The 60,948-nt window shown below is 40.2% G+C and overlaps 1 protein-coding gene across 2 annotated transcripts; it reads left to right on the forward strand.

The window, feature by feature from the left end:
• The first annotated feature begins 13,197 nt into the window (after positions 1–13,197).
• Positions 13,198–60,335, forward strand: CLINT1 (clathrin interactor 1). 2 transcript variants are annotated; one of them, XM_005523620.3, is made up of 12 exons: positions 13,198–13,357; positions 38,074–38,178; positions 38,839–38,935; positions 40,370–40,478; positions 41,333–41,497; positions 44,031–44,205; positions 49,115–49,358; positions 49,859–49,940; positions 54,120–54,197; positions 56,823–57,118; positions 57,752–57,956; positions 58,639–60,335. In XM_005523620.3, exons 1-12 carry the CDS (start codon positions 13,317–13,319, stop codon positions 58,977–58,979), a joined length of 1,938 nt encoding a protein of 645 aa, XP_005523677.2. In that variant the 5' UTR covers positions 13,198–13,316; the 3' UTR covers positions 58,980–60,335. The 2 variants fall into 2 exon arrangements, with proteins under 2 accessions (XP_005523677.2, XP_014108699.2); XM_014253224.2 differs by lacking the exon at positions 13,198–13,357 and adding an exon at positions 14,723–14,741.
• The last annotated feature ends 613 nt before the right edge of the window (positions 60,336–60,948 follow it).

Consider the following 60,948-nt stretch of genomic DNA (forward strand, 5'->3'; position numbering starts at 1 on the left):
TTGAACATTCAGCCCAGCGCTCTCTCAAGTGCAGCTGGTGTGTTTCTCAAGAGCCAGTCTGGGCTGATCCCATTCTCTGGAAAAGGACACACATTGTTGCTCAGCAATGGGTGTGCTGGGAAGAAATTCTAGCTGTGGCAAGATTTCAGCAGGGCTGCTGCTGTCTGCAATAAAACTGAATTCAGCTGGCTACGGCCAAGGCTTGTGTGGGTTCCTGGTGACAGTTTGCTCCCAGATCCCAGTGTTGACTGCACCTGGGCACTGACCCATTTTCACAGGACATTCTTCCCTTGTCTTGAGCTCTGTCAGTGGGCATTACAGACACATTCAGTGTGTGACCTTTTCTGTCTGATTCAAAAAAAACAAACTGAACCGCAAGTGAGACCATCCTGCAGCAAATTCACTGCTCAGGTCTGTGCATGTGCAGATGTGTCAGAACACTAAGAGTTCTTGCTAGGAAAAAAACAAGAAATCACGAATCAAGAAATTCTGCTAAGAATCAGGGAATCCTTACAGTTGGAAAAGACCTCCAAGATCACTGAGTCCAACCTGTGGCCAATGGCCACCTTGTCAACAAGACCAGAGCCCCGAGTGCCACCTCCAGGTGTTCCTTCAACATTTCAAGGGATGGTGGCTCCACTACTTTTCTGGACAGTCTGTTCCAATGCTTGGCAACCTTTCCCATGAAGAAATTCTTCTTGGTGTCCAACCTGAACCTCCCCTGGCACAACTTGAGGTGGTTTTCCCTTGTCCTGTCGCTAGTTTTCTAGAAGAGGCCAACCCCCACCCAGGTACACCCTCCTGTCAGGGAGTTTTAATGACAAGTAAGGCTCCCCCTGCACCTCCTTTTTTCCAGGCTGAGCCCCAGCAGCTCCCTCAGTAGTTTTATTTACCAGATTCTTCCCCAACTCCCCTTCTCTGGACACGCTCCAGCACCTCAATGTCCTTCCTGAATTAGGGGGCTCAGAACTGAGCACAAGACTCGAGGTGTGCCCTGTACAGAGGGACAATCCCCTCCCTAGTACTTCTGGCTACACTATTTTTGATACAGGCCAGGTCCACCTGGGCACACCTGCCTCTTTTTCAGCTGCTGTTCACCAGCACCCCCAGGTCCTTTCCCACTGGGACACTTTTCAGCTGCTCTGCCACAAGCCTGGAGCACTTCAGAGGGCCAAAGTGCAGGACCCAAAGTGCATTTGGCCTTGTTGAACCTCACACCATTGGTCTTGAGCCATCAATTCAGCCTGTCCAGATCTCTCTGCTGAGCCTTCCTGCCCTCCAGCACATCAACACTGCTCCCCAGCTTGGTGTCCTCTGACTCCCAGCAATACATGCAACATTTTTAAAAGAGTTGTGGTTGTTAAAGTTTTCAGTGTCAAATTATTCTTATTGAACACAAACAGTATTTTCAAATTCCACCAAGCTCAAAGAGCATTTCAACCACCTTGATTTGTTCATACACATTTATTGGAGCCCTGTAAATAATTAGTAACTTTTTGCAGTTTCAGACAGTGTAGAAACCCATCCCAACATTTTCCTATCCCAGTATGTCATTCTGACTGTTTTGTATGCTGGCTGACTTGCACAACACAACTCTAAGCATGTAAAGTTAAGTGGATACACAATTACAAGAAGTTCAAGTTGGGTTTAATGAAAAGTACACCATGTAGAAATCCAGGGAAATCAAGTTTTTCACAGATTTTGTAAAGCCATATGGACAGGGAAATTCTGGGTGTTGTTTGAGTTCAAGCCTGACAAGAAAAAGGGAAAGGGATAGAGTGTTGTTTGGGTAAACTCTGCACTGCAGCCTGTGTCTGGGTTGCCTGAGCAAAAGAGGGTAACCAAAGAGTCCTTGTACTGCCCAAAGCTGTAAATTCTCTCCAGCACCAGATGGGACTTAATTCAGTCCATGGAGTGGTGAGAAGATTCCAATGCTATTCCTTGCAGGAAAAATGAAACCCTTTCAACTCAGTAGTCACAGCCTCTGGGCACTTAGGATTTTGTTTTCTTTATTACTTTGCTGGAAGTGAGCAGAATTTTCCTTCACCAAGTCACTTGCATTTTTTACATGACACACATTAAAGCCAGGCTGACCAATACACAACCCCTTGGGAGCTCTCTGGGCGGGTTGCAGATGCAGATGGTTTTAGCAGCTCAGCTCTTCCTTCCTGACACTTCATATCCATGGCACACATCTATGCTTGGATTCAAGCAGTTTTTCACTGAGCCTTCATACCAAGATCAGAGTTTAAGGAAATGAAACCAAGTATAATAATAATTCTATTCATTAAGGCTAAGGCTTGTAATGGTACTTAGCCATGAAAAGATGCAGCCAGTGGGATTTTCAAATTGCCTAAGTAGATTACACATCTAATTCCCATTGACAGCCAATGGGAATTAGGTCCCAAACTCCCTTAGGCACTTTTATAAATCCTATTAGGTGTCTGTCTGCATCTTTGTATGTTTAAATACCTTTGTAAACCTGAGCAAGGTTGTGTTCCCATGCTCCTCATGTTGTTTTCCAGGGTTTTGGAAGTAGAACAAAGTCAGATCTCCTAACTTATTTTTGTAGAAGTCAAGATTTGGAGTATGAACTGCAAATCAGGTGATTTTTTGCTACCTTTGGAACCTCTGACATTTGTTAGAGGACTCCTGCTGAGATGTGTTCAGAGGTTGCTCGCTGGAGTTGACTCATTGCTGCTAGAGCAACTCTTTAATCACCAGCTCCCAATCCCTTCAGCACTGCCAGAACAGGACAGGAAGCCCCAAGCAGAGCCAGAAAGCTCAAGCCCTGTAGAGCTGAACCTAAATACTCAAAAAAAGCTTTCTCTTTATTTTGTGGTGCCATGAACACAGATACAGATTACAACAACAGCACAGTTCACTCGAATTTTGCCGTGGCCACAGCTGGTTGGTGTGCTCCTGGCTGAGGGGCACGTGGAATATGTGCAGAGTGCTAATCAGACTAAACTGATTCCCTGGAAGCACAATGGTGCAATTTTTGAAAGACCACAGCCATGGTTTTTCTAAGTCTTTGTGAATGCATCCTTTAGTGAAATGGCTCTGTCACAATGTGGAACCAGGCAGGCCAAAATGAAAGCAAACATTCCCCCCCCTCTGAAAGGCTCCAGTGTGATCACAACAATACCAGCTGAACTCTACTCTAAGCTAGAGCAGCGCTGGTGACTATTTAGAAAATAATTAACTGAACTTTACATGACATTCAGATGTTTCTTGGCTCAAATACCAGTGTATTCCTCTGCTGAATTCTAGGGATTCTGCAAACAATGAGAAATATTTGCTTAATGGCAGACTTGCATACCATGCTCATGTTGTGCTGAGTCACTGTATCAGTGAAGACAAATTCTGAAAAGAATGTTAGATAGAGAAAAAACTGTTGGATAGACTTTGAGTGTGATGCAGATTTGCCATAAATATGAAGCAAATATGGGGTGTTTCTATGAAAACATGTTACTGAGTTTGAAGGCAGTTTTTTGGTTTTTTTTTTTCAGTTCCCCAAGGAGATTCTTCAAAGAATGTGGATTTTTTGCTTGTTGAGATGAAACTAGTAATGTCATTGCTAGAAATGTTTAACAGTCTTTGGCTGAAACAAGAGTTAAATCCAGTACCCTGTTCATATCCACTCACAGCATATGAATAAAATTGTGCTAAACAGTTTTCTCTGAGGCTGGGATGATGCAAGATGTCAACGCTGGTGCTTGACATAATAATCCCTGATAACTCTGGAGAGTAGGCTCAAACTTATGTCAGGGTGACAGTGTAAACAGATGTGCTACATCTTCCCCTGAAAATCTGAATAAGGAGAAGCTTGTTGCTTGGCAGCTCAGAGAATGTTCCAAGACCAAATTGCCAGCTTGTAAAGGGAAAGAGAAAGGCAGACAGATTATGAAATGGTTGAAACAATGGGAGTAAAAAAGAAATAAAGACAAAAAACTGTGTGACTTTGTCACCAGGACATTTTTCCTCTTATTGATGGGTGGAAGGGCAGATGTCTGTGTTCATGTCACATATATGTGGGTACACAGTGTTGGTACTGGAATTTCACATATCTGAGGGAAACAGCATTCTGAATTGTCATGAAAAACTGGATATTCAATTTAGCCTAGAGAACAACATCTTCTAAAAATCACCATGACAGATCTATGAGAACAGGCATACACAGCAGTGAACAACTGGATGGCTGGTAAAAGAGGGAAAGGTTTCAAATCTGGCCATGGCAACTAAGTGAACTTAGGAAACACACACATAATATACATGTTCTTAAAAGCATCTGTTGTCAGCCACTGTTGCCTGTTTTCCCCAAACAACAGTTGCAGAGTTTCAGTTTCACGAGGATGTTTTTGTTATGAAACAAATATGTGTGCAGGTGCATCCTAAAACAAATGGCTTCGAGGCCAATGGTGGGGCTGGCTTTCATTTGTGAATCAGAAAATAAAAATTATCCAAAACAGACTTTTTGCTAAGAGGGATTTACTCATGATAATAACTGTGGACCTGCCGAAATCAAGAAGATGGCAAATAAAATGTACACAGACTGTGCAAAGTATAATGTAATCTCAAAGCACCTAGTAAATATTAGTATGGAAAGATAAACTCTGAGCAGCAGAGGCACATGAGACATTTCCTCACTCAAAATGAAGGACTGTCTTAATGACTGCAGCTTGCAAGCTCCTTACTTAATAGGGCCTTGACTGGGCTAAACCATTTAACACAATCCTTTAGGCAATAAATAGCTTCTAGTCACAGTATTGTAAAAATATCGCCAAACACAAAAGCATCCTTCACGTGCACTAAATACAAGCTGCAATTGAAAAAGCTTTGATGTCGGACAACTCAGGAAGGTTTGAGAAATGATTTTGAGTGGCTCGTGCAGGATGTGTTTGTGCTGCAGAAGAGCTCCCAGTGGCTCAGCACTCCTCACCAGCCAGTCGAGGAGCCAAGCAGGTTTGCAGGGAAGCACACATCACTTACAGCAGGGACTCAGTGGCAAAGAGCTAAATAGTTTTTGAAAGATCTGATTACTGAACGGTTCCCTTTTATTGGCCATGTGCTTTCTCCATGGATGGATTCATTGGATGTGCAACAATAATTGAGTTTCATCCCAGGGGTGAAGTCCATTTGGCGACTTAAGTGCAGTCACTTGTCAGGATGGATTTTTCCACAAATGTACATTTTTCAAGTTTGCATGTCTTTTGTCAATACCTTGGCTCTCCAAGGGACAGCATGTCAGCTTCCTACACTCTTACATTTGACTGGGACTGAAAATCCGTCTGCTATGGTTCTCTGAAGTCTGTTTGATGGGGAAGGCTTTTTGACAACTCCTACCTCTCTAGAGCTCTTACCTCTTTGTTTCTGTGGCAGGTTGGGTTTTTGGTTTGTTTTTTTTCCTTTTCCCAATAACAAAACCTTTTATTCAGTCCAGCAGCATTTATGGTCTCTTTTTTTCAGTTCTTGTCTTCCAAAACAGCAAGGAGTCCCCAAGCTGATGAACTCTAATGAACAAGAACCTCAAAGCTTAATGGTTGCCAATATCTCCTCTCTCAACTTAGCCCTCAGCCTCCTTCCAAAGGCAACCATTTTGTTCCTGACACAGTGGGAGACAGTAAATAAAAGTCACACCTATGGGAACCAGAGGAATTGAAAATTGTAAATCTAGAAAGAAGCATAAAATTAACCCAGCCACTGTGTTCTGGTCTTGTGCAACATGTTTGTTTAACTGGCTTGTACTGCATGGAAGGCAAAATTTTAGATCTGTCTGGCAATTATTCCAACAGGAGGGGACAGCTGGAAATGAGCATCACTTTGTTCCCAAAGTGATCCTCAACATCAGAGAAAAGAGTAGATGGTGGCTCTCTCTTGCTTTGATGGGATCTAAGAATTGAAGATCCAGACACAGTAAATTCAATACTGAATAAAGCTGAATGAATTGCCAAGAACCTCACAGAAGAACTTTGGAACTGGAGATGATCAATATATTCAATTCACTGTCTTTCACCTGATGGTGGCCAAATAATCCTAAGAAAGAAGCTGCAGTAAGTAACTGTGGATCAGGCTACTCAGTGCTGCAAAAAATGTCTGCTTGAATCCCAGTGGAACAGATCTGGTTCTTTTAGACAAGAAATACATGCCATTAATTCATTCTTTTTTTTCCATCTGACATTTCTCCCAACTTAACAATAAACCTTATCAATTTCACCTTTGAGTTTGCTCTTTCAGCTTTCCTTTTATTTCAGTAGCTTTTATGCTGGTGATGGTGTTTGCAGCTTGATTTTGTAAAATACTAATTAGCCAACAGCACTTTTTAAAGCCTTATTTTTGTAAGAAAATATGAATCAAAAGCACCACATTCCATGCAAGCAATGGAAATAGAGAAGAAGGAATGAGAGAAGCATGGAAGTCAAAGTTGCTAAAACACCATTTCTTCCCCCTAACAGAAGTTACTCAGGTGGGAACTCTTCATGACAGGGCTTGCATTTGCACTGTTTCCCTGTTGATGCGTATAAATTATTATGTGAACTAACACAGAGAAAAGAAACTCATTAAACAGCACTGTCTTGATTATTATTTGAATGTAGAAAAATCAGCAGCACTTTTTTCCATTCTTTTCTTTGAAACGCGATCTAATTAAGAAACTGTGGTGGGTGAAAAAAAAAAAAAAAAAAAAAGCAGCATTTTAAGGCATTGTCTCCCACTTTGAGATAGAAAACCAGTTCCTCTGACTAAAACTGGCTGGATAATTCCAGCCTGGAGAGTCCCAGTCTGCCAGTCTGTGAAAATGTCTCCATCTACTGTGTTTTGATCCAAGTCCAGCTAAATATTCTGAAAAGGGGATTTTGAAGACCATCCTGTGAAGTGTTACTGTGCCAGATTTAATTTCCAGCCAAAATGAAAATGAGACTCATTTTTGTCTGTTCAAGCACTGCTTTCAGCTCTCTCTGGGTTTGTTTGTTAGCTTGCATCCATGAAAATATGTACTATGACCTTTAGGAGAAAAAGCTGCAATGATTTCTTTGACCATGTTGCTCTGCTTTACCAAAGAGCAGCTGCACTGGACTACAGCTTGAAGATGACTTTGAATTGTCATTTCTTTCAGCTGTTTTGTGGCTATTCAGATGCACCAAGAAAGAAGACTACAACTCTGTCCTCTCGTGTTCACAGCTGACAGAAAGCCATAGTAGGGCTTTGTCTGATGGGTTATGTAAGACATTTATGGCACCAGTTGATCTATACGAGAATAGGCAAAGTGAAATGAGGTCTTCAGAGAGCAGAAAAGGAGACCTGTTTCCCTGTTTGTGTCTTGTGGTTGGATTCTCCTGTGTGTAAGAAAAACTCCCTGAGGAACACTAGTAAGAATGCTCCTCAAGGGGATCCTCAGTATCCAATTGAACTCCTACTTGAGCTTTTCCACTCCTACTACATCCTTACAGAGCTCTCCTATGGTATCTCTCGCCACACAGCTGTGCATTTTCACAAAACACTTCAAATCCTTCAGCCGGCCATCCCTGTATCTCATCTGATTGAAACCGGCCCAACAGTAATTGCAAGGGGACTGGAAGACACAAATACAGAGACGGGGAGATCTCAGAAGATTTGTGTCCTTAGGAAATCAGACAGACAAGACCTTTCTGGCTCAGGGATCTGGCACAAAGCTGAGTGACTTGGACTATAATCAAAAGGACAATGTAATAAATGGGAACACTTACAGGCTGCAACCATCCCCAAGAATTCTGACCTCACCAGTCTGGCATACGCTTCTGGTTCAGCCCTGTTCTGCTACCAGTTTTCTAACTCTGGCCACTGTCACAGGCATTTTGGAACTTGAAACCCAGCCTGCTAACCAAGACAAATCTGTCAGCAGCTGACTGTTACAAAAAGCAGACAGTGACCTGTCCTTTTCTCCTCCTCCTCCTGTATAGTTTAAATACCAGAGAGGTGAATTGTTGTCAGTAGACAAAAGAACTTACTGGAACAACTGCACAACAGCAATCAGCAACAATCCAGGCTCTAGAGTCTTAGAATATACCAGAGCTGTAACAGAAGACTAAGGAATCTGGACATGAGTTTCTGGGAGAAGAAGAAAGATCGTGTGGTTCACATGAGAGAATTCTACTGAGGATCAGCTCTCAAATACAAAGTCCTAAATTTCCCATGGAAAGTACCATTTAAAGGAGGTGTCTAAGGCTGTGAAAGAGACAGCTGTGGTGATATCAGGACATAATTCACATGGGGTTTCCCTGGATTTTAAACTTCTAACAGTGATAACATTTTAAAACCTGTATCTCCAAAGCCTCCCCAAGAACAGTGTCAGATCAGATCACATCATCAGCCTGAAGGAAAGCTCAGAACATCTAATATTATCCATTAATTGGCAATCCCCAAACCCCACATTTCCATCCTAATTTGGAGACATGCACACACTGCCAGTTACTAATGTGGGAGAAAATGAAAAACCAAAAAAACCCCAAGTAGCTCTGTAAAAATTGGAACTAATGAAGATTGCTTCCCTGGGGACATTTGTCTCACAGTTGATTGGTTTGATAATTAAATGGTAATATTTTGGCAGCGGGAATTCACCCCTTTCTAGACATCAGGGAATGCACAACAAAAAAGCAATGCTGAGAATGCCCCAGGCACAGGAAAAGCCAGAATTTACTGCTTACTGGACAATGGAGAACCATGAGAACTCTGACCTTATTCATTAAAGGCTTAGCACATCTTTTCAGGAGCAGTAATAAGGTCTCTCCTGTCCAGTCATTTATTTTGAGACAACTTGTAAGAATTCTGCATAAATTTGTAATTCACTTTGAGACCAAACCACCTCTGCCTCATCTAAGTGAAGTGGTTCAACCGTTTCAAAAGACTTCACAGAGTGAAAAGCCACAGTATGGAATCAACCTTCATTTCTTCAGGCCAGGGAAAAAAGCAGCACTGGGCTGGATGCAGCCTGATGTTAACATTCAGCACAGCCTCCCTGCAGGGACTTCTGTCCATGTTCTGCTGGCAGAAGAAGCTGTCTGAAGGGCAGGGATGTCCTCCCAGTTCCTGAGATAAATCATCACTCCTGCCTGGCACTCCCAGTCTTCCACAAGCATAACACAGGCAGTTGTAGTCTTGGCTCTAAAGCTTAAAATAGAATCATCTTCACTTCTTAAAAAAACCTTTGAAGTTTGCTACCTACGTTCCTTTACAGTGAGTCAGACAGGTCCTGGCCATGCAGAGGCTGTTAGTAAATGGGTGGATCATCTCAGCAGGGCAGCGTGAGGAGGATAACATTGGAACATCACTCACAGTTTTTTTTTCACTCTCCCCACACTTTCCACCATTCCCTGCCAATATTCCCTGTTACTGCCTGGCCCTCAAGATTCTCTCCTGAAATTAGTGTGATGTGGGCTCAGGTAGTGGAAGCTTCACTTCTATGCCCATGGAAGGGACTGGAGGATTTTGCCAGAGGCCAAACCATTCTGTGGCAGAGCAGGAAGATATGTTCTGAAACAGCCCACCTAGGGACCCTCTGGCTGGAATATGATGCTTGTGCGGCTGGGATGTGTTACAGAAAGACACATTTGGACTCAAAGAAGCTGCAATTTTTCAGAAAAGCCTGGATGGTAACCAGCCTACAAACAGGAAACATTATTCCAGTGTTGCTTCTGCCCTACTGACTAATTCTTAGAACAAACAAACTTTATGAAATTCAGATTTCAGCTGTGTAAGTGGGTAAAAAGTGGAACTTTATGAAATCATGGAAACAAATACTGCTTTAAATGAAAAGTTTTCCTCAGTCTGTGCCATAGTCTCCCTATGCTGCCACAATGTGATTTTCCTTGACATTCCTCTTTTTCCCCTTGCATTTTAATTGTAAATTAATCACTGACTTGGACATGTCTCTACTGTGCATTAATATGGTTGATATTAACAACAATATTGCTCTCCAGGCATTTGGAATGTGCGAGACTTTTTGTGCACCAAATGGCCCATATTAACTTCTGCAATAGCCAGGTGCAAACTCTATTGCAGTGCTCAAATTAGTTCAATTTCTCTAACTGCTTCTCCTGTAATTGATGGCTCAAATTATAATAAAGTACAGTTCCTCTACATGATATATGTTACAAGTACTACCTGTTATGCTGAATATTGCATTGCTTTGAAACTGCATTACCCTCTCCCTTCACCGATCAGATCTTTTTTTTTTTAAAGGAATTACTTATGAACCAGAAAGTGTCTTCACATCATTCAGAAATTATACATATGCTCATGCACTTTATCAGCAGCTGACAGAATGGGGATGGCAAAATTACTGTCAGTCATGTTGCATTCAATGTCACATAAAGACCTGCTTTTTACTATACCTTAAAATTGACAATAAATGCCAGTCATCTCTCCTTGCCCCATTACTGCATCCAGACACAGCAAGCACTGCTTAGAAGATACTCACCTTCATCTTTTAAATCCCTGCTTCAGCCTTTCTTTCTTCTGCATATATTGTTATTCTCCTATGCCTGCACCTAAAATACTCTTTACCATTCTCTTTTTTTTTTTTTCTGAAGTGTGCAATTACAGTGGATTGTAGTATTTTTTTTTTCACGTGGAAACAATAATTTCTATAAAACAAACAAATCAGCCAAATCCCAATGGCTTATTGACCCTTAATTCTTTCAAGTCAAATATTATTCCTGATGGGAAAATAGTGAGGAATGGGTGCATTTGATTTTGGGCATATGTACACTTTGAGGTATGGCTGAGTCTGGACCCTGGAATCTGCCTCTGGCAGCCCCCCATGAGTTGGCAGCTCTGCCCCAGCACTCAGAACTCTGCAGCTGCTCAAGGAAACCAGCTCTAACAACAACATCAATTTCATTGCACCACAGCAGAATCTGGGGAATTTGCAGTTCATCAGAACTGTATTTAGAAATCTGATCTTGATCCAATATGGACTGGAGCCACACTTAAAAATAACACCATCCCCAGCCAATCAGAAAAGGTGTGTTTCTGCAAGCTCCAATTATTATACTTTCTGTTATTTCTTCATTAGGCAGAGGTTATAAACATCATCTGCTCCTGAAGGCAAATGTCAGTGTACTCACAGAAAAAAACAAAAGGCTGAGATTAAACAGCAAGAGTCCTCACCCAGCTTGCTTTGCCAGGTGTTACAGTATGAAATTAAACATCTTCCTCCTCCCAGTCCTCAATGGCCATGTGCCTCATTTGTGGGGGCAGCAAAGCTGGTGCTGAGTTCACTTACACACCAGCCACACTCACCATAGCTGTTGTGCTGCAGATCAAAATATCATCTCAGGGCTCAGTAGCATTCAAAAATGAAAACTCTGCTAAGAACTCTTATGAAGGGAAGTAAGAAAAAAACCCCATAAACCATCTCTAGGCTGGTCATAGCCTTCTGCAGAAATGAGGTACATTGCAAGTCTTAGGCAGTAATAAACAGTGCAGTAAAAAAAATCTACAGATTTCTAAATGTGCAACTGACAAGGAAAGGAGTGCTAGGGAATTGTTATGTACTAATTCTCACACTATTTGAACTGGTAATGCTATGAAGGAGACAATTTAAAACACACAAAAGGAAAGCTTTTGTCATGTGACAGAACACTGAATTCATTGCCTCGAGGTGTAGTGTAGGTTCATCTAAAAATGTTCAAAAAGCAATCAGTAAATCCATAAAACAAAAGTCCATCCAGAGCTCCTAAAGGGAAAGTTTTAGCATGAATACTCCAGATCTGAGTCCCTAAGCCACAGAAAACTGAAAATTGAAAGACACACCTGAGGAGCGATCCATCCACATCCTTTACATTAACGAATCCCTAATACTGGTGTTAGGAAGAGGATGCCGGAGTTGATGATCTGTTCAGGAAGTTCTTATATTCAAACAGATTTCATGGACGTGTTCAGGAGCCAGAAACCAGAAAAGTGTCTGTGTGAAAAGATACGGTGGGATGTCAGAAAATGGGCAGGAGTTCATCTGTTTAGCTTTTCTGACAATTCAGAGAACCACTACCTTTTAAAAGAAGTGACTTATAAGAGCAGCAAGTGTTGTTGTCTTTCTCGTGCCTTGTTTCGCTGGCTCTGACAGAATAACTAAAATGAAAATATTTTGCATTTGTCTTTGGATAAAAGTTTGCAGATGTATATTGTCTTTTGGCAAAATATATTTATTTATGACACAAACATACAAACAAAAAAGCATACATCAAGAGTGAAACTGGGTAATTTAAAACTCACATTAGATACAATTTGTAAGAAAATAAATGTATTTAGTGAAACTGTTTGATAATCCTGATTGTAAACTCACTTTATTGACTTCACTGTTTTCATTGTAACTGTGGTGATTTCTGCTCAATACCAGCATGGACAATATCTGGAGATGGTCTTGCCTGTTGGCAAGTGTGTTAAAACAACCAATATTCTCCTGAGGCAGCTTTTATGTGGGTGATTGTTCCCTGGGTTTTCTCAATCAATTTGGTGTTTCTCCAGAAGCGCAGATAAGGTTCCTGGCTATGCAGTGCCTCGGTGGACTGTGGGGCAGCCCACATGCTGCACCTTCCCATCTGCTTTTCTTCTGAAATCTGGGTCTCGGGGATCTGGAAATTCCAGTGGCAATTCGCTCCAGATCGTACACCACGATCAGCAGATGGACGGCCATAAGGACAGAATGCTGCTCTTAAACGAGCTCCTCGTGCTAAAATCTGAGCATAAAACCACATGCTGGTCCGACACGGCTTCTACGCCTGTGTTTTGACTTTAACAAACCATTTCACAGCCTTTTCCATCCCGTGCCTCGCCGGGCTGCGGATGCAGGCTGCACGCTGCAGGAGGATGAGGGAGGTTTGAGGACGGGTTTGAGTCGCGCTGTCCGCGCCACCCAGACGGGAACATCCCCTCGATGCCCCCGCTGTGCGAGAGCCCCCGCAAAGGCCTCAGGACGGTCCCGTCGAACCTCACCCCGCCCCGACCAGCCGCACACCACCCCAATCAGCCTCACTCCACCCCGCTCCACCTCAGCCCGTCCCCTCCCGCCTCCCGCCCCTCAGGCCCGCTCCCGGCAGCCCCCGCGCGCACAGCCGCGAACTACCACCCCCAGCAGCCCTCGCGGCGCCCCGCGGCTCGGCCGCCGTCCCTGGGACTCTATCTCCCAGCAGCCCGCGCTGCTGCCCGACCCTTCATTTCCGGGAGCGGCGCCGCGTCCCTGGCTTGGCGGAGGCGGCGGCGGCCGGAGCGCGGCGAGTGGGGCCTCCTGGGGCCGGCGGCGGAGGGAGTGAGACCGGGCGGGTCTCCGGGCGGTCGGGCCCATGTTGAACATGTGGAAAGTCCGGGAGCTGGTGGACAAGGCGTGAGTACGGTGGGGCGCGCGCTGGGGGCCGGGGGCGGCTCGGCCGTGGCCCCTCAGCCGGGCCCGCGTTCCCCCCGCCCCCCCCAATATGGCCGCGGCCCCTCCCCTGCTGAGGTGGCGGCCTCACACCCCCTCTGTGCCCGGCTGACCCCCGCCCCGTTGTCTCTCTCTGCTTCCGTACCTGTCCCCTAGTGACTGCCCGGGGTGGCCCCTGAGCGTCCTCCCGGCGTGGCTTTGTGGCCCCTCCGGGGCTGCAGGCAGGCAGGGGTTGCTTTTTAGGTAGTCTGTGGCCTTTCCATTATGGCTGGCTGCTTTCCCGACCCTCTCGGGCGCATCTGGGCCCTTCCAGCCCTTGGCGATCAGCGCTTCGGCTTTGGGTGCCCCCTCCTGTGCCAAGGTCCCAGGCTGTGTGTGCCCGGTTTGGTGTACGAGCCCTTGGAATCTGGCTCTGCTGGATTGGCTCCCAGCGTGGCCCTCAGACCCCTAGGGGGGAACAGACAAATCTCCCAAAGTAGGAGGACGGTAAAGAATCACCTGCGCGTTTTCAGAGAGCTTCCCAAGTCACCACATGCTCTCTAAAGTGTTTCCCTCCTTCCTAAGGACAGATTGCAATTGCCATTGACTTACAACCCCGGGCCGTTCAGAGGTGGAGTTGGTAGAGGACTGAGATACCCGTTCGCACCCCTTACACATTTAAATAGCTCAGATATTTACAAGTTTGTTTCCTTGAATAGAGCCTCCTCCCACTGAAAACTTGTCTATGGACCTGGTTATCGCGATCACTGTGTTGCAGATGGAGAGTGTGACGTTATTATTGCATGTGTCAGCCACTCCTTCATTTTTGGATTGAGAGAAATTTGATACAGTGGAAAATTTAGCAACGGTTGTTTTGCTTCCTCAAATAATAAGTCTGTAGGGGAAAGCTTAGAGCACTTCTCCATCACTCTTCAGTGGTGCCCAGTGGCGGGACAAGGGGCAGTGGACACAAACTGAAACTCAGAAGTTCTGTCTGCTATGAGGAAAACCTTCTTTCAGGGTGACAGAGTGCTGGAACAGCCTGTCCAGAGAGGTTGTGGAGTCTCCTTCTCTGGAGATATTCAAAACCTGGCTGGATGTGGTCCTGTGCAACCTGCTCCAGGTGTACCTGCTTTAGCAGGGGGTTGGACTCTGGGCTCCAGAGCTCCCTTCCAACCCCAGTAATTCTGTGAGTTGAAGATGCCCCTGCTCATGGCAGGGGGTTGACCTGAAGTTACTTTCCAATCCAAACCATTCTGTGTTCTATTAATTGTGGAATGCTAATGTCAGGAAAATTATAAACCTCTGGTGTTCGTGGATTAATTTTCCTGACACGAAGAGAAACAACTGGCTGAAGGTCTGTAGATTGGTATGTACCAGATGATAATAATGACAAACAGTTGTACTTGCCCTTACCAGTCTAAAGCCTTTCAAAATTGACGGTCTGTCTTAAACATTTTAATTTTTGTTTCTCCAAACAGTTTGTAAAAGGGTCTGTGTGATGTATAGGCTTAAAGATGTCAAACTGAACAGAAGTGTCAGCTTAGTCATGACAATCAACTGTTTTGCTCATGGTGCTGTGTGCTAGACTGAGACTTCTCTAGGCCAAGATTTGGATGACATTTAAAAAACACTGTGATTAAGTCTTGTCCTGAAGAAGTTACTTACTTTTTACAGCTTTTTGTATACAAAATCAACCCTGGGTAAAGTAGTTTTAATAATGTGACAGATGAGGAATTTAGGAGTACAACCCTGACTTGAGTTCCAGGACCTTTCAGGGAAATCAAGTTTTTCCTAAGTTTTACTTGTGTACTTTTTTGTCTGTAGGATTAATGATCACTGTAGCATTATAATATTATCACTGTTTTTAAAATGTTTACTTCTAAGGATATAAGTTATTAAGTCCAACAGTACATCAAAATCCAAATTGGAAAAGACATTCTATTTCCAGAACAGGTGCAAGAAGTGAACATGTCCTATAATAAAAAATGTTTTATTGAATAAACTTCAGTTTTCTCGGAATAACATTATCCAAATAGAGGAGATTGTTTGTTTATTAAAAAAAAAGGGGGAGGAGGGGCAGGAGGAAAGTGGAGCCTGCAGAGTAAATAGTATTTAGAGACATCAGGATCAATAGTCCCATTGTGTGTGGTGCAGATTTGTCATAATGTCTTCTGTCTTAAGGCCATGACTTAGAAAATTCTCTGCAGAGGAAGCTAAATGACATAATCTGCCTCATAAATAACAGCTAATGCTGTGGCAGCATCGTACTGAACTTTAACAAGAAACTGCCCTTCTTTCCTTAAAAAGGGGATATGATTATATGAGGATTTTGAAAATGTGCAAATAGCTTGAAATTTTCCTACTTCAGACCTTGAAAGCTTTGATATCTGGTTTGAGCTCTGCATCTTGCTTCCATATTCAGCTGATACTTATCTTAGAGTTTCAATTGACTCTGGGGTTATTTTTTATCCTTATTTCTGCTTCAGTGGCTGAGAGCTTGGTTAGGTCAGCTACTTCTACAGGAGGACTTTTCTTACACAATTCTCCAATTCTTTGGTGTGTGAAGGTTCTGTAAGCAACGGTAAATAGCTGTGGGTTGCTTTAAATGCAAAAAACACAGGTAAAAGTGGTAATCTGTCAGCATTCATCAAATTCTTGGAACCAAAAAATAAGTTAGCAACTGCAAAATGCATATGAGAAACTCAAATCTGTATTTAGTATTTTTGAACTTTTGGTCTCTGTATTTCTTTGGTGTGGTTGGAATTGGGCAATGAAGTTCATCAGGTAAATTCTGCTTTGTAATTCTCTTCACACTACAATCACCTCTTATTTTTATGGTAGCATTTTCTAGTAACTCCACAGTATGGATCTGTATCCAGCTGAGCTACTGAGTTGCAGTCCTTTTGTATTTGAAGTTTAGGAGGAATACTCTGTGGTAGAGTACTAGATTTACTATTCTAGGATGTGGTAGAACCCTTCTGTTACGTGTCTTGTTCTGCCCTTTGTTAACTTCACTGCTTTCCAATGCCAATACAACTCCCTCCCTTAAATATTAAGTACCTTGGTTAGCTTTGACTGAACAGTAATACCTTGTTTCTGCCTGGGCAGAATAAGGTGAATAAGGTTGCAGTTTAAATCAAATAATTAATAAAACCTGTGTGTACCTAGTATAAGGTTTATTCTTGCAATTTCAAAATAACTGTCAAAATTCTTCCACCCTTCAGTTTCTTAATGGGTACTGCAGTGTGTTCAAGAGTTCTTCAAGTGTGTGAAATTATATTGAATTTCTGGTTGGTTTATAGTTTAGAAGGTGCAGGCCTACATACTCTTATTTCTTCTGGAGTAAATTCTATTTCATATTATTATGTGAATAAATTAAATTAAGAAGGCAGCTTTTCACTTTTGTGTTCACTTGTATGGGTTCTTTTTCCCCAGTAATTCAAAACTGAATTGGAAAGTAAACTAAACAGTTGGAAAATAAATGCAGCCCTCTGTGCTCTGCTTGTTGGCTCCAGGACAGTGAACTCTGTTTAAATGGCAGAGGTTTCTGATGGCTCAGGGCCAGGGTGGTGCTTGGTGCAAAGTTGGTGAGTCAGGTGGCAGTTCTGATTCACTCTTGAGGCAATGTCAGAGATTTCTTGTTTGATTCTCTTTTGTCATAGGCTTAGGTGAGGGCTGCAGTGTACTGGTGTTGCCTCAGCATTCCGGGCAGGAGGTGGCCAGTTCCTGTGACAGAGCACAGAGGCACATGTCACACACTCGAGCTGCTGGTGGGAGTGTGAGCTGCAGGAACATTTGGCAGGTGGGAAGGAGTCTGGTCTCCCTCTCCAACTTCTCTGCTGCAGCATGGGATCTGCAGCTTTGTGTCTGGATGCTCTGGTGAGAGCAGTCCCAGATACTGTGGCACCCATGGCAGAGGGTTCAGGTTACCCCATGCCTGCTCTGAAACAGTCCTGCAGTTGTGATGAAACTTTGAGGCCAAGTGTTGCAGTTACTGCTTGTGAGCTGCATGAGACTACTGATCTGCAGGCTGCCTGGTACTCTGTAGAAGCAGCTTACACAAGAAAAGTCATATTTTCATTGGTACAGGTGTATCACTACTTTGATAATCAAATACCAAGGGCCTTAAGCAAGTTTCTCCTCACTGTATGATAACAGAACTGGCAAAAGCTATTGTAGTCACTGAGAGTGAGTTTAGGAGTCCTGGCTGTGGAAATACAGAGTGTTACGCAACTTGGTAACTTCACTTTTAAGTCTTACTGGACAAGTACATGTTGTGCTTTGTGTTCCCTGTGAGATTTCTAGGACAGTGCTACAAAGAAAACCCCATGGCTTTAAAAAAAAAGCAAACAACAAACCGAGGAATATTAAGAAATCCTGTTAACACAGGTTTTAACTTGTCAGAAACTTGAAGGTATCAGCTTGGCCTAGCGGCCAAGTTCAAAAACCAGGCCGTCATCTCTCTTTAGTTGTGTTGAATTTCCTCTTTTTGAAGCAGAAACTGCTGATTTTTATTTTACTGTAAGGTTCCTGCGTGTTGTTAACCTGCATGAGGGGGTTCAGCTCAGAGCAGAACACAGTGTTTGTGTGTATACAGGTAGCAAGGCCAGCTGGGCTCCTCATTGCAATAACTTCCCTCTCAATATAAGATGTCATGTTAATATTTTTGCTGCCTGGTTTCTGTCACAGATGTGTAGGACATGCAGCAGGCAGGCTGGAAGACCTTTGGACCTATTGAGGTTGGATTGCTGCCTATGTAACAGTGTGGTGAGACTTTACAGACAGCTTCTTTAAGATTCCATTGCCATTCTTAGCTTTTGTGATCTTCTGTATGCATAACCTTAATGTGAGAGAGCTCCTTTTAAGCATCTTTCCGGACATCAAAGAATAAGAAACAGTTTCATGAAGAAAGGGATGAAGGTGACAGATCTGAGTGTAGTTGGGACAGTATTACCCAGATACTCGTTTGCATTAGTTCAGGTGAGTGAGGGAATTGTCACTTACTTTTACTTAAAAATTAAAGGAGAGTGCCTGTGAGTTTCTTGCCAGCAAAAGGAATATGACAGTTGCCATACTCCTGTTTTGTTCCATGCTCCTTCCAGTTCAGTTTTGTCCACCTAACCGAGCTTTAATTTCTTTGCTATTACTGCTATTAGCCACACCTTTCGAGTGGCCCAGCAGGAATGTGTTTGCACTCCGTTGTGTTGTAGAGTGGGAGGCAAAGTGCTGCAGAGCTGTTTCTATACACTTCACAAGCTTGATGAATTGCCCAGTATGTAATAGTTTAATTTCTTTTGAAATGGAGAGCAGTCTTGCTTAGAATTGATTGTAATAGGGAAGCATTATAACACCTTAAAATTTATTTTAGAGGTAGGCACTTGGGTCTTCAATTATTTATTCTGATGCTACATCTGTGCAAAGAGAAAGGATTCTAGTGTTTGGGGAAAAGGAAGGATTAAAAGAGCTGTTGTCATGAGCTGCAGTAGAACTAGGCAGGGGAGAAGTTCTGGTTGATAAAGAACATGTTTTCTTTAGAGCTTCTAATTTTACAGTCTGTAAAGAGGAGGGTAAATTATTGGTAAAATAGAGTGAATTACTGCTTCTATTGTCATTGCAATTTCTCGCTGTTGTAGCCCAAAGCGTGTAATGAGACCTTGCACTTCACTCCCAGGTCACAGATGAGGGAAGCTAGTAAGATAATTCTGTCAAGTAAACCAAGTCACATTGTGCTGGTAACAGTTAAAATTCTGCCTTTGTTGACTTGCAGTCTCATGTTGCTGTCTGCTACCTCATGCTATGTCTGCAGGATACTAATGTGATAAATGCACCCCAGTCATTTACCCTACAATTACAGACCTTACAGTTGACTTTTGGTTGCTCTCTGCCTGTACAGTGCTCATGTTTGCCCGGAAATAGGCAGGATCCCATGTATCCTTAGCTGGGGATTTTCAGTCTACCAAACTGCTTTCTTTTTTTAATGTGACTGTAATTGTTCTTATTTACAGGCAATTTTCTTGTGGTTCATGGATTTGTCTACCCAGACTATTGAGCTCTTTAATGAAATGCTGTTTGCTCCTTCAGTAATAGCAGGTATTATTGTAAGTGATCCATCATATAATAATCCAGCAGAAGGGTAAACGACTGTCTAGCATTTGACCATTGCTATCTGAATCTCCTGTAAACTCCTTTGCTTCAGTCCCAGGGTCATTTCGTTTTTTCTATGTTTAAGATTTATTTTGGTTTGCATAAGCAAGATCTTCAGGGCAGTGAATGCTTCCACAGTTTTATGTGAGGGACAGTTAGTTAACCCTCACTGCATGAGTTATTCTCCTATTGCTGGTAAAGAGGTGTCCTGCTGATAACTGCTTTAAGAACAGCATTTTGTATTATTATTACGAGCAAGATGATGATGATGATCTTCAGCTCTGGAAGGGTTTGTCCTCTGCCTGGTTACCAGAGAACTGAGAGAAGAAAGTCTTGGCAGTGCAAAGGAGGACTGGATTTGAACATAGCATTTGGCTCTGTGGCCAGGCATGGCTGTGTGTGCCAAGCACTTGTAACAACAGCAGGTTACTTCTTAGGACTTTCCTCCTTTCCTTAAAAAAATTCCAGAAAGTTGCTGGTATTAATAAGGAAGAAAAAGGGTTCTAGTCTTTGGGCCATGTAATTGAGTATGGGAGATAAGCATCTGTGAAAGTATTATGCTCTGTTATCTCACATACATAAATTCGGTATTCTCTGGTTTGAATACTCAGCTGGTGGAGTAATCTATCAAACAGGCAAATATGACAAACTGATGGATTTATTAAGAGCTGGCATAAGGTAGTTGTGGCCAAGCACGCAGTTTCATCAGTACTCTCCAAGTGGTGCTTTTGTTAGTGCTCTTTCAAATGTGTTATTGCCATTTTACACCCTGTGGTAGCTGACAATAGTCTGTATTATGTTGTGTAAGGCTAGCTCAGGTGTTGGCTTTATGTATTTTCTGGGAATCTAAGTGATGTATGCGTGACAGCTTCTGTGTTCTTGAAATGTTTCTAAAGCAGAGTTTTGCATGTCCTTGCCCAGCAGGACTGGGCTCCTGCTTGGGGAGAGCATGAAGCTGGTCAGAGATAAGAGCCTTACCTCCATCACTGTGTGCTGCTGTGGTCAAAAGGATCAAGGTGCTTAACTCAGTTCTATGCTAATTCCTCTTAGTTGTGTTGCCAGTTAGTGTATTGCAAAATATTAGCTGATTTGCATGATTATTTCATATACAAGGTTTAATTGCTTCCAAAGCATTGGACACACTACTGCTTTCTCTCCTCAGGCTTTGCTATTTCCGTGTGCAACTGTAAGTGTTGCAGTTGTCCTAAAATACAATCTTAAAATGCTGATCTGATTCTTTTATATTTGTCTCCATTCATTTCAAGTGTTAAATGGATTTCTATATTTATATGAAAACTATATTTTTTTCTAGAAACAAATGAACCATTGGAGAATGAGTGAAGCATTGCTTCACAAGATGGTAGGTTAAGAACACAAAAATGTAATGATTGAGGGTTGTGTTATTCATTCTGGAACTTTTGGAATATCTTCCATTGATTTATTCTGAAGTTTGGGTACAGCTTGTCCAAAGTCATAATACAAGAATTCCAGTTTGAGCTCATCTCCAACATACAGAGTGTGACTGGCCTGTTGACAGGGCAGGAAATTGAAACTCCTTGAGAAGAGCTGTTCCCTTTAATAGTGTTTTTACGGATACAAAGATGTACAATAGCATAACATTTTGTTAAAAGTTGGCTGTTTCACAGACTTTGTTTAAATGGTTATCTCAATTTTTTTTGTATTCATAAGACAAAATTAATGTAGGGCAAGACAATAAAAAGCTGAATTAGTAGCAAATGTACCAAGTGAATAAAGTAGTCAGATTTTCAGTTGGTCTTTTTCCAGCTCCTTATAGTGATCTGGATCTTATTGACACAGGTCAAATATGGACCCAGTTGGACACAAGGATTGACAGCTGCTGTTGGGTTTCAGTTTGGAGCAGGAACTTTATTTACCTTTTCCATTTGGAATGAAGAGCTGTTACACAGCTAAAACTTGAATGATGCCTCTTTGAAAACAGCAGTTGTGTAGAGGAGCATAACTCTTCAGAACAAAATGGTCCTTCTATTCTGCCTCTCTGCAAAACAAGATCTGATTTTTACTGGGGTGTGCTTTTTTTTGTTTGTTTTTTTAAAGATATGCTAAGGGGAGGGCATGTGAAATTGTTACTTCTTTCCAGAAAGCTGTATAGGCTGTGGTGCTCTGAGTACTTTTTTGGTACCAGTTAGGAAGAGTATTCATTACTTATTCTTGCATTGTGTGCTGTGTAATGATGGTGTTTGGGTTGCTGTGTGAGGAACTGGAAAGAGGAACAGATCCAATTGGAAGATCTTTCTCTCCCAAAAGGACTTTAGATTATCTGGGTTTGAGTTAGAGTAATTCCCTAAACTTGTTTGCCATACAGCTGTGTTGCATATTTGAGGAAGTGGTGTTGAGATGGAAAAGGAGAGGAGAGGAGGGGGACCCTTAAAGTTCTCACGTAAGTGGAGGGCATTGGGCACAGGGTTAAGTCTCCCCTTGTAGTTGCCCTGAAATCTCAAGCAGAGTCAGCACTTTCACCAGTAAGAAGAGATAACCAAAGCCATGAAATCGGAGCTTGTAGTTTCACAGTCAGTGCAAGCGTAGGCTGATGGTGAAAGAGGTTTCACAGCCTCCCGTCTGCCACAGCCTGCACACTTCTCTCCCTTTTGCTGGCACTTGCAGACTTTCTGCTTGATGAGAGAATCTCTGACTAACCAGTTGTTTTTGCCAATTTAGTTCTCCACTGGATTGGTTCCCTGGTATAGTTAATTCCATTGTCACACAAATATTTGTACTGGCATAAAGGAAGGAATGGTATTTGGGCAAGAATAAGTGGCTGGGGGCAAAGTACAAATTGAGTGTAATACACCCTTAGCATGTGATTTCACAAGCAGGTTGAAGAGCTCTAAGATTATTTTTCTGCTAACAGAGAACTCATTTTATACCTGGCCATTCCCTGTCTTTGCCTTCCTTGTGCTGCTAATGTGTGCTTCAGTATTTGGTTGTGCTCTCTTGCTGATAACAGCTGAAAAACCCCCGTGGTTTTAGGGTTCATAACTGATTTGGTGACCTGTTTTACAGACAGCTGCTTATGGCACCACAAACACTTCTGCTGCTGGGGAAAGGGCAGGAGGATTGGCTGTGGGAGCCTTTTTCCGTGATAAGACATTTTTATATGTTTTTGTTATTTAAAACTGTACTGTTAGTGGTTTGTTAGCTGCAAGTTTAAATTTTTTTAAGGTTGTTCTCCTGTCTCATATATCACAACTTGAAGGTCCCAAGCCCGCCTTTCTGTTGGTATCACTGTTGCGATGGGGAGGGTGAGATCAATATTTTGGTTCCCTCTTGGGTCACAAATTTCTGAGAAAGGATATAAATTAAAATACAGTTTTGTGTCGTGTGTGGTGCTACTTTGAGTGATTCAGGTTCAAATTGATCTCAGGATCCAAAAGATTTTCACATGAGGAGCTTTCAATTCAATTTATGCAGCTTATTGTGATAGAAATACTGGTGGTATATATTTGGCTTATATCAGAGTGCTGAAGTGGGTATTCTGTGTAGACTGTTACTTCAAATACATTTAATCTTTCTAGAAGTGTTTGACTTGCCACTAAGAATGAAACTACCTTTACACCAATATTTTGAGTGTCTGTTTGTGGGTTGTAAGGAAACCACCTCAAAGTTGTACTTTTTCCTCCCCTTATCTAAAGGATGTGTCCTATCCTAACCAGTTAAATATTGACTGTGTGCTTAATAGATATTAACTGGTTCATTTGGGATACAATTAGAAATGCTAGTGTATATTCAACTTATTTAATGAGACTGGCCTGCACTTTTTTCAATCTGTTGAAATAATAATGAGACCTACTGGGAGTTAGTTAGGGAGGGGTTTTTTCTCTACTCCACTCTGAGTCAGAGCAATAAATGTGTTTCTTGGTGGTTACTCTCCCCATCCTGTCAAGCTGTTTAGAATCATCCTGTAGGTTACAGACTGTGCTCAGTGTTTCCTCTCAAGACATTACTTTATACTTAATAAACAAATACCTCCCTGTGTGATTTTTTTGGAGGTGTGTGTTTTGTGTTTTGCATCTTACAAGATTACTCAGTTGAAAGGTTCTCTAAGACCATTTCGGATGTGAAGAGAAGAAGGTGGCTTTTGATAACCTTAGTTAATTTTATTTGAGATGCAGTAGGTGAATGCATCTTCTGAAAAATAAATTAGTCTTGGTAACTTACATGTACAAATAGAGCTGATATCTTAAAGATTGCTGTCACTTTTAATTATTCCTTGTTTTGACAATTACTTAATTATTTAAACTTTCTCTCTATGATCATGTGAAGTGTGGGGGGGAAACTCTCTGTTCAGAGGTATTTATTGTCTAAACGTGTTAACTTCTATCACAGTGTTCTAGCTCTCCTTGCTACCAAACAGATGATTGCATTTCTTGAGACAGCTTGAAAACATAGTGCTAATAGACTCTTAATTGGCAAGTGCAGTCTCAGCCTTTAGACTGCCAGTGTTGTTTTTTTTGTTAATTACACATTAACTGTAACTCGGTAGCTGCAGACATTAGCTCAGAAAAATCCAGTAATCTTACCATTAGTGAGTAAATAAATAAATAGTGCCTGTGTTGAGCTATTGTGAAATTTGTTAGTTGCAAATACACTCTGTCATTTGAAATTACCATCTCTGTGTGGACAGGAACCAGAAACTGGGTCTCTGAAGCAAATGGAACAGCTCTTGTTACCTTTTTAGGACATGAGTTACTTGATCTCCTGGAGGAACCAGTTTAACAAAGGAATACCTGTGAAAGGAGAGGAAACATCATTATCCTCCACAAATAAACATGGCTTGGAAATGTGAAAGTTAATTTGTCTGTAATTGACCAGACTCATTTCTGAAAGAAAAGAACACTTGCTTTCCATCAAAGTGCATGTTTGTGAGCTTGTGGGGGTTTTGTTGGCCAAGCTACACCTTTTAATGTGAGATACCAACCTGAAAATTGTAATGAAATAACATTAATATGATGTTGCTGTTGCAGTACTTATTCCAAATGGTGTGTTCTTGCTGCCCGTGCCCATTTTTGGATACTCAACTGTGAATAGCTCTGGAAGGGCACTTTGTCATTAACTATTAACCAATATTTCTTTGTCCAGCTGCTTAATACAGCAGCAGAAGGACTGCTAGGTTGTCACCTGCCTTCATGGAAAATAGAATGACTAAAGACAATTGGTATTAAGTATGTTTAGTCTATTTACAATTATGGTAACTACTTTTCATTCTTGGATAAACTTGTAGCAGAGAAGAAATGTGGTAATTCAGGTTTATTAATGAATGAAGAATCTCAAGTAGGAAAGTATTTGATAATTTTTTGGTTTTTTAAAACGAAATAATTGTGCAGTTCCTAGGAACTAGCAGTTCAGAACTGAAGGCCTTGAGGGGAGAGCAAGTTTAGGAAGAGGACTGTATTGACTCCGCCTGTAAAATCTTGGATGCTTCCAGTTTATTCTGCAGAATTATCACTGCATCCTTGCCTTTACTCTTTACTGCCATGATATCATTATATAATGATATAATGGGCATCTTTTGACATTGTCAGATTATGATGCTGAGAAAGTTTCCCCTTGCACAGCCCTGCTTATGCTAAAGGTGTACCAAGTACTTGCTGTGAGACTGCAAAGTCTTAATTGCAATTTAATTGTAAGATGTTGAATTTCTTGTTCTTTCTTGTTAGCAAGGTGGGATTCAGGGAAAGGTTTAGTGTTTTGAATAGCTTCCTTCCTGGGAAGAGGGAGAGGATAGTTTTGGAGACACTGAAATAGAAGTTTGAAGGACCTTGATTGTGTACTCTCCTCTGTCTGTGTGCAGTGCAGTCAAGAAGTAAGTTTCTTGCATCCAGTCATATTCCATGTAATCTTACATAAAGACAGCATCTTCCTTATATCATCTGACATGTAATGGTCTTCTGGATTTGTTTTCAGTATTGGATATGAAAGGAAGTTCTGCAGGTGCATTTGAGCTGTTGAGTGCAGCAGCCGCTGTAGCTTTTCATGGAATAATTCAGTCTAGCAAACAAGACTGAAAGGAACCAATTTTGAGAAGAGAAGCTGGTCAGCTTCTCTGTAGTGATGTCAGTATTCATTTTCTGGTTTTATTTTGATTATTTTCCAGAAATATTGAGGTGGTGCATTTTGGGTTTTTTTGCAAATAATAGCAACTGTAGAATTAATTCCTGTCAGGTTAGAAATAAACTTAGTAAATGATAATGCACTTGAGTTTATAATAGCCAGGATAAAGGTAGTGATCTCAAGTGCTTCTCCTGAATACTTCCTTCTTAGCAATTCCACTGCTGGATATTTGCATAAATGAAGGAAAACAACTTCTTATGAACCTGCAATTTGATTATTTTGCATAAACTGTTGTTTCCTCTTCCTTTCTCCTGCTCAGAAGTGCAGTTTACCTCAGCCTTGGGACATTTTCCAGGGCACAGGGCCATATTAAAAGTGCAGTTGAAGATTTTCTGATTTAGTTGCTTCACCTGCTACTTGGACCATGCTTGTGTTGATGAGATACATGTCCCAGGCTTTCCTGGGTAATGTGCTGGTAACACTTGGCTACCACACAGGTGGAATGGGAAGCTGTACACACATGGCTGTGTAGTTAAAAGACAGGAGGAAGCTGCAAGCCCTTCACAGGCAGTCTGGGTGTTAGGGATAGAGAGCAGCGTGTGTTACAGAAGGTTTGGTGTGTTCATGGTGTGATTTATGTGCAGTTGGGATGCTGTTGTCTGACCCTGGCTGCCTTGGGCCTGAAGGGCCAGGGAAAGGAGCTGGTAGGAATCAGAGGTCTGGAGAAAACAAGGGTAGCACTCCCAGAGTGGGACTCCAGACAGATATGTTCATGTTACTGTACTTTGCCCCTGAATCAGGTCAGAGAAGAGCTTGTAACAGTTGCTTACTGTGGGCTTACAGGAGTTACCTGTACTCAGATTCATTCCCCAAAAATGATCACAGAAGTCAATTGATACTGCAAAGTGCAGGGGTGCCTGGGATGTCACGGTGCCGAAATGGTGATATGGCAGCAGAGAATGATCAGTTTGTGTGTTAAAAGCTTCAGTGCCTGCATTGTTTAAACTTTAATTAGCCCTCCCTGGTGGAACAGCACGCATGTGTTTAGAGTAATGCTTAATTTGTAATAAATCTGGAATTAGGGCAATGTTTTAATGGTACTCAGCTTGCAATGAAGGGATAGCTGAAACTACAAGGATCATTAAGCATGGCCCATTAATGTTAGGGTGTGTGTGGTTTTTGGCAGCATTAAAATCTGTATAAGTGCATGTTCATTCTTCTGTCCTCACCAAAGACTCTGTCAACTGACAAATAATTGAAACAGTTCTTTAAGTAGGGAAAGTTTGGATAATTTGGAATTCATTGTGATTAGTTGCACTGACTGGATCTATGCTGTTCCCAGGTGCACTGACTCCCATGCAATGTTCCTGCTTTTCCACATAAATTCTCGTACCTGTAACTATTTACCTAATACTCTTCAAGCATGTATGGCATCAGGAGATTCCCTTGGCCAGTTGGTGCATTACAGAGCTTAGAATTGTTACAAGCTCTTTATAGTGTCAGAAAACTCTGCTATGAAGTGTTTTGGTGAACACCTTCCACTTGAGTAGTGAGTGAGTGGTTACAAAGAGCACAGAATTGCAGGAGCTTTAGAGGGTGAGTGAGGCTTATCAAAGCAATGGTACCTTTTGGGGGTCATCTTAAAGCACTAATGCCACATCTTGTGAAGTTCTGAAAACTTCCTATATACAGAGGTCACTACAGAACCTTTGGGAGGGTGTGGAATGTCATATGTACTATCTTCTGCCTCCACTCATGGTCACTGCAAATTTTTTGTGGTCAGAAATAGGAAGTGTGAGGTACATGAGTGAGTTGAAACAGCTTTAGAGCTCACTGGTGCCTCATGCTGAGTTTAGCTACAACTTCCTTGTCCTCTGAAAATTTCTACGCCTTTTGTTTGATGTTTTGAAAGAAGGATAAGACCTTATCTTTCTTGTAAATATTTTTCTCATCATTAAAATATTGTGCCCTAATCCTGAAAACTCAGTGACTGGGAAGACTTACAAGTCTCTGTCTATTGAATATTTCTTGAAATACTTGAGCTGTGGGTTTAAATGTGGTCTCAGTTCTGTGTGCATACATGAAAGGAAATAGCACTTTTACTAATTTGGAGGGGGACTTAGGCCATAGCTTATGAGCATCTGAAACCAGCTTTTTATCTTCACGCAAAGTTACACTCAAAGTTATGTGAATGCTATGAAACCCACAGAAACACAGTTGACTGGAGGGTGTAACCTATGGTGATAAGTGCCTGAGTCTCTCTCCCCCAAAATAATGTATTTAAATTTTAGTTTTAAATAATTGTTTATCAGGGTTTATTGGGATTGACATTTTTGTACTGGTATTTTATTTATATAAAAAGCATATTACAGAAGGGTGAGTTTGAGTATATTTTATTTATTCTCTGTCTTACTTGGTCAAACCTTTGTTTCCAGTAGGAGTTGTGTTACCTGACTGAATCACAAGTAGGGAAAAATTAAAGATAAATCACATGATAGAGAATTTGTGATGGCATTCACTGATGCTTGAAGGTTCAAGTGCAATCTGAATTCTATAAAGAGATGTAGTTAAATGTAAAAAAAAAAAAAGTTGAAATTTTTGCAGCTTCTTTGTTACAGAAGAAAAAACGTGAAGTGTAAGGAGCAGAGTACCAAAATAAGTGTGAGGATTGAGCAATAGTAAATTGAGTCATGTGATTACAGCATGCATCTGGCAGTCTCTAGTTCTGCTCTTACAAAAGCAGAAGTTACACAAATTTCCTATGTCCACTTCTTTTAGGGTTATACAGCTGCTGTTGTGTGGCCATATCATAGCATGTTGAACTTTGAAAGAGATTAAATCCACAGGAATAGGAGCTGCAAAGCAGTGACTCCAATCTGATGTGCCAGATGGAAGCTCACAAGAGGCAAGGAGACTGAAAACCTGCACAGGGCAGTAGCAGCATCATTGTTACTTCTTAATCAAATGCAGAGTTGCTGTTTAGTGTGTAACTGCCCCACCAAAATGTCAAGTGTGGTCTCAATTTCAGCTTTTTTTTCCACTTGTTTGTGAAATTGGTTTTCATGCTTGAGTTTAATCAGATTTGCCACAAGAATGCTTTAGGTGTAATTGTCTTCTAATTTCAACTAAAAATGTGACCTCAACACTAATACTGAAAACCAGTAGAAATACTATTATGGGGTTCTTAGTATATAATTTAAAAGGAAATATTTTGATTCATTCTGCTTGCTGGAGTGTGGCATTTATTTTCATAAGTTACTTTTTAAAGAATGCTTTTTGACTTAAGTATAATAAAATGACAACACTATTAAGCCTTTGAAAATGGAACTGCAGAAATACCCATTTGAAGGGAAGATAATCTATAATGGGTGAAGTTTAGGGGATGGTAACTGAAGAATGTGAAGGTGGGTGTTTGGAATGAAAATTTCCCATTAAAAATGGGGAAATAAAGAAATGGGTCTGGACTTTAAATGAAGCTACACTTTGTATAGAGGTGGTACAAACCCATAATGAATATTATCAACATGGCAAAATTCTTGATGAGTTTGAGAAGTTATTTACTACCACATATTAAGGTACATAAAGCAGCCGTGTATCTCCATTTGGTGAACCACAAGGGATTGTTTTATGTAACAGTATGAAAGTATTAACACTGACATATTGCAGGGAATCTGCAGTAGGAGAGGTGAAATCAGTCTTAAATCGACTGGGGGAGGAATTGTTTGTTCCTTGCACAAATACACTTTAAAACTGCTGTGTTCCCATGCTTCATGTTCCCAACATCTGCAAAAAATAATTCAGTTGTAGCAAGCAATTACAAAACCATTTAGCGTATAGAATTCTGCAGTTGGGAACTTCTGAGAGTGGGAAACTTTGAAAGGGAAGACTTCAGTAAGGTGCAGTGTTGGTTTCTGTAAGTAAGAGGTCTGAGTTCTCTAACCAACTGCAATTTGAGTTTTAAAGTCACTGTTCTCTTTGACAGTGTGTGTGGTGGATTTGGGGCTATTTTGTTTACTTGGTAGTCTTTTGTGATTAGAAGTTGTAAGGCACAGGAAATAGCTTTATAGTTCCTTCCTCCCACAAGTTGTAATTCATTTGTGGCCATCAGGATGTTTTTCTTGGCTTATCTCTTTCTGTGCAGTTTGCCTTGCACATCTGCCACATAAATTATGAAACTGAACTTGAAAAGATGAAAATGTATTTCAAATCCTACCATACATAATGAAGATTGTATCATTGATCAGAAGGAGTATGAGTGCTCCTTGCATAGAAGGTCTGGAATAATACCTGGCATTCATGGACTAAACTGACTGGCATCATATTTGAAAAGGTTCTGAGGAGTGTCTGAAAAATAAAGAACTTCAAACGGTCAGGTATCACTAATGTTGTGCTGTTACCTCTCTATAACCTGAGGTATTTCACCAGGCATTTTGGCAGATGGGTCCCCATCTGTTTCTTTGTTGAATGTGGACTGCTGGCTTCCTATTTGGTGTCCATATGTTTTATCTGTAAGGCTCTAAATCTAAGCTGCATGTTTTATAACAAAAGTGACATTACTGACAGGAGCAAAATGAAAATGCATTAAGTTTGTTACATGTTTTTTAGTTAGTTTGTCTTCACCCAGCAAGGGGAGAGGGGCTGGCTGAGATTGAATACATGAGTTCACTGAAGGGAAGAGCAGCACCATCTTTATTTGGAAGGCAATTAATGTCTTCTCTGAATAATTGTTAATAGCATTAGGTGCATAGATTCCTGAATATCCATCGTATTGTTTGGGATAACAGGTGGATAAATGCTGTCATCTCTCTGTGAACCACTCTGCACATTGAGCTCTCTAAGATAACGAGTGACAGAGCATCATAGGGTAGCGAAATCTTATCCCAAAATGCATTTTTAAATCTGGTCCTGAAATGCATTTTTCTGTTTGACTTTGTATTAAATCCTTTCAGTTTCTGGGAAAACAAGTTTGGACCAGTGATCATGTGAAATCCCTCAGAGCCTGAAGGGATGCTCACAGAAGCAAGTGGAGTTGATGGATGCAGCCCCTGGTTACGGGGTGCTGCTTGCTTCATATCCTGGCCTCTGGTGGTTTGGGAGGCAGCGCTGTGCGAATCGGGATCGGTTCTTTTTTAGCTCACCAATTCAAATGCTCTGTTGAAAGTATTTCATGCCCAGATGGATAAGTATTAAATGATTTTTTTAATTGGCAAAAGTGTTTCTGGAAACTAATTAACGGTTTAATAGATGCCAAGATTCCCACACCTGGGAGTGGGGGAGATGTATCCTGTACTTGGGCAAGTTGTGGAGTTTTTTTATTTACTGTGTGTTCTCAGTAGTTGAAACTAACTTCTGCCCACAATTTAAAAATTAGAGTACATTTAATGCCCACATTTAATATTAAAGTAACTTCTTTGCATTCTTAGAACGCTTTCCCTCTATTTTCACCCCTCCTTTACAGGAACCTTTTAATCTAGATACTAAAAATAGATCAGATGCATGACTTATAGGAATTGAATGATGAGACAAGGTGGTGTTCACTCCTTTCTGAGGGCTTCATCTTAAATGTGCATGTCTGTGGGTGGGGGTCTTCTAGATTATTGTGAAAATATTGCCAGGGCCTGCCTTCTCTTCTCCAGATGTTGAATGTTCACTTGGCTCATTATATAGCGCATTCAGTCCTTCACTCTTTTAAAAAAACAAATACAGCTACAATCTCAAATATCTAGAAGCAACTCTACATTATATTAGTGTCATTTTGCTTTAAGTTGTCAGCCCCTCTACTGGATTTTGGGAAATGTGAACACAAATTGCTGCTGTCGCATTTGGATAATATTCCTAAAACATGCCCCATGGATGATGTGAGCAGTCACTCGTGGTCCCTGTCTTCTCTTAGTGGGTGACTGGCTACTCAGTGAGAGGGAACTGTTGGGAAAATCAGCTGCTGGAAGACAAAGGCAGGGGTAGGGAGCTGGCTCAGCCTCCAGGTGTGAGCTCCTGGTGCTTCCTTCAGAGCTTTACCTGGAGCTACTGCCCAGCTGGTAATGCACCATCCCCTAGAGAAAGCACTGCAGTTGTCACCTGGGTGCCTTTCCATAGAAATGGTGGGATGTTTAGGTGGAGATGGGAAAGGTGAATAAATGAACCATGTGCATGTGTTCTTCTCTATTCAGTTCAAGGAAATCCTTTCCTTGTGCTGTAACTTAATGTTTTCTTAACTATTTTCTGCCTCTTAAGAACCTTTCTGGTTGCATAATGCAGTCCATTCAGTTTTAGATCCAAGAAGTACCAGCACAGAGCTGTGAAATTGTTTCTTTACTGGGGTTTGTCCATGTGGAATGTAAGGACTGTTGCTGTAATGGTCTTCTTTGCTAACTCGCCAATTGAGGTGATGAGATTTGATTCAGAGTCAGTAACATCTGTTCTGTCATGACCAAATCTAAAGCGTGCTTTGCCTTTATTCAGTGTGAGAGTCACAGGAAATACTGAGAAGACTTTCTAAAAATAAGGAAACTGCTAACAAAATTACTAAAAGAATGAGATTAAACTATTAGTATGTAAGACTGCCTATTGAAAGGGCAGTGTTAAACATGTTATTGAAAAGATAAAATCATGTTGTGTCTGTTTTGGCACATTAAATAACAAAAGGTTAAAATATTTGCTTCTTTTAAGACTTTGGCACCACGCTTCATTCTACTGTACAGTAACAGAGCTTCTCTTGTCCTCTGTTTATCCAGACCCTGCCTCTAATTGACTAATTTATTTCTTTTAAAAAAATCCCAAAATTCTTTAGTGTTGCTGTTTGTTTGAATAGCATTAATGTTCATACTGGATGTATGGTACATACACGTGAGTAAAGCTGGAATTTTTTATTCTTCTGCACTTAGTCCTTAAGCAGATATTTACAGAGTGGTGTCTCATTGGAAACTGTTAATGGTGGTAAAACGTACAAAGTTTCTCATCTCAGCTTTTAGTATTTTAGTGTTCCCAGTTGTAAAATTAAAAAAAAAAGGAAAACAGAAGGTGCATAATCCAGTGGCGTCCTTGGAGTAATAGTTAAAGGCATAATATTATGCACATAGGAGTCCCATGTATACATGATACTGTAATTGGTTTGAAATATACGTTGAAAAAAATTTAACTGTGTAGCCAGGTTTCTTGTTCCTGAGGCCGCGTCCCTCAGCACAGTGGGCAGCTTCCCAGAGGCTTGAGAAGTGTTTCTAATTAGGCTCACCCTGTCCAATCCAATACCTTTATCATCACTATAAAGAAACTGTTGTAATGTCCCCTCTCTGTGGCTTCTGTTTATTTTAGCTGTCATAAGATTAGACCTGGCATTTCACAAATCTTCTGTGGATCTGATGCCCAGAGTTGTGTCTGTGTCCTCGGTGACACCACCCACATCAATAACAGCTCTAATCCTGACCGCGCTTTTAATGGAGTGCTCTGACTCTCGCCCCAGGGCATATTCAAGGCTTTTACATTTGTGCAGAAACATTGGCAAAGATCTGTTAGGCTTTCTGATTCCTTAATATGTTTTCAAGTAAGTTCCATTCTGAATGGATGGGTAGATATTTATTATTCTTTCATTACCTTTGGTGTATAAATACTCCTTTTCTCGTGGTGCATATTTTTTCGAGTGCAGGTTAGCTGTGCACATGCTGTTGGAAGGTTTCTGCACGTTGAGTAAACTTTACTTCTGGTATTTGAGCATTCATACAAAATGCTGAGTTTATGTGATGTTTGAAGATCTAAAGATTTGATGTATGACACTATTCTTCTATTTATGTTGCTATGTGCAGAGCCTTGTTTCCCCACATCCAGAGTTTCTGGTTCAAGGTATATAGTGTAGAGAGAATTAGGGTGGGATTTTTTTCAGTGTGGAACCAGCAATGATTGATGTGGATAATTAGTTCAGGCACAACAAAACTAATTGTAATGTTACCAATTGGAAGCTATTACTAGAAGCAGTACAGTTATAGTTCTGTATAAGTGATTGTAATCTCCTAACAGATAATTGACCTAGAGCATATGAATCTGTAGAAAGCACCTTGTGGTCCTGAGCAATGAAAAATCTTCACTCTGAAACAAACATTTCAATTCAGGATGTAATGTTTATTTAATTTTTTATTAGCATCTTGGGTGGAAGTAAAATGATTTTACTTTGCTAGCATAAAAGTAGTTTTAAAAACACTTTCTTAGTCTGGAATAGAAGACAAATTCTTTTTCAGTAATTATTTTGTGGCTATTTTATGGGGGTGGGGGGGAGAAAACAACAGTGATGAAGTACTAATATTTTACTGAGAGCAGAATATACCTCATGCCCATCAATATTGTCCTCCTGAGCACTACAGCTTGATTCATGTGTTGTGTAAAAACAGAACCCTGAGCAGAGTAGGCAGATACATCTATTGGAGTCTGTTGAAATGAAACACAAATAGAAGTTTTCTGCAGGTACATTTATCACTTACTAGTGGTCACGTGTATTTATGTCCACATTGTGGGTTTTGTTCAGTATCTGCTGATAGGGAGGAAGAAGACAGGGCTGCTCTTAAAGTCTCTCTGTTTTGTGTGTCATCTGTGAAGTGTTCTTGCAGTCTGTAAGGTTTTATTTTCATGCAGGCCATCCACAAGCTGCCTTTCATTTCCCCATTTCAAAGAGAAGTGCTGAGGACAATCTCAGACCCGTAGGATTTTTATCCTCTTCATGCCTGAAAGTTCAAGTGCTTCAGACTATTGCAGCTGTAAAGGTTGAAGTGGCAGATACTTGATGAGTGTTTTGGCTGTACCTTCACAGATTTTCTGATCTGAGTTTTATATAAGGAGGTACAGAACTTCTTGTCCCCTCTTGCTGCCTGTTTGTTCTCCCTGATACCACCTAAACATCATTCCTACCTCAAATTGCACAATTGAGGTATATTCAATACTGCTCTCCCCTCTAACATCTCTCTCCTCTCCCCCTCTTGCTTATTTTTTTTGGTTTTTTTTTTTAGCACACTGTAGGGTATGACACCCAGACCCAGATAATCTTTATCTCAAATGTACAAATCTCAAAATATAACTTAAAATCTGAAGCGATCAATTTACAATTGATTTAATTCTTTGAAAAATGCAGACAAAATTGTGGACAGAGTAGGATTTCGGGGTATCTGGTGAAACAATTAATTTTCAGTATATGGCATATGATACTTAATAAAATGCATGTAAAATATTTAAGGGGAAATGTCCCTTTTTTTCTGCTGCAATTGGAGATGGTCAGGTATTTACAGCTATTACCCACTGACTTTATTAGCAATGTCCACTTAAGAGGAATTTAGTCTTGGACTTGAGCTACCTGTTCAGTGTTGCTGTAAATTGCAGATGCAAACATTTAAAGTTGCAAGAAAATTAAAAGTATTTTGCTGACTGTCACTGTGTTGCTTGTTCCACAGAGATGTGACAGTGCCCTCTCTTGGCTTTTGAAAAAAAATTTATTTTTTAAAAAAGAAAATTACACTGAAATCACTTGTGAGGGGTACAGTAGAGTAGAAATAATCTGTTGGTCGTTAATCTGTTTTAATAGACTTAAATGTAAGAGAAGAATGAAACAGTTTGTGATGTTCACGTCAACCCCTTTATTGCTGTACCCTTATTTTTATGTATAACTTTTAAAATATAGTTTCCTGCTTAATATCTTTGTCTATGCCAAAAGTTTCTGTAAATGTTCTTGTCATGAGATTGCAGTGGTGCAGGGTCTCTTTGAAGGATTTGGGGTGAATCCAGATGTAGTCTGGCAGATAAGGGGGGTTGTAAGCCCTGCCTGAGAAGTTCCCTTCTGTCAGCCCCGAGTGTTGCACGGCTGTTTGTTTGCAGAGCAGCCTGTCCATGCGATCCAGCACGATTCCCTGGAAGCTGCCCAGGATAAACTAATCAGAGAGCCCCCCCTGGTGTCGGAAAGTGTCCTCGGATATTAAATTTATATCAATCACAGGAAGTCTTGGCAATCAAGCTAGTCACTTTTTCCCTTCACATCTGGACATAAATTATTTTTTTGCTGCAAAGGTCACAGGAATCATGGGTAGGGCAGGGAATGAGGGCCATAGAAAACATGGGAAAGGAAGAATAAAACTGTATTTCCACCTTTTTAGAAATAGTTATTTTTAAGTGACCTGGAACGATGCCAAACTATACAACAGTGAGTTTTTTTCTTTCCTCCTTGAAGTTTACATTTGTTGCTGAATTAAATGTGTCTCTAAGATGCTTTGGTTTGGAATGGTTCATTCCATTAGAACTCAGCTTGGCATTTATTAAAGAGCTTTCTCCTAGTTTCTGAGAACAATAACTTTCCTGAAGGGGGGGTTTAGAAGTTGAGCATGTTTCTGTACTTAGAGAGGCTTAACTGCACCTTTTTTCTCTTGGCATTACTTAATTTCCCTTGTTTTTCTTCCGTTTCCCCCTTCCAGCCCTGCTGCTGCTTTAGCCACGTGCCCTGAGCTCTTGCATAGCCAATGCTGCCATTTATTTTTGTATACTAAGTTTGCATCTCTTCAAGCATTTTCCATTCTTAAATTCTTTGCTCTAAGAAATTAAGGAAATACTTCATTTTATGCTTCCCCCTCCCAAGTCTCCATCAAGTCTCTCAAACAAATGCTGAAGAAGGGGTTATAAAAACAAGCAGAACCTTTCCATTCAGTTTCCCTGCCTTTCCTTGCTTTGGACAAGGGAACCAGTGTGCTGGAAGCTGCAAATCCTGGAGCTTTTGGGCTTATGTTTTCTCCACACGTGTGGGAAATAAAGATGGGATTGGTTTACATTTGTATGTACAGTAAAGAAAATACCAGAAACAGAAGCTTGAGGTGCATTCAGCATAAATGAATTTGTAAAAGCTTAATTGCTGTTGTTCCAAACTAACGCTGTGTTCTTACATGCTTGCTGTAGTACAGATAGGTTCTATGAGCTTGCTGATTATTTATTCAGTCATGTAGCTTATGCTCTCTTTAGACACAAAGTTGAATAAAATCATACATCAGGATCTGACAGCAGGAATTCTCATGCTGAGAATCCAAGATTAAGTCCAGAAATTTTATTCTGTTTTAACAATTACCTTCTGTGTCCCCTTTCAGACTTAAGGGGATTTCATTCTTGTTTCTGCTGTTTATAACTCCCAGTTCCAAGATCTTTGCTATTCTTATGCCAAATAAAATTGAGCAGGAGTTGCTTGAATGCTGCTTTGTGCAAACTCCTACATGGACAGAGGGATAACTGTTGGGGTGACTGTTGAGCATCTTGATTATTTTTTTCTCCTTTCAGGTTCAGAAGAGGTTCTTAAGCAGCAAATGCTTTCTCCACTTGCATTATAAATAATTAGATCTTTCCTGCAATTTAATTAATTTCTCATTGTGGGTTGGTTTGTGTTGAAAGTACTCACAGAGGTTTTTCTTAGCTTCTGAATCAGTTATGATATACTTCTAAGTAAGCTTTCAAACTTCTGACATGCTAGGTGTAAATGTGTTGTTTCAGTATACTCCAGGTATGAAGGGAAAGCAGAGACCACCAGATTTCATTGCTGGTGTGAGTCCTGGTGCTCCAGAAGCACAGAGCAGTTTTCAAATGTTCTCACTATGAGTGAGGTTTTAGGGCTATTTGCTCCCCTTAAAAGATGAGGGAAGTGATTCTGTTATCAAACACATCTGGATGCTTTTAAGGGCACAAAGGAGGTTGCTGAGCTCATATGTTACCTGTTTTAAAGATTAATTTTAAAAGGAATTACATATTTACTATTTTAATATTAACATCACAGAAAAAAAATTTCCAAATCAGGTTTTTCTGTGACCCCTTGAAGAGACAGCTCGAGCTCCTCGCAGTATTTGCGTTGCTGTAATTGTAACTGAGTGCTCTGCAGCTCCTCTTTTGCTGCTTTCCCTTAATTAATTAAATTCAAGCTAGGAAACAGACTTTCTAGTGAATCTCATCTCCTTTACTTTAGTCTTCCATGTGATTTTTTTATTTGTTTGCTTTTTACTAACACCTGTTTGGTACTGATGTTCTTGATTTTCTCTTGTAACATCATTACAAAAAAAATTGCCTGTGATTGAGTTATAAGGCCTCTTGCAAATAACTCTGTACCATTACAAACCTGTAAGCAAACCATACCTAGCTGCAGAAGCCATCAGCTTTGGCTCTGGTGGTTTGGTTTGCATTATAATTTGACCCAAAGCCATTTTTACTGGACTGAATCCAGCTGTAATGTAATCCCCAGTTTCTCATCTGTATTCTTGAAGACTAATAGAATAGTAAAACCTTCTTAAAGATAACTTAAATGTGGTGTATAGTGTCCTCAGGGTAACTTGTGCACTAAAGCTGTTTTCTTTCTCACTCTGTAGAGGTATCTCATTAAGTGAGATCTGCACTAGTGTCATTATTAAGTTTTCATGTGTTTCTCAGTTTTGATGCTAATCTTCATGTGTGTGAATTTTTTTCCTTTGCAGCACCAATGTGGTTATGAATTATTCAGAAATAGAGTCTAAGGTTCGAGAAGCAACCAATGATGATCCATGGGGACCTTCAGGGCAACTCATGGGAGAGATTGCCAAGTAAGTGATAATTTGACTCAGTGATGAAGAAAAGAAAGGTACATTTTATATAAGAATGTGAAATTTGATGCTGAATCAATTCTGTGGTATTCAGACTGATAATGCTGAAAAGTTGCTGTCAATAAAGTCTTAAGTTTTTCAATGCATAATCATAGAATGTATTGAAAGCTGTCAAACAAAAAATGAAGCCCAGGTATTTTTTAAATTCTTGAGTTTTCACTTATGTATCCTCAGAATTCTTTCAATATAGCTGACTTTTTTTGGAGTATTTATTTTCACAACATTTTCTTGTAACTTTTCCAAAAACAGCAAAACACGTTGAATTCTTCCTTCAGCTTTTTTTTTTTTGTGTTAAAATCAGTTTGGAAGTTGCATGTTTGAGTACTTGCAGTGGTTATTAGGGTATTCATATTCAGCATTATTTTCATTACAAATTAGTGAGGGTTATTTTACTGCTTCGGATTTTTGGAATTATTCTTCTGTAGTTCTGGTGTGTAAATGACTGATCTAGGAGTTAAAACAGGGGCAGCTTTTTCTGTTTTAATGTCATCCTGGGCTTAGATCACTTCTGCCATCTACTGCCAGCCCTGAGTCTGAACAAGCTCTTGTGGCAAACCCAGGAAAACGACATTTCTGTGCTGCTTTTGTTCCATTCTTTAGGGCTACGTTTATGTACGAGCAGTTTCCAGAGCTCATGAACATGCTGTGGACTCGGATGCTGAAAGACAACAAAAAGAACTGGAGGAGAGTTTATAAGGTGTGTAAGGATCAAGGCTTGGTGCTCATGCAGTGTCCTGGTAGAGTTCTTGTTTAGATAATCCTACAGCACTTTCTCCTTTAGCAACCTAGAATTTCTTCCCTATCTGTTTTATAATTCTGTTGGTGAAGTCAAAGGTGATTTTCAAGTGCTGTATATGAAAAAACCCACAGAATTTCTGGTTTTAGAAGCATGTTAAGATGTTACTTAATGAACACAACAGAGCAATTCCATTTTGCTGCTATTCAGGTATTAGAGTAGCACTCAGTTTGAATCTACCCAAAGGAGTTACTACAGAGTTCCATGAGAAGATGTTAAGTTACTGTGCTATCAATAAAAGATTTTTGGAAGGAATTCAGGAATACCTGAAATAAAATGCAAACTAATCTTAATTTTTTGCCAATTTGTAGTGCTTTAAAATTGTAGTTTATGTTTGAGTGGGCCAAATTTCCTTGCAGATCTTGCATGACAGTTTTATGTCCTAATTGCGTTTTGGAAAAGATCAGAGTCATTTGCATTTTTCTTGTCTTTGGTACAGAAACTTTTTGCTTGAGATTGTGTTGTGCTGCACTTAAAGTGGTGTTCAATGTTCACTGAATTATGCAAATATAACCTCCTTTTTTAGAATTGATATATTAGACTAGGTTATATTTTGTTTTTCTTGATGCCAGGATTGTAGCAAGACACAATTAATTCTAAAGCATGGTTTGTGCTTTTCACAGGTGCTTGATGTTTTGTAGTCATAGTAATTGTTTTCCCTGAAGTACAATAGAAATTAATATTTAATGCTACCACACATAGATACTTAATGTTATAAAGACTTCTTGGATTTGCTTATCAGGTTTGGATTGGTTGAGATAAAATTATAGTTTTAACTGATAAAGGCATTACTTCAGAGAGAGTGCCTTATTTCTTTCTAGATGCAAATCCTCAACATGAAGAACTGAAATTAAAGTATTATTTAAACTTCATTTGTTTTGTCACTTGTCTAAAATTGTCCTGAAATGCAGTTTTATATATCCATTGAATCCTGCAGAAGACTTCTTAAATTCCTGTACAAGTTACCTTTCAGTGAAAGCCATTGGAAAATTTTGAACAAAAGAGGCAAAAGAAAGTGCTACATTTCACAGGTTAACTTTTTCTCCTGACTTGCAACTGCTTTATCTTAAAACAAGCAGTAGCTGATAAAGGTAACTACTTGTGATTTAGTAGTAACGAGCTAAAGTTTTAAAAATACAGTTGTGATAGTCTAAAGAGCAAAAGATCCATGTGAGGAAAATTTTTTTCCATGGGACCCATATAATAAGCATTTATTTAAAAAGGGAAAGGTAGTATTTACTAATTTGGGGAGGGGGGTAGGTTTGGGGTTTTTACAAAAAAAAAAAAGGTAGAGTTTTTGTTCATGCAATCATAAGGTGCTTTGTGTTTTTATAGTCTTTGCTGCTCCTAGCTTACCTCATAAGGAATGGATCAGAGCGTGTTGTTACAAGTGCCAGAGAACACATTTATGATTTGCGATCCCTGGAAAATTACCACTTTGTAGGTGAGCAATAGAAAAATCTTATAAGCAAATTAAAACAGTAGTTGGAGTTGTCAGTCACCTGAACCAGCTTAGAAGCTTCCCCAGTCTAATTAAAATGTGACTGTTGCCAGTTGTGTGAAGAGTGCAGAATCCAAGACGTGGGGCCCTAGAGTATTAATTAGTGAAGACAAGAACTTGCAGAAAAGACTGGCTAATAACAACAGAACCAACACAACATGAGTGTTGGGGTTTATATTAAAATATGCACTAGAGACTGGTCCCCTGTGGTGTCCGTAAAGGAATAGCTTTAATCATATGGGAAGAAAAGGTTAGAGCTCCAAAACACACACATCTGTTTGAAGCTGGGGTTTTTTCCTCCCACCAAATAATATTTACAGTGCAAAGGCAGCAAGGCCAGTGTGTGTTTTGAATGTGAAAAAGGCTGGAAATGAGCACATTTAGCTCATAGTACTTCCCAACTGAAAGCAATTTTTCAAAAAATCAGTTCTGCCATGAGACTGAGTTCTTGCAATGAAACTTGCAAAAACTGTGTTAAAAAGACTGAGGAAGTGGGTGATGTTTTGAGGGGTTAAAATTGTTCAAGTGGAGAATACGAGTTCTGTCTCAGTCTTTGTTAATCTCTCCTATGTTTAAGTACACCATTCAGTGCAAACTCATTTATCTAAATTTTGTGTTAATTGGTCCCTTTTAAACAGAAGCAGTGGACCTCATGCAGTAGTCACTAAATCTTTGACCGCTGTGTTTATGATTCAATTTTTTTTATCAATTTGGTGTTGAGTATTTCTGCCTCTTATTATTTTCCTTTTTTCCTCCCATCTTCCATTCATCATCTCTGTCCTGCATTACCTGCACAGATGAGAATGGCAAAGACCAGGGGATAAACATCCGCCAGAAGGTGAAAGAAATGGTTGAGTTTGCTCAAGACGACGATCGGCTTCGGGAAGAGAGGAAGAAAGCAAAGAAGAACAAAGACAAATACATTGGGGTGTCCTCGGACAGTGTTGGAGGGTTCAGATACAGTGAGTACTGGGCTGCCTTGGGCAAGGACTGGCAATCCACTTTTGCTTTCCCAAATAATACTCTTTGGACCCTTGAAATACATCTGTGTATTTTGTGCATTTCCTGGGATCTGTTCTGACTTTAAATACGGGCACCAAGTACGTTTCTCCTTGCTTCCAGTCCGTGCCATAGTGTGTAACAGGGATCTGAGCTTGCACTGAGGCTTCCCTCTGATGTATCCCAGCATGCCATCCATGATCCAGCTGCCAGTCTGTGTTTCCTTTGGCCTGAGTAAATCCTTGGCTGCTTTTAGTAGGGGATGAGTACAAAGTCCCAGTGGTACAAGGCTCTGGGTTGCTAGAATTGGTGAATTCTTTGAGAGAAGGATTTGCTGTAAGAGTTCAGTAGTAGCTGTACAGGCTTAAGCTTCACCTGTTTGTGTCTGATACTTTCTGGCATTTTTACTCTTCTTCTCTGTGATCCTTCCACTTAGATTTGATCCCTCCTGTTTTTCACAGGTTGTTTCTCCATTCTCACTTTTCCTCATATGCAGAGTAGTTGAAAATTTCCAAGGCAGGATATTTCTTGTTTTATTCCTTTAGGCTTTTGCTACCCGCTTGGAATTGTGGCGGTTCTCTTTTTAGGAAATACTTATGAGTCACTGTATTTGTACTTTGAGTACATGTCCCTCTGTTCTTTCACTGAGCTTGTCTATGACTTCTCTGTGCAGAGTCGTGATCTAGCCTTGTAGGCTGGGTAGAATCATTTCTCCATGTGCTCTTTAGGTATCAGTCAGGTTTTTTAATTTAAAGTACTTATTTCATTGTCTTGGATTTAATTTTTGTGGTAAAGGGTTTTTAATTATTCCTCATTTGTTGAGTAAAGATTAAAAAAAAGTATTTCTAGCAGCACAAAACAAACCCTTTCCCAGGTGAGATTTCTAATCAGAAAGATTCTAGTTCTTTACATACAAAATGCTTGTATTACGATTTTTTAAATTTTTTTTGTCCTGAAAATACTCAGCTCCTAGTTGGTGTCTTTTTTTTTAATTTTAAAATTTGTATTGCATAGGAAAGCCCCTATAAGGGAATCTGCATTAAAATGCTTGAGAGCCTGACATAACTGAAATAAGGCCATTTTATTCTCCTGCAAAATTTAACAGCAGTACATTTTGAGCAGTGTCTCCTTTTCCAGTGATAAAGATCTCACTGAGTATCTCATGGATTTGTAGCAGGTTCTCAACTAGAAAAGTTTTATGGATATAAACAAATATCATTGGAGACTTGCACCTATGTCTTTACTAAGAAAATACACCCTATAGGGTATGAAGTTATCAGACAGGTATAATTAAAATTTTGCACCTTGCATTGCTGGAATTATCATTTTCTTTTTATTAAAATGGCTGAATTGAATACATCTTGAACATCACGAGCTGCAATATCATTTGTATGTAACTTGAAGTAGGGATTATTTCACTGTCCTTCCTTTCTACTATTCAACTTTACTCTGCCTAATTAAAAAATAAATTGCTCTTGTTTCACATTTTTAAAAGATGTGCAAAAAATGGCTTGTTTCATGTTTATGATAGCCCAGAATATAAAAATGTTTGACTACAAATGTAGTGTAGAAACTGAGCTAGTTCGGTTTACTGTATACACCTGTATTTTGAGCAGAAGATCTGTTACAAGATCACAATACAAGTTAAAGTGTGCAGTGTTTCTCCTAGTCAAGTCTTTGTTAAAATGATGGGGTTTTTATTTGAATTAAACTCAAGTTGGCTGTGTGTGTATAAATAAACAATATTTCAGTTTTTTAGACATCCTTTATGGGATTGTGCTTATTTCAAGTAAAACTGGCATCTGTTTGTAATCTAAAATACCAGTATGGAGATCTGGAGCACTAAATTGAAAGAAAAAGCTTTTGATTTCTTGATGATAATGCTCAGGAAACATGTTCAGGATATTCAGTGCCTCCTGAAAGGCTGAGTTGCTTTACTGCCTTTTCTTTTTTCATCTCTTTCGGAAAATTTTTAAAACTTTTTTTAATTGCCAAGTGTGGAAAATGAAGTTATTATGCACATTCTTTCAGTATCTTGGTACTGTGTTTTTGTGTATTAATGTCAGTGTATAAAACCTCCAGTGATTCACCTGTGATCACACAGCTCAGCCAGGAGTGGAATATCCTGCACTAAGGGGCTGTTCCAGAAGTGCCATGTGCCCTTCCTGCTCAGCTGTCTCTGCAGCCAGGGCTGCTTGTGCCTCTGGTGCTTCTCAGCAGAGCCCAGCAGCATCCTGATGTGCTGTGCATTGAGCTTGTGTCATTGCCATAAACAAAAGTCTTTGAGTCTTCATTCCTGCCACTTAATGATGGGCATTCCATGCTGTGCCTTGCTGTAATAGAGTTGATTCAGCACTGAGGGAGCTTTCAGTTTGCTCTGTGAACTTGCACAGCTCATGTGTGTAGGGCAGGAGAGCTTGAGAGGGATTCCAGAAAGACCACAGGCTTTTTTTTTTTTTTTGGTACCTTTAAGAGTTCTTGTGTTTGTCTTACCAGGTGAAAGATACGATCCTGAGCCCAAGTCCAAATGGGATGAAGAATGGGATAAAAAGTCAACTTTTCCTTTCAGTGATAAGTTAGGGGAGCTCAGCGACAAGATCGGCAGCACAATCGATGACACCATCAGCAAGTTCCGAAGGAAAGATAGAGAAGACTCTCCAGAAAGGTGCAGGTACTGGAGTTGTTTTAACCTGAATTATCTGTGAGATTGTTCATAGGCAGCAGTTTGACCTTGCTGGATATGAGTTACAATCCTCTGCCATTCTTTTTGTCTGGAGGGGGAAGCATATTTGGGTTCAGTACCTGCTTCCTGGGCTTCTGCAGGTCCCCCTGGCCTTGGGGAACAGTGTGGCTCTGGCAGCAGTTAACTGCTCCTGGCTGCCTTCCATTACTGCCCCAGCTGCTGGCAAAGCAGGGAATTTGGCTGAAATATCCTAAGCTTTTCCTTGTCTCAGCAATGCAGTGCTCATGTGCCAGTGTACTGAAGACTGCCACTTAATGCTACACACACACTCTGAATGCTGGAGTGCCAAGGAAGAAAATTGAAATTGCTTTGACACAGTGCTGCTTCTCTGAGCTGATTACGGGAACAACAGCCTGCAGGAGATTTCTTTAAAAAAAAGTCCATTTCATTTGAGGCTTTTTAGGAAAATTCTTGTATTTTACATCTGGTCATTAAATTTCTTCAGTAAGGGAGAAAATCTGCCCTGCTTTGGCCATGAAAAGAACTTTACATCTGTCACACTTCAACAGGTGCATTGAATTTAATTATCTGGAGATCAAGTTTGTACTTAACAGAATCTGAAATTGCTGTAGAGAAAGTGCTCAAGTACATTGAAATGATTCCCTTTTGGGAAACAACTAAAAATTCAAATTTGCACTGAGATTTGATTAATATTTTTTACAGGAATATCTTTAGATAGTCACACATGTATATGAACATAAAAATACACATGCACACATCTGTGTGATGCAAAACTAAAGCAATTTTGCACAGAAACAAAAAATAATAATAATGGCAGCATTTCTAGGGGAAAGCCCATGTGGTCCTCTTGCTGGGGCATTAATAAGTCATAAAACTGGTATTCTTTGCACACATCAGGGTTCTCTCTTAGAACTGAATATCAGTGGACTACAAAGAGAAGGATCAGAAGTAATGTAAACAATTTCACATGTAACAATGGTACATTTCTATGTGCATTTCTGTGCTTGTCTTTCAAAACCAACTTGTCCCATGATGTCTGCAGACCTCACCAGCCATGTTTTCACACAGGGGAGGTGCAGTTAACATTTTTTTTTTTTAATCTTAGTTCCTTTGTTTTATTTCAGAATGGCTCCTGTCTCTTACTTGTGCTGGATAAAGTCTTATATTTTTTGGTGGTGTAGACAGTCTTTTGTGAAGTCTAGTCTTTAGCAATAGAAAAGAAAATAGAAGCAGTTTATTTTGGTGACTTCTCCACTGTACATCCCTACCCCAAGTTACACTGCTATTTTTCTCTGGCTAATATTACATTTTTCGGTTTTGCTTTGCTCTTGTAACCCTTGTCTCCTCTGTTTGATTTTTCCCCTATTTTTTTGGTCTATGTCAGGTGGGATATTTGTCTCAAAAATTCTAAAAGTGATAAATTTAGGGCTCAGAATAAAAGGAGGAATTTTTGGGGCATACATGAGGAAAGGCAGTTTAGTGCCTGCAGGTTATTCTGCTGTAAGAAGCAATTGGGGCTGCAGCATTTCAGCTTCTCTAACATTCCTTCAAATCCCAGCCTGGAATTTATTTTTCTCTTCTCTTGACATGGGGATCAAATACCATGGAAAAGATTTTATCCAAGGGTTTGAATGAAGAGTTTTGTTTCTACAGAAGCCATCAGAGGATCTAAGAAGATTGAACTGAAGGTTATAGAATGTCTGTATTTATCTTTAAAGATACTGTAAATATATGCCTTACTGCATGCTCTATTAGCAAAATCCTATATTTAAATACTGAAACTGAAGGTGGCATGAAATTTTAATTATCATATAACTTAGGCTCAAAATAACATTCTTTTCTAAATGCCTCATCAAATCTCTGCATTGGTGTTTTCACACTTCAGCAAGTTTTTTGTAGAAAAAAGTGCCAAAAATGTACTGCCTTATTTGTAGCCTGCTGCCATATAATAACAATTAAGTTGCCATTTCACTTGGAAAAGTGACTAAATGGTGATACTCACTCAGCTGGCAAACGTGCTGTTATGTTCTATTGTTTCTGCCTTAATAACTTTATAAACCATTATTACTTGAGTACTGTAAAGCAAATAAAAGCCTTGAAGCACAAAGAATAAATGTGTCTTACACATCTTACCTATGGCAAATAAAATTTGGAAGCCATGGTCTTTACACATCAGAAGAACTTTACCAGACCTCTGGACTTTACTTGCAAAGCCAGTGGTTTCCATAGCTGAAAAAAAATGCTTGAAGGAAGTAAGAACTTTACCAGAGAAATAAATGATACAAAATGTTGAGTGCACAGTAGATTTCAGTGCAACTGCTTTACACAGTGAGCTTTGGAAAAGCCAAGTCTGCTGCTTTCTTTTCTTTTTTTTTTTTTTTTTCTTCTTTTTTTATTTAGATGAATTCTAACAGTGTTATGGGGGAAATGGATTCTTTTTTTCCAGTAATATATCCCTGTGCAAGTAGTGAAAACCACAGGCAATACCCCATGGGGAGGGAAAGCCTCTGGTTTTCTTTCTTATTGCTTGTTAGTTCTTAGGTGAATAAACCAGCTGCTGTCCTGAGTCCAGCAGTGCACACTGAAATTCTTGTTTCTGAGTTACCTGCAGACACACAGAAGTGATTCTGAAACACTGCATTTTTTCTGTGAGAATCTTAAAACTCTTAGTCCTTGTTACTCTAGTACTCAGGTTGATGAAGGTAACAGAATAGAAAGGAAGCAAAGCTTCCACTACTCCTCTGAAAAGAGGCAATAGCTGTGTTTAAAAGCAACTTGTCTCTAAAGAATGCCTTTTATATTGGGGTGTAATTTAAATATACTTAAACTCTCAGTAAACTGTTTTTGTTTTCTTAAAAGGTTGTTAAAAAAAAACAACCTCACTACAAAAAACTTTAGACAAAGGAAAAGAATGTGTCCATACTTTGATTTCTTGAAGTTGTAATTATATACTTTCTTTGCAGAAGTTTTTTAATTATTGGTATATTGCTATAATTTTAAGCTCTCTGTTCAATTCTCAGATGAAGCACTGCAATTTTACTGAGCACGGTAAACACACTTAGAGCGAGCATTAATATCTGTACTTTTTTTGTTGTTGTTAATGTGACCATTAAAGAAAAATAAAAAGTGGATCTCCTGAGAGAGTTTGGAAGCAGTACAGGTTGTCATAGAAAGTTGAGTCTTGTAATATTTATTCTCCTTTCTGGCATATATGTTTAATTTCTTTCCTCAGAGCCTTTAGTCATTTATTTTGCTGTATATCACCAAAGACTGACTTTTTCCATTCTTGCATTAGTGAGATTGATCTGTGGCAGTTCTGTATCAATCAGACTTTGCTTGTCACTTGTTTCCTCATCCCACAGAGCATTTTTGGACTCTGTAGAGTGGACAAGAAATGCATTGCAGGTATTAAATACAATACATGGAGAGACTGAGCCTCAGTTGTGTTATCCTGGTCTTGGATGCTTCCAGCAGCATCCTCCACCTTTCTCCAGGGCTTTTGGGCTGGATGCCCTGTGTACATCACGATGATGTGCAGATCCCTCTGCTCTGTGGCTCCTGTTAAAATCCTGATGTCACAGATGGAAGCGTGGCTGTGGTCCCCTCTGGGGGTTTGTGCACACAGGTGGGGCAGCAGGGCTGTGCTCACACAGCAGGGTTCAAGTGCTTTGGAAAAATAAAGTTAAACCATGCCGTTTGAGCTCCCTTATCTGTGAAAGGCTGGCCAGGAGCTGCTGGTTGGTCAGCAGCTGTGAAATTTATCTTTTTAACAGTGAAAGAATTGCAGAAGAGAGTGAGCATTTGTGTTGAGTGATGTTACTGAACTGAGCCATCCCCAGTGGTGAGCAGGTAACATGCACAGAGGAAATGGCACATGCAACGCGTTCCCAAAAAGCCACCATTGTTAGCAGAGAACAAAGGCTCCCCCCCGAGTATATTGCAGTTACTGTCACATTCCTTCTGACAAAGGGACAGCCTTTCTTAAATTTTTCAGTTTTAGTATTCTAATGCATTATTAAAATATAAAACCCTTCCACTTTCAACTCTGTTGCTAAGGGAATTACGATTTCAAAATACGTTCCAAAGTATTTAAGCTTTCTCTACAGCAATTCTCACTGTTATGTACAAATCCTGATGGTAACAGGCAACATGACTGGTGGTGGGGGCCAATTACTTTCTTTGTGAAAGACTTAAAATACAAAAGTAGAAAATGTAACAAATTAATCAAATAGTGTGCAGTGAAATCTAAAAGGTTTTTGCCTAAAAGGGTGATATTTTTATTCTTTCACATTTTAAGGACAGCCGTGCATGCTCTGATAATGGTAACATTGCATTGCATAATTCTGTAAGCATTCTTTTCCCACAAACATCTTAAAGAATATGAAAGCCTGTTTCCCTGGAAAAGGAAATTAGCTGAAATATAAATGGAGTTGTTCAACCCCGAAAGACAGTACAGAATGTGGTTCATTGCTTTCTGTCTCTTGGTGTAAGTACTGAGCACACCTGCCAACTTAACTCTGTTGCTGAAGTGTTGCATAATGTGTGGGGGAGTTCCTGTCAGAAGGTAATTCAATGTACTGGGTTTAAACACTGATTTCCTATTATCCTCTGTTGTGGACTTGCAGTTCATGTTTAACAAAATAACCTGCTTTTCTGCACAGTTTCTGTACAACAGGTGCAATGCTGTGTGGTGTGATATGTTATGTAAGGGTGAAACAGTTCCTCTCTCAAATGTAGAAAAAAGCAGCAACTTTATCATGAACTGTTGCTACAAGAAACTGCAGTAACCAAAACTCTTGTAGCCTAAGCAAGATTTCTGCTCAAGGAACTGAGAAGTCTGTCGCGAATGCTGTGCTATCGCTTTTGTTTTCTCTAGTGACAGTGATGAGGAAAAATCAAGAAGAGGCAAATCTCCCAAAGCCGAATTTAAAGATGAAGAGGAGACTGTGACAACAAAACACATTCATATTGCACAAGCTACAGAAATTACCACCATCAGACAGAAACGCTCAGCAAATCCTTCAAAAACCATTGACTTGGGAGCAGCAGCTCATTACACAGGCGATAAAGCAAGTCCAGAACAGAACTCTGCTGCTCATCCTGCACAGCCTACGACAAAGGTGAGACAGCAGGACAGCACATCATTTTGGAAGCTGTTTTCTTCTGTCCTCTAAGACAATTTCTGATTTAGGGTATGTTTTGTGATGCAGCCTTCAAGGGAGCTGTTTTATCAAAAATGTTTAGTTGGACTTACCACAGTCTGTGGAACAGTATAATTGTAATTAATGTGATCACTTCAAGGTGAAGATTTTTTTAAATATAGTCATTAGCATGTTTTGCTCTCTTATGGACAGCAAAGAGAATTTTGGCATGTAGTGTTAAAGATTCTACGAAGCTGTACATTTACTGAAGACTTACCAAATTCTTCAGTTATAAAAAACTACGAGCTTTAGCTTTTCAGTATTTGATTTCACATTTAGCCACATGATTGTTGGCTTTAAAGACAAATCTGTTATCTCTTCAGAGAAAAAGCAAACAAAACCCTTCAAAACTCCAGAAAACTTCTTAATGTCATTTGATTAATGACATGTGTTGAGATCTGGTGTAATTTCTTCTCCAGGCTGCTGTGCCCTCTGGCAGCAAGTCCTCTAATGACCTGGTTGACCTGTTGTTTGATGGAACCAGCCAGCCAGCTTCCACAGGTAGGTTTGGGATCTACTCCAGTTCTGAGGAGAAGCTTGTTTGTTGCTAGAATTTATCAAGTAGATAAAATATAGATACTTGAAAAAAATGTAAAACTGCCTAGGAAGAGCCCTTTGTAGCGAGATACTGTGTGCGCTATTGCATGGGACTAATAAGTGTTAGGAGCATGAAGATTAACTGCTAGATCAGTCTGTCAGAAGCTGTGTATGTAAGGCAGTTATTTATAATTAACTCTAAAAGCAAGTGCAATCCATTCATATTCAAGCATTTCTCATAGTGCAGTTCAAAGGCTGGGCAGGTGGAGATAGATAATCTTCATGGAAACTTTCATCTGAGGTATATGGCAAACTTGTTTCTTTGTCTTATTTTCTCTTGGCACTTGGTTGATCCAAACCCTAGAACCAAAAAGAAGTATCTATCTAAAAGTGAAATTACTCATTTTAAAACACATCCTTTACCCTCTAAATGTGTATCAAATCTGTTATTCTTAACACGGATTTACCCTTATGCTCACAAAATGCAGATTCTTTTTAGGAATGTGTTAAATTTCAGTGTATTCCTATGGGATTGGTAGGATTGGTGCTTTGCTTTTCAAAACCTAAGATTTGAAATTTAGACTATTGTGCTTACAGGCTCCTGGTATCAGTGGGTTTGTGGTGGCATGGAATAGAAGAAGAACTTGGGTGTACTTGTGGTGTGATGGCACAGTTGGGAGAAAGTGAGCTGTAACGTGAGACCACTTTGAGTATCAAAGGAGTGTGAGCATTTCCTAGAGAGAAACCTGTCAGAGACTCTCCCATTGCAAATGAGGAATGTCCCCTGATGGCCAGGATCGTGCTGGCACTGCAGAGGGGTGTGTGTGGCTTACTGAGCCAAGGCTCTGCTGGGCTTTAAAGACAAGGTGCAATGACAGAGGCTGCAGCAAGGAATGGCAGTTCAGAGTGGCTGGAGGCCACAAATGTGGCCCAGGGGCTGCACTCAGGTGTCTGTAAGGACTGGTCTTGCTCACCCCTAACTGAAGCTACACCACTCCTGGGGCTGTTGTAGGGTCACACCAGGGATTTGATTGTCCTGTGTGACCAAAGCCAGTACTGTGACATTTCTATGTGGCTGTGTGATTCCTTTCATCACTGCCCTACCTCTGTAGGTGTTTAATTCACTATAAAATGTATCAAAACTCTACTGCAGGGGAAACTGTCATGGTAATTTAGTATCAGACATCTGTCTTAATCCTTTCTTTATTATTTTGAGTAGATCTGTAAAACTTTGCTCGCTTTTATTTTTGGGAAAGTAGAGTGTTTCATGTCTGTTCTGAAATGAGTTAATTCCCAGAGATTAAGCAATACAACTCATTTCATGTGTCTGTTTTTATGCACAAATGCATAAATTTAAGGAACACCTTCATTTTGTTCATTTTCTATTTTTTTAATTTCATGTAAAAGGTGTTGATTGTACACCAGTTACCACAGTTCCATGAAAGTTTAAGATCCTGGATCAGCACCACTATCCCAAGTCAATACTGATTTTTTTCCTATCCAATTCTTATGGCAGAAGAGATTGGAACCTTTTTTGTTTTCCATATACAGTGTGTATGCTTTTATTTTTATAAAAATAGGATCTCGTTGAGAATAGATGTTTCATTTCAAAGTGAATCTGCCCATATTTCAAACAGAACTGTGGCAGCTTCTATATTACAGTGTATTTAGATCTTTTATCAGTTTGGCTCGTTGCTGTAGTCAGCCTTTTTTCTTTTATTTGAATTTTTTTTTCTCCTTTTTCCAAAGCAGCATTTAGAAATGGTGCTGAGAAGAGGCACATTACCAGCTGGTCCTGTTAAATGACCTCTGCTGACCTGAGCAGGCAGATGGAAAGGGTTCATCTGTAGTGACAGATCTCTTATGGGAATCTTTGAGGTTTGCTCATGTTGAGAAGATTAGCGCTGTCCTTCACGTGCAGGTCACTTGTTATGACCACTGCTCCTTGCAGCACAGGGTGTGGGAACATTCCCAGTGTCAGGCAAGGCAGAGGGAAAGGGTCAAATGCAGCCTTTGATGTGTCCTGTGAAAGAACTGGCAGGGAAGTGATGTGAATTCAGGGAACTTAGGGTTTGCTTATCTGTGTATTTCCAGGTGCAGAGATGTGAAAGGGTTGATAGGGCCCAGTGTTACTCTTTACTGGAGCACCACAGTTTGTATGTGAAGGGGTGCTTGGTTGCCATAAAAGAGAAGATGTAAAATCCCTGGTTAGACCTGCTGGGAGGACTTTTTGGTGTTACTGAGCTGAGGTTCCTTAACCTTTCTTTAGAGAGTTACTGCATCCAGCTTAATCTCTGTCACCTCTCTCTGAAACTCATTTTCACTTGAAAACAGCAAAGAGATGGGGAGAAAAAGTTAAACTGACTGAAGATGTTAAGGGTTTCTTTTGGGTTTGAACCTTGTTCTGTTTTTAAAATTAAATTAATCCCTAGGCACTGTCAGGCAGCCCAAGGATAATGGGTGTAGCAGGGAGCATTGATTTTTATTCTTTCCTTCAAGCATGTGGTCAGAACTGTGTCATCTGTGTTGCTCATTCAGCATATAAACTTTCAAACCATTAACCTGCTCTGAACTCTGTAAGCACATATGTGGGGAAAAAATTACTTGGAAATGTTCATTGCAGTAGACAGGATAAACAGGATCAGATTGGGTTTTTAGTTTGATATTTCACTGTCCCTTTTTCATTCTGGGATGTCAGAATAAAACTTGTTTATAAACACACATGAGTTGCTTATTAGATCACTTCACAATTTGTGTTGAAGAAATTTCTTAACATGGTGTAAAGTTGTTTCCCTATAAAAAGGTGTTGAAAGAGTTTCTGTGGTGCTATGTCTGAAAATTCAGAGACCACCCTTGCATCCTCTGCTCGTATTTTATATCCTGTACTACGCGCTCAGCAAGAAGACATTTCCCCTTGGAAGAACAGTTGCCTTCCTGGCAATGTCTACAGTAAAATAACATTAAAAAGAAATACAAGTACACATGTATTAGGAAGTGAATGGTTCCTTTTATTACTGCTGGCCATTTATTAAAAAGGAGATGGTTCTGGTTTAATTAACCCAGTTGAGAGTAGCAGATGGGGCAGAATGTCTTGCAGCGATAAGACAATTCCGAAATGGCACCAGATGTTGGAAGCTGTCCCTGGTGGTGTTTGAGTGCAGCACAGATGTTCCAGTCCCACCTGGCTGCTTCCTAAGCACTGCAGGCTAAGCAGCTGTGATGTAACCTATATAATGTACGCAGAACACTAAAAGCAAAATAATTGAACTGCTGCAGCTTCTTCTGAGGGCGGGACAGCTTGGAGGTGAAATCTTTGAGGACAAACAAATAAGGTCAACTTCTTGGCTTCCTCTGGTCAGTGGAATCCCTGCTTAAAAGAAGTACCAACCATCACTAGGTGATTTTTGTAACTCTTCTGAGTTTATTTTAAAAATCAACTTTACAATATGGTTCTTAAATCTGCTTTTATACCTTGGCCATATCTTTTTAGTGAAAAATTGTTACCATGCTGTATTCAGAAGTTAATAATTTATATGCTGTATACAAATGTCTGGTTGGAAAACTTAATATTCTTGCTGTAGAAAGGAAGTAAACTTACAAAAAAAATGAACACAAGTGCAAGCTCTGTCCTTGAAATCCTAATTCAAGATCATTGCAGAATCATTCATGCTTTAGGTAACACAAAAACTAAATATAAGGTGACATGTAATTTTCAGAGGAAGCATAATAAATTAACTTTTATACAATAAGAATGTTTGGCCTTTTTATATTATACTTCCAAATTTTTAATTTTACGAAGTGCCAAACTGGTAGCATCCCTCCCTAGTTAAAAACTTGTTAATCATTTTAATATCTCTGAATTGATTTTAGAGGTGACAAAAACTTGCATGTTTTGGTTCTTCCCATGGAAAACAAAGCTGCAAGATCTGCAAGGCAGTTGGAAATAATCCAGTTTATTGTTACTCAGGCTTGTATAAACATAGTGTGGGGATGAACAGGAAAGCAGAGCTGACTTAGGGAACAGAATCAATAAATCCATCGTGTCAAGTGCAGAACTACTTTTCTTCATAAATCCCACATGCAGTTGTTGCAGTGGATCCTTGCACAGTCCCGTAACAGCTTTTGGCTTCCCTCTGTTCCTAGGTGGATCAAGTGACCCATTTGGAGGATTTGCTGATTTTAGTTCACCTGCTGCTTCAGCGAGTTTCCCATCGTCTCAAGGTAGGATGGATTTAGGGATTGCAGTGCTGTTGAAGGGTGGAAGGGAGGGCAAGAGATGCCACGTGGCATTATTGAAAGTCCCTTCCCTTTCCAGGGTAAGCTGTGTGTGTTTAACTGGACCACAAGTGCTCTGGGAGGAAGGAAGATGCAGCCTGGCTCAGTGCATGTGCAGACATTTTACCTGCAGACAGACAAGCTTGTCAGGAGACATGGCCACCATCTGAAAAGGTTTCCCTTAAAATTGGACTGGAAATCAATAAAATATGCTTGGAAACCAGCTAAAGCAATCCATTTTCCTTTGGTGGAATGTTTGTGAGATCCTGCAGGGCTGCAGACAGCCCTGGAGTGGGGAGAGCTGGCTGGTTGTCCTTTGTGTGAAGTTAATTTGAGCAGGACTGTTGTTTGTGACAGGGGCTTCTCAGCCAGGGTACAGGATCAAGTACAAAATGAGAAAAGAACAGCGAAGAGGCCAAGTAGCAAATTTACCTGGGAGCCAGCTTTTTGTCAGCATGTTTACATCTCCTCCTTAATTTTGCTGTGTTGGGAAGGCTCTGTTGGGCCTGGATTAGTTGATAGACCTTCAGTTTATTGGTAGGAAAGAACTGCTCTGGTTTTTTGCAGACTTTTACAGTCAAACCCAAGTTGTTTTGCAAACACAAAGCTGCCTACTATGCAAATAACTCCTGTGTTAATACAGTCTAAATTGATACAATCCTTTATCTGCATTAACATGATTAATCTATTCCAATCACCATTATGCAAGGGACAGGGAGTCCTGTGAAATGATTAATCATTCCTGAACAGTGTAAGCCCCTCTAGAAATCTTTTCCTTCTTGATTAATCATCTTTGAAGTCCTATGGAAGGGGCAAAACCTTCTCCCTTTTACCCCCACTTCCATTATTGGTGCTCAGTGCACAGGTCTGAACACAGAAGGAGCACACTCAGCATTTACTTATCTATCAAGAATATTTAAAGTAGGTTTTAATTTTTAATATGTAATACTAATTGAAACATTCTAATATAGTGCCTCTTTGTGAGGAAGATCAAAGCAAATGTTCTAGTAAGGCCCTGAGCTAATGAATATTAGCCCATTTCACGCACTGAAATTGCTGGCAATACTTGGATTTTGTGAACAAATTTACTCTTCTACTATTCTTTAAATTGTAATGTGTTGGTAAAGAGAGATGACTAAAGGTTGAAGGTGTATGTTGATAAATATTTACACAAAGTTAAAAGACTGCTGCAGTTACCCATGAGTGGGTGGAATACATTATGGAAGCAGCCTTTGCATAGGGCAGGAAATAGAAACTGGCACTGGATTCATCTGCCCCAGCTCTACTTGTTTGAGTCTTTGTTCAGTCAGCTAAAAACATCCAAGAAATGACTTAGAAGTTCACCAGCACTCAAAGTTCATTTCCTATGGCAGTGCTGTTGTTTGTGATGTAGCTGAAGTACCAAAAGTGAATCAGTGAGAGACTCAAAAAGCTGAGCTGGCCAGTGGCCCAAGCTCAGAGTGTGATTCACAGTGTAGCCTGGGAGCTGTTAAAATGGTGTTGCTTTATATTCAGCATCTTGTTCAAATGCTGTTTTAGCTTTTCTTTCTCCATCACTGCTGTGAATTAACACTTTCCCTGTTAATAGGGAAACATGTGTTTTGAGGGAGGGAACATCTCCTCCTGTTTGATTCCAAGGTTTGACACGCTCTCAGTTCACTTGTTTGTGTCACATCTGTGATGCTGAAGAGGTGCCCTTGCAGGTGTCTACAAACAGCTCGTGCTGTTGGCTCTGCATTCGCAGAGAAGTACAGAGAGAACTCTGAGTTCTGTGTTCTGATTTAAACACTTGTCTCCAAAAACCTCATCTATTGACATGGAACAGTGTTTAAGTGATGAACTTCAAGAGTTCAACTAAGCTGCTGCTGAGAGACATGATTGATCCAAGATTGGATTTCTGCTTCAAATCAAGGCATTACTTCAGGAATCAAATTTTAAAAACCTAATGTGTTTTACATGAGCACTTCATGGATGGCAAGTGCTTATTCCTTATCACCTCAAATAAGCTTTCCCTGGCAACCTGCTTTCTAAGTTCTGGGTTTTATTCCCCTCAGCATGGTTTCATACAAAAAGCTACAGTTGTGTACAACCAAATTTGGATGTAGTTGTCTTTATCATGATGGAGTTTGCTTTATCCAGTTGCTTGTTCCTGACAACTGCTCTCTCTGTAAATACCAGAATGCCAAGATGAAAGGTTGATAAATATTATCCGAGTTCTCAGTGTTCTGACTGTAGTCTCCAGTCCTACCCCAAGTTATCTTCCAGTTGTACTTCAACTGAAGCAAACCTGTCCCTGCTTGCCTGGCATCCACAGGTGACATCTTATAAAACATCTTCTACTTTCTGTGTACGGGTGTTTCATATTTCCTTTCGTACCTTGTTAAAATTGTTGGAATATTCATGAGAGGGAATGATGTCCAGATGGAGGTTCTACCTGCAGATGTTAATCTAGATGGGCACAGATCAGCTCTCGTTTGTTTCAGTTCATGGAGTATGGCATTTGCTCAGTGCATTTCTCTAAGTCTTTCTTCTCTGTCTTCCTTCCTCCCACACTGTTGCCTTTTTATTCAGGTACAGCAACAAGTGGAAATGGAGACTTTGGTGACTGGAGTGCCTTCAACCAAGCTTCTCCTTGTACCAGTGCTTCATCTGGAGAGCTCTTCAGCAGCACGGCACAGCAGCCAGCTCTAGAGCTCTTCAGTGCCTCACAGCCAGCTCCGGGCCAGCCTCCAGCTGCTTCCAATTCTATGGATCTTTTTGATTTGATGGGACCCTCTCAGACAACAATGACCTCCTCACAAAGCATGAATTTCTCCATGATGAGTTCCAATTCTGTGGGTGTCAGTTTACCCATGTCCAGGTCACAGGTATGCTGCTGTTGCTACAGTTTGCTAATGACCTTCTTAATCCCAGCTTTGAAAATGAATCCGTTCCTCTCCTGGAATGCATTAGACCTGATCACTCAGATGTGATCAGCATTTTGTCAAAAATGTTTCAATTGCCTCCTAAACAGAGAAGTCTCTCTTGAAGATGGGCTTCATTGCTCTAGAAGGTGTGGCTGCTCTTTTGGAGCAGTTGAGTTTGGTAGTGTAGAGCCATTCTCCATAGAATATTACTGGTTTCCAGCTCAAGTAGGTGGAGGTGAGGACTGGTCTGTTCTCCAAAAGACAGAAGTGCCTGCTGCAGTGAGTGGAAAGTGGTTTGGAAACTGTAATGAATCAGCTTGGTATTAGGAGAAAAGAATCAGCATGTTTGAGTTCAAACCTTGGCTGCTGCTGGTCACTGTCACTCCACACTGATGTGGGACTTGACCTCTGCTTACAAATACTCTTCCAATCTAACTGTGGAACAGCACTTGGCAGCCCTGCTTTGGAAGAGCTAAACTTCTTCACTTTGTGGGTTTTTATTATCTTCTGTGGAAAACTAAGTACTTGTTGTTTAGTCCTGTTTCCTACCAGTAAATTGTTTCAAGTGAATCCCATCAAACTTTTCTTTTTTAGCCTCTGCAAAGCATGAACCCAATGATGCCGAAGCCTAACTCACTTTATAATGCAAGGACAGAGATGGTCCAGAAAAATGCAAGCAAAACTCTACCCTCAACTTGGTCAGATCCCAGTGTAAATATCAGTTTGGACAATTTAGTACCTGGGATGCAGCCTTCCAAACCCCAACAGCCATCACTTAATACCATGATGCAGCAACAGAGTAAGTGATCACTGCACTGTTTTGCACACTGAGTCCTGTCTGTGCTCCACAGGCTGTCCCTGAAATCCAAGGCTTCTGTCCATTACTGTTTTCCTTCCTTTAGTCACACCTGTTTCATAAAGCACTGTGACATTGTGAACAAGTGATGCTCTTTAAATGGAGATTGGTGTGTCAGGAGGCTGTGTCTGTGCAGGTTCTGCTGTAGAGCTTGGCCATTGCTGTATCTTGACTTTGGGCTTCCTAATCTTTAGAACTTCTTTAGAATATTTATTGGTATAAAATGATATTCATACCTTGAATAGAAGTTTTCTGAGTCTTCGTGCAGAAAACAGAGAAAGAAGTGGAATAGAGTCATAGAATCAATAGGGTTGGAAAAGACCTCAGGGATTGCTGAGTCCAACCTGTGACCTATCCCTGCCTTGTTACCCAGCCCAGAGCCCTGAGTGCCATGTCCAGTCCTTCCTTGGACACCTCCAGGAAGGGGGACTGCAGACGTCCCTGGGCAGCCCCTTCTGGTGCCAGTAAAGAAATTCCTCCTGATGTCCAAATCAGGAAATAGCTGCAGGCCTGGCCATCTTACCTGTGTTCACAGCAGTGACCACACAAGTTTCTTAAAATACACAAGCTCCTTCAGTATGGGCAGGTTCCACTCGGTGACTTCTGTGCTCTTTCTCCGCCGCAGATATGCAACAACCGATGAATGTCATCACGCAGAACTTTGCAGCTGTGAACCTCAGCCCTCAGCCCAACATGATGCCCGTGCGACCCCAGAGCAACGCGCTGCTGGCAGGGCCCATGGGGCTGGCCATGCCCGGGGTGATGTCGGGTGCCATGGGCGTGGCCTCCATGGCCCCCACGCCCATGATGAACCAGGGAATGATGGGCATGAACATGGGAGTGCCGGCCACGGGAATGGGCACAATAGGAATGGGGGTACCCAACATGGCTATGACCTCTCTGACTCCTGGGACTGTACAACCTAAGCAAGATGCCTTTGCAAATTTTGCCAATTTTAGCAAATAAAGATTGTAAAATAAATAAAGAAAATGAGATTAAAATAAAATAAATGGGCAGACCGAATGAAGGATTTTTAGCTGCACAAATATAGCTGGGGAAGGGATGGGAAACACTGATCAATACTTTTTTTTTTTTCTTTATCAGTTGAAGTGTCTACATAAAAAACCAAAAGCTATTTTCTAAGTGTTGAAATAACTAGTGTTCAAATTCTGGAGAGGTCAGAGATTCTTCTAAGGAATGTGTTGGATGATTTTGCAAAATAATTTGTATTAAGACCATCAAAAAAACCTTTCCTATGTAGAAGAACCAATTTTAACTTTGAGACTTGATGGAAGACTGGATTGGGGACTGGGTAAAAATGTTTGAATCTAATTTTATACTTTTCTTTTTTCTTGAAGAGCTTTGACTTTCTTTTCCCCCTCTCCTTGATCGCTTTGTCATAATTGGATCATTCCTTTTACTACCACTGAGTCCACAATTGTGAAGTCACTCAAGTACTATGATCAGTTTTTTATAAGAATATATATTTTTGTCCAAAAATGGCTTACATATGTGACTATGGCTAATTCAAGGGGACCTGGAATGTATATATACTTTTGCTAATGTTCCAGCCACACTGCTGTATTATCCAAATTTTTATTGTAAAAATCCTCTCTCAGCAATTTGGTGATCAACAGATTTTTGGGGTCTTAACGTGCTTCTAATGTTACAACAGATATCCCTTGCAAGTCTGGAAGAAGCTTTATCCAAGACTGCTGGAAGGTTTCCTTTCAGAAAACTCCAGGGAATGCACTTCCTTGGAGTTCTTTTCCAGTGGCACTTGGCATCCTTTGTAGCACAGATGTCCCTAAGGAGCCACTGGTTTAGGGCATCAGCAGCAGGTGAATCACGCTTCAGTGATGTAAATCTAGAACCGAACTTAATCCAATGGCGTTGGATCCTGACTTTTATACAACACTTGGTGATTCTTTTGTGTAAATATGGCATTAGCAGCTGTGGAATCCAATAGAGGAGTAAAAAATATATATATATTAATAAAGGAGACCTGTAGCAGTCAAAGATTTTACCGATTTACTGAAAGCAAAAGAATGAATTAAGGTTTTGGGGAGTTTTGTTTTTCCTTCTGTAATTCTGCATTTAAGTTCACATGAATCAAGATTTTAGAATCTGGAACACAAAGACATTGTTATATTCACAAGCTGGGAATATTGTTAAGAATAAGCACTATACTATAGGTATGAAATTATTGCCTCCCTTTTCTTATGTTGGATTTCTTTTTTATTATTAAATTGATAAAACTTTGTTTCCATTGTATTCATAATGTTCTGTTATACATAACATTAAAATGTTCATTAAAATCAATGTTGGGCTGCTTTCCCTTTCATTCCATTTGACGTTTATGAGAGCATTTGGGAAAAAAAAATAATTATAATTTGGGCAAAGTAATTTTTATAAATAATTTAGAATTGTTTAATGACTTCTTATCTGAAGCCTTTCCTATCTGGCTCTACCGTTAGGAATTAAAAATGAAGCAGGCAAGATATCCTGACCCGCTCCAGCCTTGCTAATGCTCCATCTACAACATTTCTAATTAGGCAGAAATTCATGTACTTCAGCTAAGTGGTAATGAAAAGTGATTCATTTGCTGAATAAGAGATGAGAGTGAGTGTAATTAGCTGACTGCGGTTTTTAATCTTTCAACAATTCAATGTGTTTAAATTAGTTTCAAAGAATAGGAGCTTTCAAGTGTTGTTACATCAAAGTAATCAAGGCAGCCTTCAACGGCTGAGTAGGAGAGATGGCTCTGGTTCCTGTTCTGAAACCTTTACACTTCTTTGGAATAATCATCTTCAAACCCTCTCGTTGGAGCAGATGGGAAGGCTCAGACTGGTTCAATGTATGCAGAATTGTGGTGGGAAGGAAGCTCCTTCCAGGGCTGAGGAAAGCTGAAGCTGGAATCAGTGTTGTTATCCTG

Source organism: Pseudopodoces humilis, chromosome 17, assembly GCF_049639895.1.
Source record: "Pseudopodoces humilis isolate 2021_Gansu_Grassland_sample_001 chromosome 17, ASM4963989v1, whole genome shotgun sequence".
Taxonomy (NCBI): Eukaryota; Metazoa; Chordata; class Aves; order Passeriformes; family Paridae; genus Pseudopodoces; species Pseudopodoces humilis.

Bases quoted from the DNA above. Each gene is read 5' to 3' on its own strand.
- CLINT1 (XM_005523620.3), top strand. From the start codon at position 13,317: ATGTTGAACATGTGGAAAGTCCGGGAGCTGGTGGACAAGGC. The intron at 49,359-49,858 runs GTGAGACAGCAG...TTTCTTCTCCAG, and splicing joins CTGCACAGCCTACGACAAAG to GCTGCTGTGCCCTCTGGCAG. The intron at 54,198-56,822 runs GTAGGATGGATT...CTTTTTATTCAG, and splicing joins GAGTTTCCCATCGTCTCAAG to GTACAGCAACAAGTGGAAAT.